Below are 70,398 nucleotides of genomic sequence, written 5' to 3'. Positions count from 1 at the left end.
TGCTGGGACCGAGCCCCACATCGGGCTCTCGGCTCGGCAGGGAGTCTGCTTCCTCCTCTCTCTCTCTCTCTCTGCCTGCCTCTCTTCCTACTTGTGATCTCTGTCTGTCAAATAAATAAATAAAATCTTTAAAAATAAATACATAAATAGAATACATAAAACCTCATACAACTCAATACAAGCAAATAAATAATCTAGTTAACAATGGGCAGGGTACGTGAACAGTTCTTCCAAAGAAGACATACCTTGGGCAACGGGTCCACGAGAAGGTGCTCAACATCACTCATGACCAGGGAATTGCAAATCAAAACCACAATGATGAATCACATCATAGCTGTTAGGACAGCTATAATCAAAAAGATAAAAGAGAACAGGTGAGCAGGCGTTGGCCAGGATGTGGACAAAAGAGAACCCCCACGCTATCCTGGTGGGGATGGAAATTTGTGCAGCCACTCTGGGAAACAGTATCAAGCTTGCTCAAAAATTAAAAATAGAACTGCCCTCTGATGCGGCGATCCCACTCGTGGGTATGTATCTGAAGGAAATTAAATCACTGTCTCCAACAGAGAGCTGCGCCCCAATGCTCACTGCAGTGTTACTCACAATAGCCAAGATATGGAAATGCCCCCACTGCCTGTTAACAAATGAATGAATAGGGTACTTGGGTGGCTCAGTTGGTTAAACGACTGCCTTCGGCTCAGGTCATGATCCCAGAGTCTTGGGATCGAGTCCCGCATCGGGTTCCCAGCTCCGTGGGGAGTCTGCTTCTCCCTCTGCCTTTCTCCCCTCTCATGCTCACTCTCACTTTCTCTCTCTCTCAAATAAATAAATAAAATCTTTAAAAAAATGAATAAATAAAGGCAATGGATTTACACATAATGGAACAGTATTCAGCCATAAAAAAGAAGGAAATCCTGCCATTTGCAACTATATGGGTTCACCTAGAGGACATTACGCCAAATGAAATTAAGCCAGAGGAAAAAAGATAAATACTGTAAAATCTCACTTATAAATGTAATTTTAAAAAAAGTCAGACTCCTAGAAAGAGAGAGTTAGGGTCGTGGTTAGCAGGGGCTGGGGGTGGGGGAAATGGGGAGATGTTGATCAAGGAACCCAAACTTCCAATTATAAGATGAGTAAGTTCTGGAGAGCCACGGTGCAGCATCCTGATTATAGTTAACAATACCGGACAGCATGTTTCAAAGTTGCTAAATGACTAGATCTTAAATGTTCTCACCACAGACACACACACACATACACAATGTGATTATAGGAGGTAGTGGAGAGGTTAACAAACTCAGCTGTGGTAATCACTTTGCAATATACACACTTATGACCTCGTTATATTGTACACCTTAATCTTACACAATACGGCATGTCAATTACTTGCAATACAGTCGAAACAAATCAAATTTGACAGAGAAGTTGCAGGTGTTACACAACAGACTCCCACAGTCCTTTTGGCCAGATTCAGCATTGCCAACATTTTGCTACATTTACTCTATCTAGATCTAAATTTATACCTACGGCTATCTCTGGACATCCATGTACTTACTCTATACCCTTATGCTTGTTACAATTGTGATTTTGGGGGAACATATGAAAGTTGTAGACATCGGGGTCCTTTAGCCCCTGCTTCTCCAGCATGCTGCTCCTAAGGGCAAGAACATTCTCTTGCATAATCCTGGGGCAGCTCTTTCTATTACCTAATATCCCGTTCACATGCAAATTTTCCCACTAGTGCCTCCACACGTGTACACACGGCTGCTCACTCACAGACATAAATACATTTCTAAATGGTGAGAATGTTTATTTGCCTTTTTATACTTTTTAGAATTCTGATTTTTTTTTTCTTTTCTTCCTGAGGTCATAAAAATCACCTTCGGGATTAGAAGGGACCATAAAGGTATTGCCATTCGGAGAAAATTATGAAATACAGCTCAGAGAGGGGAGTTTTGGTTAAAGAAAAAAAGAGAGAGAGAGAGACCAGAGGCGGCCATCAGGCCCTGTTCCTGCCCACACCCCTGCCCAGGAGAGCTTCTGGTCTCCCTTTCTTGGGTGGGTAGCAAGGGATCTCAGCCGAGAAGTTTCTTCCTGGCTCAGGCATGGGAGGAGCCCATCTGCTGTGCCAGCCTCACTGAGCTAGACACGGAAGTCTGAGGCTATCCTGTTCCCGCAGGCATTCCATCTTGGTCCACCTGCTCTGCATGTCAATGAAAAGACCCTCCGGCAACTTGAGATTACGGACTAGATAGAAGTCTTGTCATAAGGTATCTTTTTTGACAGATTAAGATAGGATGTAGAAGAAAATTCCAGTACCTCCGATTCCCACCCAGGAGACCAAGGGCGAAGTCTCTAGAACCGCTGAAGAGGACAGGTGCGCCTGGTCCTACCCAACACTTCTACGCCTGGGTTGTTTCCTGGAGGAACTCAAGGGCTTGCACCAGGGGAGCTAGCCAAGAGTGTTGTTCCTATGTAAGGTGCAAACTAGAAACAGCCCAGAGGCCCAGCCACAGTGAGATGGAGAAACGTAGTATCCATACAAAGAGACTCTCCGCCCAAGGAAAACTGGGGTGTCCAGCCACCGGTAGACACAGATAGCCTGTAGCAGGGGAGAAGCCAGACCCAAGGAACTCATGGGGCATGGTTGCATTTACAGAAAGTTCAAAAGTAAATGAGACGCCGTTAGGTAAGGCTCCCTATTGCTTGGGAACACTTACAGAGGAGTTCCAACTATAAAGCAAAGTGAGAACATGATTCTCCCCAAAGCCAGAGTAGTCAGTCCTTGTAGGGGGAGAGAGCAGGGTCCTGAGGGACATCAGGGGCGCTGTGTCCTGCGTGCTGTTAACACTGAGGTTCACTTATCCGTTCAACTGTGTGTATCCTACGCAGTTATGTTTCCTGGAACAAGCCCAGAAAACAAAGCACAGTGTAAAAGCCTGAAAACAGCCCCTGAATCCTGGCTCCCGCAGCACCCCAGGAAAGGCGTCTGGCAGGTGCAGCTTTGGCACTCCCTGCCAGCTGCGAGACACAGAATGTCAGACCTCGTTTAAGTTAATTTGATCAACTCCTCCGGAGAACGCCATGGGCCCCAGGGCTGGTGGAAGGTTGTCGAAGCCACGTGAATGAGGAAGACACGGCTTCTGTCCACAGGGAGACTCCCGTCTAGAGGGGCGAGGGAGGCATCACAGTATCACACGATGACACTTAGGATGGGGCAAGTTCAAAGGGCTGGGACACGGCCTTGAAGAAGAAACAACCCGATGAGAGCAAAAGAGCCAGCGCAGTGGATCCCAGGAGAGAGAAAATGGAACCTGCTGCAGGCAGGGAAAACGGAGCGCACAAAATCCCCAGGGACGGGGTGCAGGGCAGGGAAGGCAGGTCATTTGATGAGGCTGGACCACCCGCTGTGGACTGCCGTGGAGGACTGACATGAGAGACGGGAGTGCAGAGGGCAGAGAGGGCCCAGAACAGGAAGTGCTTCACGCGAAGGCAATGGGGAGCCATGGCAGGTGATAGAGCAAGGGGTGTCCGAAGGGTTTAGGAGCAAGAAGTAGGGAATTAAACGGTGGTGGGGTGATTCAGATGAGAGATGACAATGGCTTGGTCTAAGGCCACAGAAGGAGATGGGGAGTCTGGGAAGGAAAAGACAAAGAAAGCCAGTTCTTTTTTTTTCTTTCTTTTTTTTTTTAAATTTTTTAAGATTTCATTTATTTATTTGACAGAGAGTGACATAGCAAGAAAGGGAACGCAAGTAGGGGGAGCGGGAGAGGGAGAAGCAGGCTTCCCGCCGAGCAGGGAGCCTGATGCGGGGCTCAATTCCAGGTCCCTGCGATCATGACCTGAGCTGAAGCCAGACTCTTAACAACGGAGCCACCAGGTGCCCCAGGAAGCCAGTTCTGAACATAACTCCTACTCAGCAGGGGAGGCAGGTTGAGAATTCCCACATTTACAGAGCCCGCAGGAGCACATTGGAGAGCTCTCCCGCTGATCCGGGGACAACACCTGGAGTCGCAGCAAGGTTCTGCATGACCTGGCCCGGCGTGCCGGGTATCCTGAAGGTGTCTCTAACACCACTAAACTCAATTCACACCCTGGCTCTGCCTACCAGCTCATGGCCTCGGTGGTCTCACTGCCAAGTTCATCTTCCATGTTCTCACCGCTTCTAGAGGCGAAAAGCACTGATCTCAGTGGGGTTGCTCCAGGGTAATGTTAAGTCAGGCCGTCAGAACTTGACCAATAGCAGCCCTGGTGTTTGTTTCATCGACTCTAAATGTCCAATCCCAGCTGCTTTTCAGTGGCCCCAGTGCCTCCACTCGGGCTGATGAATAGCGAGCAGCAGATTCCTTATCAGACTAACAGCTAAGGAAAGAAAATATCAACAACAACAACAACAAAAAGAATTCATTTGAGATTTTTGACTCTTGGGGGATTCTCTGCAATGCTGGTTCTCCTCGATGAGTGCAAGTGTATTTATATAAAGCTTCTGGGTTTATTAGCCTCAGCTGTGAGGCTGGAGTCATGCAGTCTTCCCTGACACTTCTTAGGGGCCTCCCCTGGGGCACTAGGTGACCCAACTGTCCCAGCCTCGGAGTGGGGGAGGGGGGAGGTGTGGTCTGATAACCCTCCTCCAGGATTTTTTTTTAAAGATTTTATTTATTTATTGGACAGACAGAGATCACAAGGAGGCAGAGAGGCAGGCAGAGAGAGAGAGGAAGGGAAGCAGGCTCCCCACCGAGCCGAGAGCCTGATGCGGGGCTCGATCCCAGGACCCTGGGATCATGACCTGAGCCGAAGGCAGAGGCTTTAACCCACTGAGCCACCCAGGCGCCCCCTCCAGGATTTTTTAAAAAGACAATTTTATTGGCTTTGATCTTTTCTTATTAAAAAGAAAAAGTTAAAAAAAAAAAGTATACATTCCCCCCCCCTTTTTTTTAAACATAGGCTCCATGTGGAGCCGAACACGGGGCTTGAACTCATGACCCTGAGTTCATGCCCTGAGCTGGGATCAAGAGTCAGATGCTTCCCCCCCCCCCCCCCCCGCCTGAGCCACCCAAGGGCCCCTGAGAAAGAACGCATTTTGATGAGATTGTTGCCATTTATGGAGCCTTCATTAACATGCTTTGTTTTCCATTTCTTACCTCTTTTAATCGTTCCAAATCCTCACGATGGGGTCCCTGCTTTATCATCTCATTTAGCAGATGATAGAACAAAGCTCAGAGGATGATCTTCTTTGCCTATGTTCACCCATGGAGTGAGCCGCCCGCCAGCACTCAAGGCCAGGATCCGTCCCACCCCCACCCCCAATTGCCAAACGGGGGCAGGGACCTCCAATGAAGGCATCACTTGAGAATCCCTGAGTTGCATAAAAGAAAAATAAACCCTATCCAAGGACAACCCCGGGTGACATTTTGCTGTATTTTTCCCCATGTCTTTGCATACACATTCTTTTAAAAATTAGTTTGGTAGCATACTGTGTATTCAGACTTACTGAATATTTTTGGCGTTCTTTTAATGTTATAAAAATACCTTCCCCCCCTTCAAGTCAAAGAATACACAAAAATACGCAAGCGAAAGAGAAAACTCACTGTTCCTTGACCCTCACCCCTACCCCCCAGGGTGCCCTCACTGGCTACGCCTCTGTATCTTTCTTTCCATTGGCCAGACAGATATACCTATGTTCATTGCCAGACCCTGCCCTAGACTTCGGGATCAAAGTGTATACATAGTATATAGTATAAATAGTATATATTTCCTACACAGCAAAGTGTAAAGAAAGTAAGAGTCACAGGGCCCTTGCCTCTCAGGCCCAGCCAAGACGGGAAGGTTCGGACAAGACCACAATACGACCTTAACCCCAGGAACATGGATTAAGTGTAGCAAGGATAAAAATAAAAGGAAAATGAAAGGAACATGTCTCGCTGCCCTATAGGTAAGAGGGAGCCTATCCGTGGATCCAGGGTATCTGGATCAGGTCCTCCCAGGGGTCAGACTCATGAACCAGCTCAAGATTCAGAGAGTGATTGGCTCACCCGGCAGATCACACACGGCTCCTTGGGAATGAGATCTTCGCCTGGAGCAGCGTCCTGGTTTTTTCCTGTGAGAGGATTCCCACCACCACCCCTGCCCCCACCCCCACCAGGGGACATGTGGCTGTGTCTGGTCATGTTTTTGGTTCTCCCAAATGAGGGTGAGAGGGTGTTAGTGCTGGCATCTGGTGGGGTGGGGGGGGCACTGTCAGCATCCTACAATGCACAAGAATGATCTGGTCCAAAATGCGGAGAGCATCCAGAGAAATCCTGTGCCTGGAGAGGTAGCTTAGGAGGCCAGGGTGCTCCCAAGGGCAGATGCATGGGATCTGATCTGGGATGGACCATGTTGTCCCTAAAGCATCTTGAGAAAACCTTCACTTCTTTAAATCTCAGTTTCCCACTCGGTATCATGGGACACAGTACCAGCACCCACGTCCCAGGCTTGCGGGAAGGATGAACTATATGGAGAAGTACTTAGTGCTCGGCACACAGTAGGCACTTGGTAAGTGTAGGCATTTTTTTCAAAAGTGAAAGTGATGGATGTGTGGATTGTAAAGATAAAAGCGAGATTTTTAAAAGATTTTATTATTTATTTATTTGACAGAGAGAGACACAGCGAGGGAGGGAACATAAGCAGGGGGAGCGGGAGAAGGAGAAGCAGCTTCCCATGGAGCAGGGAGCCTGATGTGGGACTCAATCCCAGGACCCTGGGATCACGACCTGACCCAAAGGCAGACACTTCATGACTGAGCCACCCAGGCACCCCAAAAGCGAGATCTTCAAGTGCCCCAGAGAAGAGTCTAGACTTCTGTTTGCATGTTGAAGGTGTTTGAATGTTTGCAAAATTTTACATTCGAGAGAATTCACCTTATTTTATTTCACTTCTTATTTTATTTTATTTTATTTTATTTTATTTTATTTTATTTTATTTTATTGAGTGATAGTAAAGTTTATTGAGCAACAGTACAAAGTTCCCAAAGAGGGAGGGGACCCGAGAGGGTTACCCGAATTCGCCCAATTTTATTTTATTTTATTTTTAAAGATTTTATTTATTTATTTGACAGAGAGAGACACAGCAAGAGAGGGAACACGAGCAGGGGGAGTGGGAGAGGGAGAAGCAGGCTCCCCGCCAAGCAGGGAGCCCAATGCAGGGTTCAATCCCAGGACCCTGGGATCAGGACCTGAGCCAAAGGCAGATGCTTAATGACTGAGCCACCCAGGTACCCCTGAATTCACCCAATTTTTAAAAGATCCTCTTCAGCACATGCACCCCTGTCACTCCCAGGAAACTGGAATACGGAGGGTTCTAACAACAAGATACACATTGCTTTTGCAGTTACAGAATATAATTTGGAAAGCATCCAATTATGGGGAAAAAATCTTTAAATGGCAAAACAAAAAAAAATGCATTACAAATAAAATCCAGAGCCAAGATAAAATAAATAAACCTCTAAAGACGATTTACTTATCTTTCCAAAAGTCTTTTGGCCACAGCTAAGGACATCAATCCCAGAATTGTTCAGTGACAACACGCACACATATTAACTTTAATGGCTGCTTCTAACGTATTTCCAAGAAAAATACGGGACTATACTTCTGTGGTTTTTCTCTGCCCGGCACTGAATCCATGGCTCATTCATTCACGTTTTGGTCATGGCTAAATTGACTGCATTGCTGTTTGAGAAAAAATTCTAGAGGCTCTTGCTGTGGGATCCATCCTTGGTGGCGTGAAGAGAGATGGTATATATTTCCCAGTTACTTCTAGGTGGTTTCAAGTTGGGTTCGTCCAATGTAAGCCAACCACTAGCGACCCTAACCTACACAGCTTTCCCCATCTCTCCAGAATCTTTGCATGCACGCCAATGCCAGGGAGGCTCGTGCCAGCACCATAGTCCCTGAATTCCTTGTCACCTGCAGACAGATTGGGACCTATTTTCTTTAGAACCAGCGAAAGGTGAAACAGCTCTTTCTTGAAAGTCCTGGTTTCCAACAGCAGATTTTAAATACAAGACAATTTGGGGATGATGGTGGGCAGCAGGATGTGGGGCGGGGGCAGTCACACAGAGGACTAAGGACCAGAAGTCGGAACCCACTGGATAAGTGGAGAAATTCTGGGCGTGTGTCCTGGTTCCATCACTTGACCTTGGGTGTGTTTCTTAACCTCCCTGAGCCTCAGGATCTTCCCCTATCCAAAGGGTCTACGGTCAGCCCTGGCAGGCTGTTGTCAAAGTAGCGAGAGACAAAGGAAGCAGGAGAGTTCTGGAAAATGCCTGCTAGGAGGTGATCACCGTCACACCTTCTACCTACTTTGCCCTCTGGGCAGGCCGGTTAGGCTCCTCAATCCCTTATCAGCCCGAATGCCGGGAACACCCAAAAGAGAGCTGGTTGAGGCTGTCCTCCCCAGCGTAGCTCTCCTGGCTTTTGAGGTTTGGGACGACTAGGGGATTCTCGGATTCCATCTCCTGTCTTTGAAAGGGCTGGTGAGAGGCGTGACTAGCTATCTGGAGCCCTCTCTCTGCATATGCACATACTAGAAATTTGGAAAACAACTCACTGAAAATGCCTGTCCCGGAGAAATCGAGAAAAACCCATGAAACCCCAGAACATTTCCCAAGAGATGCCCAGTCCTGAGGGGGCAGAGGCACAGAGAGGCTGGGGGAGGGGGACCCCAGAATCCTAAGACTTAGGGAAGGAAAGGCATGGATGAACAGGGCTGGCTTTTATAGAAGCCGTGCCTCTCGGGAGAACCATCTTGTGGTTTTCTTTAGAATTTTGACTTTGGGGTGGCCTGTAACCCCCCACCCCTACCTTCCCACCCACCCCCGCCTTTTTCTTTCTCATGAGAAGAGAAACTCCTTCCCCATCTAGAATGACAACACTACACTTACTTTGAGTAGCAATTTTGTGCAACACATTGTGCTTTCAATCTATTTTATCATTCTATCCTCATTAAAACTTCGTCGGGGGCGCCTGAGTGGCTCAGTTAAGCATCTGCCTTCGGCTCAGATCATGATCCCCGGGTCCTGGGATCGAGGCCCGAGCGCCCGTGTCTGGAGCCCAGCAAGGAGCCTGCTTCTCCTTCTCTCTGCCTCTCCCTGACCCGGCTCATGCTGTCTCTCTCAAATAAATAAAATTTTTTTAAAGATTTTATTTATTTATTTGACACAAAGAGAGAGAGAGAGATCACAAGCAGGCAGAGAGGCAGGCAGAGAGAGAGGGAGAGGCAGGCTCCCGCTAAGCAGAGAACCCGATGCGGGGCTCGATCCCAGGACCCCGAGATCATGACCCGAGCCAAAGGCAGAGGCTTAACCCACTGAGTCACCCAGGCGCCCCTCAAATAAATAAAACCTTAAAAACAAAACAACAAAAAAAAACACACCAAAAAAACTTCTACCCGGGAGAAGCATTTCTAGCTTCAACAAAGATATGAGGAAAAGTGGATTTACTCCCGGGGATATAGGAAGCCATTGTAGGGAGGGAATGGAGTTTCTGGGATATGAATTTGAATTTGGGGTGCTGGATGGGTGAAGGGGGAGGAGACAGGGATCCAGACCCAGGTAGCTGGTGGCAGTGCAGCCCCTCCGGGGAGAAAGTACCCATTTTAGAGAAGAAGAATGGGAGAGTCAAACTGAGAAAGTTAAACGTGTTGCCTTGAGGTCGTAAAACCATCAGGGGGAGCGGGAGATTCTTGACCTTTCCCGGCCAATAATCTAACCCAACAACACAATTCAAACAGCTAATCTCTGTAATCTCCAAGAGGCCTGCAGGAGTCACAGTCACGTTCTACATAAATAAATCCAAGTATCCCCCGGCAAACAAATGGGATTAGCACATCAAAAGCTAAATTCTCTGTCCTGTAAGGAGTCCTGCCCCAAGGTGAGAGGTGGGCCAGAAGGAAGATTCAGGAATTTAGAAATTGTTTCCACTGGCCGGTTTCTTCGGCCTCGCTCTTTCCTCGCTGTGTGACCCAGGACAAGTTCCTGAACCTCTCGACACCTTCGTTTTCTCCTCCGTGAAATGCAATCATAACACCTACCTCCTAAAGTTGTCGTGAGAAAGAAATTAAAATGACATCCTCGGGGCACCTGGGTGGCTCAGTGGGTTAAAGCCTCTGCCTTCGGCTCAGGTCATGATCCCGGGGTGCTGGGATCGAGCCGCACATCGGGCTCCCTGCTCATTGGGAAGCCTGTTTCCTCCTCTTTCTCTCTCTGCCTGCTTCCCTGCCTACTTGTGATCTCCGTCTGTCAAATAAATAAAATCTTTTAAAAAATGATATTCTCTAGGGGGGCGGTCAGCATATGCCAGACCCCATTCCCGGCTCACTTCTCCTTCGGTCTCATAATGACCCGTGTATTAAACGAGATATTACAGAAGTGGCGGGGGACGATGGCATCATGATTAAAGTGATGGCTTGATGGATGTGAACATTGTTTAGGGACACACACACTGAGTAAAATGACAAAAATAGTAAATTGCAAAATACAGTGTACTCGAAGTCAAGGACTTCGGATTTCTGAAGGCCAGGACAGGAGACATGGAAAGGCGGACCCCCGATTTTTTGGTAAAATTGTTTATGGGTCTCGGGTTGCTGTTAGGGGGTTGTTTTTTTACAAGAAATGAAATTAATGTGTAATATTTAGATTCACACATACCAATGAGCTGGATAAGGTTTGGCAAACAATTGCACACACACACACACACACACACACACATACACACACACAGCTCTCTAATTGCAGACCTATGTGTGCACGTGTATATGTATTTATTTCTTAAACCCTGTCCAACGGCTCTTACCACTTTGCACTTTGAGGAAGTTTGCCAAGGGGCAAATTCTGTAGAAAAAATGTTGCTGGAATGGCTTCATTCCCCAGTTTTGTGCGTCGCAGGCCCTTTGAAGACCCCCCGGGAAGACCTGCCATTCTCCTCGCAGGAAAATGCCCTTTCTCAGAGCCCAGAAGATAGGGGCCCCCCATTCAGCAGAAATTCATAGACATCACCCCCCAAAACCCATTACTGACCACCCCCCCCAACCCTCGGGGCTCACAAGTGAGGAACTCCTTCCTGCTTGCAGCTAGAATTTTTTTTTTCTTGGTAAATGTTTATTGAGCACATCGTAGGCTCCAGACAGTGAGTGGGTCAGGTGCGGGGTCCCAACCAGAGGGTCATCACCTGCTAGCATTCCGTTCTCTTTTCTCCGTTTTACTCCCCTTCTCACCTACTTCTGGCCGCCTTTGTGAATGCAGCAACAAAGATCAAAGAATAAGTAACATCTCGGGGAGACATTGCCGACCACAAGGGGACTCCTGGCACCTTACCTGACCTGTGGCCAGCCCGTGGGCCACTGCGTCTGTAGGTCTTACTTTTATCTTTGCTTAAACAAAAAGAACACAAAAACTCAGAGACAGGAAGGTGAATGACAGGTTTATCTGCAAGGAGAGGAGACAAAATTCTGAACCCGGGGGCTGGGTTTTTGACGGCGGAGATCACAGGAGAGCTTATCGGTGAGGGGATAAGACCAGAGTTTGGATTCGACTCCCGCAGAAGCTGTGTGAGCCTGACGGGCTAGTCTAATGCTCTGAGCCCGTATTTCCTCATGAAAAAGCGACATAATAGTGACACTGGCTCATTAATAAAAACAACAAACACAATGGGAAGAGTAATGATACCTCCTAGCAGCAGGGGTGGTGGGAATGTCATCTGTTTATAAAATGGTGAGGCCAGGACTTCAGCGTAATCCATGGCACCGAGCATTCAAGATAGGATCGCAAAAATAAAGGTGATGGGCGCCTGGGTGGCTCAGTGGGTTAAGCCTCTGCCTTCAGCTCAGGTCATGATCTCAGGGTCCTGGGATCGAGCCCCACATCGGGCTCTGGGAGCCTGCTTCCCCCTCCTCTCTCTCTGCCTGCTTCTCTGCCTACTTGTGATCTCTGTCTGTCAAATAAATAAATAAAATCTTTTTAAAAAAATAAAAGAATAAAGGTGGTGAAAATCTCCCATCTTTGATTTTTTTTTTCCATCGGTCTGAGACGTCTGGGTTGAATCTTTGACAATTCCTCCTCTAGGCCCCCTGGCCCTAAAGCCCCATTGTCATAAGACGTTTTTAATGAGTAAAATCGCTCTTTTTGTTGATCTGGATGTCGTTTTGTGTGTCTGAAATGGGGCCCAGCTCACCTCTGGACACAGGGTGGGTCCTTTTCCAAGTGGAAATGAATGCTTGCGTATGGGCAAGATGGGACTTTAGGTCGACTCGCCAAAACTCAACTCCGTTAGCCACAGAAAACTGTATTTAATATGTGTGTGCATTTTAAGGTGTGGCGTGAGGGTCCCCCCAAAGCCAGAATGCTAAAAAGGTCTTCGTCCAAAGTTAGGATGACTGTAGGAACTGGTTGCTAGGCACTGGGGAATTCATTCTATTCGGGTATGTTTCTTGGGGCGCCTGGGTGGCTCAATGGGTTAAGTCGGGTATGTTTCAGACTTTCCAAAACGTATTTTAAAAGACCCTTGTCCCCTAAATTCCAACCCCTCCCCATTCTTCCCTCCAAATGACCTTCTGCTTACTGGAGTTTGACGTATTTCATATTTTGGTGAGTCTCTTCCTCCGCTCCTTAAACCTAAACACGGTTTGGGTTTGAGATCTCAGGAGATAAGAATGAATAAACAAATGTGTGTTTTTTCCTCTTTTAAAATTCCGGAAGACACGAGGTGGCAAGTGAGTAAATGAGGAGTTCTTTGGCAGGATGGGACCCAGGAGCCACCACTAGCCCCAGCGGTCTCTTACCCTTGTTTTTCTAAGACTCTGGGGAGGTCATCCCCAGTCCCTTAGTAACAAAGCCATCCCACCCTTGTTTTCCAAGACTGGTGGTTGCATTTCAATGTCGAGGAAGGTCTCCCTCCACCCTGGGAGACCCAACCCAGTAGAAAAGCCTGTGCTCACAAAGAGATCAGTAACCCTAATTTAGTACTCCTCAGCAGGCGGACTGATGGGGATCTGGGGATCCGAGGAAAGAACTCACTCCTTCCCTCCTTAGTAGGTAAAAGGGAATGAGGGGAGAAAGGTCTCTCTGGACATTCTCTTCCTTTGGGAGGGTGAACCTGTGAAAGTCAGTTGGGTGAAACGTGTCATAAATCTTAAAAAACAACAACAACAACAACAACAAAACCTAGTATCTCACCTCCTGCCCTCCCACCTCTCAGGATTGATCCCTGGAGGGATCTCCTAGGTGGAACTGCCAAAAGGAAGCTGACAGGGGTTTAAAGAGAGGAAAAATGAATTCACTTGCAAAGTAAATACTATTCATATGGATATAACGGTGGGATAAAAGTCAGCGTCTTGCCCTGCTTTCAAGTGTTAAAGTGATGGAGAGGGAGAGGCATTTGCAGGTGTGGACTTGGGAAAAAATGGTTCTAGTATTCTAAAGAAATGAATTCAGAGCGCCTGGGTAGCTCAGTCGGTTAGGCGTCTGCCTTCGACTCAGGTCATGATTCCGGAGTCCTGGGGTTGGAGCCCTCAGCTGGGCTCCTTGCTTAGCGGGCAGCCTGCTTCTCCCTCTCCCTCTACCTGCCACTCCCCCTGCTTGTGCTCGCTCTCTCTCTCTCTCTCTGTCAAATAAATAAATAAAATCTTTAAAAGAAAAAAAAAAGGAAAGAAATTCGATTGCAAAGCAATAATATTTTTACTAAAAATAAACTATGCCAGGCTTGTGCTAAGCACTTTCTGATGCATTATTTTATTAAATCTTTTTGTTTTCAGATTTAAAAAAAAGTTCCTGAATGGCATTTTAATGACAACAAAGAGGGAAGTTATCGGTAAGATGTTGTGATTTTGATCTGAGCCCTTCCCCTGGCTATCTCCTGTGGTGAGACATCACGTCCAACGTCATCTCCTCGAGGCCCTTCTGTGGGATTTGGCCGCTCCCTGCCTCCTGTCTGCCTGTTGACGTCCCGCTTTGCACTTATCACAATCCGTGTTTATCAAGTGCATTTTTCACCTGGTATTTCGCTCTCCCTGCCCCCTCTGCGGTGTGAGCACTGACCTTGACCATCTTGTTCATGGCAGAGAGTCCTGAGCCACCATATATCATGTATAAAGTGATGAAGGGTGGTTTATAAACTATTGTAGGATAAGTAAGCGGGTGTTGACACGAATGAGCGAGTGTGAGAGAGTGAGCGGAACTGGACGTCGGCGGGACCCTCTGCACATCGCTCAGCAATGCTGGGCTCTCCCAGACCGGGTCGCCGTGTACAGAGATGGTCAGAACGTGAGGGACAGATGGACGTCCCAGGAGTCTGGAGGCCACCTCCCCCGTCCCCTCCACCGTCTCAGCTGACTCTGATCGAGTAATGCCGGTGGAAGGGGGTCTCCGTCCCTCTCACCAGTGCTTGGCATACACCCCGTCCTTCTGTGCTTCATGATGACTCTTGGGCACCAATATTTTTTTTAAAGATTTTATTTATTTATTTGACAGACAGAGATCACAAGTAGGCAGAGAGGCAGGCAGAGAGAGAGGAAGGGAAGCAGGCTCCCTGCTGAGCGGAGAGCCCGATGCAGGGCTTGATCCTAGGACCCTGGGATCATGACCCAGCCGAAGGCAGAGGCTTTAACCTACTGAGCCACCCAGGTGCCCCCTCCAGGAATTTTTTTTTAAAGACTGTATTTATTTATTTGACAGAGACACACAGCGAGAGAAGGAACACAAGCAAAGGGAGAGGGAGAGGAGGAAGCAGGCTCCCGCCGACCTGGGAACCTGATGTGGGGTCCCATCCCAGGACCCCGGGACCATGACCTGAGCCGAAGGCAGACGCCCAACGACTGAGCCACCCACCCCTCCCCACTTGGGGACCAATATTATCATCCTTGTTTTAACTGATGAGGAAGCAGAGACCCAAAGGGGCAAAATGTTTTGTTCCCATTCATGGAACCAACACATGGGCTCCCTGCCTGGCCTGCTTCTCAAGTCAGAGGGAGGAAAGGGACAGCTTTTCTAGAAACTTTGTCTTCTCTGATCCGCACAATAGGACTTCTCACTTTCTAGCCACATTCGGGATGGAGTGGGGAAGGGAGATGACGAGCCAAGAAAGAAAAGTCTCAGGGAGAGAGAGCTCTAGGAAGCTCACAGTCTCTGAGATGCTCGGGACAGACTGGCTTGTAGGGGAGATGAATGGACCAAGGACGGAACAGAGGGAAGTGATCGGGAGTCTGCCCTCAAGGGTTCGGCCTAGACTCACACCCCATCACTCCTGCTTCCCTGTGACTGTTTGATCATCGGCGAACGACTTTAATTTGTCTGAGCCTCAGTTTCTCCATCTGAAAAACGAAACCCAAAGGCTGGCCTTGAGAGTTCATGATCACAGAGCTCACGTGTTCAGCACGTGTCTGAAGACACGGGGGTCGGTCCGCAGGAGCTGTCAGGGGCCTCCCGTGTTGCTACTGGGGAGTTATTGTCATTCTGGTTCAACTAGCTCATCCGGAGCCTGTGTACGCGAGATGCCGTTGTGCAGCGAGCTGGGGAACCCGGGACGTCCCGGTTCAGATCTTGTTTGCTGGACCAGATGAGTGACCGCAGTGGGGTTGAGGGGGGAGGCTTTGCCACCTCGCTTACCAGACCGTGTCCTCATCGGCGAGGTGGGGAGAACCCCTCGCACGAAGTGCTCAAGCTTCCACAGGGAACATTCCCGAGGTACGGAGCACGTCCATCGGAGATAGTGCCCTTACAAACTATATGCATATTTGTGCTTTATACATAAACAGTAAGATTTTTGCCCCCCCTCCTGGCACCCCACCTGGAATCCATCAGTCTTCGTCCCCACTGAGAACATATGCCCAGAGCTCACTACCTTCACTCTTGTGCTAATGCTGGTTGGTGGGGAGTTGGGGGGAGGGATATTATGGCTGCCCTGCCCCCCTAAAACGTACAGACCCTCGTTAGCTACAGGTCCCGTCCCAAGAGCACATTTAGCCCTCTGTGTTCAGGAAGTGGGATTTGTCCCTAATACCAGACATTTATCATTTCTGAGTCTGGTCCTTGGCCCAAATGCCTCACGTCTTGAGATTTCAAGGGTGGGGAAGGGTGGTCATTTAAAAAAAAAAAAAAAAAAGAGTGAACAGCGTGAATGTTTCTTAATTCCAAGTCAAAACCTCGCACCCGAGCTCCTCAGGAGCCCTGAGGCGGGGCCCGGAGCTCTCACCCCACTTCCCACTTGCCTTTCACTCATCTCTGAAGGCTCCGGAGTCTGTCTCAAGTGGATGTCAAGAGCCTCGTTGAGGGGGGCAGCCCCAGGGGGCCCACTCCCCAGCACGGACAAAGGCACAGCATTCTTACCCCACTTCCGCCCCAGCCAGTGCTCTCTCCTGACCCTCAGAAAAGGGACTGAACACAAGCCCCTTGGGGGGCGGGGGGGATGACATTGTAATGCCAGCCTCTGTGGCCTTCCCAGTGTCAGCAGGATCTGCTCCCCCACCGCCGCCCCCACCACCCCTGCTCTCCGGCACTTCCTCCCCACTCCCATCAACTGATGTCAGTTCAGAAAGGACGGATTGTTCTCGGCCCCGCCTGGCGGCAGAGCACACAATCCAAGCCTGGGAGAGAAAGGGTGGGGAATCAAGGAAGCACCCACCACCCCGAAGACGGAAAACTCATTAAACCTCCTGCCAAAGACGCCCCCATGTGCGGGCGCCCGTCCCACCATTCAACAACAAAGCCCATCCTGGCATTCCTGATGAGGGAGGGGACCCCCACGGTCCTTGCCGGCTCGTAAAACGAATACTGCCCCGGAAAGGAAATGGCACGGGGGTGTTTTTGGAGTCAGGAGGAAAGAGCACACGGTAGTTACGGGATTCCTTGGCTGTGAACGTGTGCCTCCCTTTTTCTGTCAGAGCTCCCATGGCGGGCAGCCAGTGAAACACGGAGCTCCGTTGGTGAGACCGGAGTCTGGGGGTAACTGCAACATATCTAGAAGCAGCAGCTAACTGACATGGGCAAGACTCTTGGCCTGGAGTCTTGTCGCCAAGCGCTTTGGGAATGCCACTGGTCCAGCGTGCCCATTTCACAGGGACAGAAATGGAGACTCTGAGGAGAAGGGCTTCCTTGAGGCTGCCTCCCATAGCTCAACACTTGGTACATTCTGGTTTCCCAAAGCACAATGCCTGTTTCCGTCAACAGGCGTTTCCTACCCCTCTGTCACACTTCATGTTCCCTGTGGACAGAACAAATTCTGTCCGATGGTGACGGTGCCACACAGGGAAGCAAGGTGGAAACAGGGACTCTGAATCTGAGGCTGCTTTGTGACAGTGTGGCTTTGGACAATCGATCTAGCTCTCCCAATACCCGCCTTCCCACGTAGACAAGAGAATGAACTGCTTTCCCGCCTTCATGGGGTCACTGGGAAGGCTAAGAGTTGGAGTGAGAGGTGACACTGTGACAGGTGCTCCCAACACCCAGCGTGTTCATTCACAAGGGCTGCTGTCACCAAGTCAGACGTGTCCATCAGAAATTATGAATCCACAAGGATCTTCACAGGTGCCAAGGAAAGAGATTTCTCAGGTCCCCTGTGCAAAGCATCCTCGTCTTAGAAAAAACTCCTGGGGGAAGGTGGGATCCATTCGGCAAGTTGAACAGATGTAGCTGCCCAGTCATCGCACATTCAGAGCACGGAGTCAGGTGGACGAGTTGAGACGGCACCACAACTCACAGGGCTGACAGCCTGGTCATCACCTTCACCTTGGACATATCCTCTAAGTCCAAATAACGAAGCTCTTAAGAAGCATATTTCTTTCTTATTTCTTTTTTTAAGTCTTTATTTGAGAGACAGAGAGAGAGCGCGCAAGTAGGGAGGAAAGGGGGAAGCAGACTCCCTGCTAAGCAGGGAGCCTGATGTGGGACTTGAACCCAGGACCCCGGGATCATGACCTGAGCCAAAGGCAGATGCTTCACCGGCTGAGCCACCCAGGCACCCAAGAAATGTATTTCAATATACTTTTTTTTTTAAAGATTTTATTTATTTATTTGACAGACAGAGATCACAAGTAGGCAGAGAGGCAGGCAGAGAGAGAGGAGGAAACAGGCTCCCCGCTGAGCAGAGGGCCCGATGTGGGACTCGATCCCAGGACCCTGGGATCATGACCTGAGCCGAAAGCAGAGGCTTTAACCCACTGAGCCACCCAGGTTCCCATGTATTTCAATATACTTAATCAAGTATGTGATTTCCTTTGAAATGTTATCTATTCCATTTTGTCCACTTAAAAGCCTCTGTCTGAGAAGGGGGTATTCCAGTCTCCCCAATGTATCCAATGTGTTTATGGCTTTAAAAAGATTAAGAATTGTGGGGGCGGGTAATATTCCTTCCTTTAAGCAGGAATTGAAGAGGCAATAAGCCCCATCAGTGTAGGATCTGGTCATCACTGAACAGGGCAAGGCACAGAGTAGAGGCTCAATAAACACTTACTGAACCAATAGATAAATGAACTTCATTCTATTCTTTTTTTCTTAAAGATTTATTTATTTTGAGAGAGAGAGAGAGAGTTGGAGGGGGCGCTGAGGGAGCAGGAGAGAAAGAATTCCCAGCAGACTCCCGGCTGAGCACAGAGCCCGACTCAGGACTCGGTCTCACAACCCTGAGGTTATGACCTGAACCAAAATCATGAGTCAGATGCTTAACTGACTGAGCCACCCAAGTGCCCCACAATGACTTCTTGAGGAAACCTTCCCACATCCTCCCGGGATGTCCACGTTGATTTGGACTTCTCATGCACACACGTTTGTCCCAAGTGGGACTGTGGAATCAGTCTGTTGTGTCTCTACCTGGGACCTCATCCTCTTCTCTCAGAGAAACTTACAATATGATGGTTTGTAGTCATCTGTGTGTTTTCTTGCTTAAGGACTGTCTTCTGTGGGCTGTAAATGCCACTGGAGTGGAGATACATCGGCTTAGGGCAACTCTGGCTGGATTCCTAGCCCTTAGCATGATGCCCAGCACAGAGGAGAGGTCCGGGAGGTAGTTGCTGGAGGGCTGGAAGGATGGGGGGATACCAACCAACGATACGGCGAGTACGGAAGTGGACATGCTCAGTTTGAGGCAGTGGCCAGCACGGATATTGGATTCCGGTTGAATCTACTGCCATCAGAGATCTGACTGAAATGTCTAGGTAAAGAGACCGACGAGGTCCATGAGCCCAGAGCTCAGAAGAAGGGTCTGCCCAAAGAGGGACCGGTTTTGAAATGGCTAACATGCGGATGACTAGGGAGCCCTGGAAACAAGGAGGAGAGCAGAGGAGGGCTGAACGTGGAACTTTCCAGGCTGCATCACGGGACAGATGGGTGAAGAGGAAGACGCCACAGGTGCACTCAGCAGGAAGGTGGTGGAGACGGAGGGAGAACCAGAAGGCCTTGGGGTCAAGGGAACAGAGAGGCTTCAAGGACGCATGGGGCCGGGATGACCAAAGAAGGTAAGGAGGCCGTGGCCTTGAGCAGTTCGGGCCCTGGGCTGGGCATGTCGTCAGTGGATTGGATGGCAGGACACAGAGTCTGAGCCCCCTCCCCAATCTGTTCCTAGAATATACTCAGTCTGACTTCCTCTTGATGCACTGACTTTGAAGCTTTGGGGGAGAAGGGCATAGCTCTCCACTTGCGTTGAGCATTTGCTGAATGCCACGGGCCACCTTGCTAGAACAATGGACATCTATGCATCGTCAGCAAACTGCAAAGGGCTCCAGGGTATCGGGGACCCACTGAAGATAGACCCCAGGGAAGAAAATTAATAATTATTAGGGCTAGGGATTCAGGGCTTCTCTCTTGTTCTTTTCAGTGCATCTTTTGACTCGAAAAGCAGAAAAAAGATTAGTTTTCTGTTTTTTACTCCTAAACATGACTTACTAGACATTAGGAGTACCCTGTAGGGATGACCAGTAGCTCCAAACGGTTTAGCTGTTCTTTGGGACCCTTTGGAGAGCTTTAAAAAAAAAATACCAAGGCCAGGGCTTGTCCCCCGAACCCCGATGCGGCCAGCCTGGGGTGGGTCCCTGAGATGAATCTCGTGCCCCAGTGGGATACGAGTGTGGGTCCCGGATGGGAGGTTGTCATGACCATGAAGGGATCAGGGACAGTACACCTGTCTTGAGTTTACCCCAAAAACGTCTTTATTCACACTCAGCATTTTCCTGCTCCCCTTTGCTTGCTGCATTGGCCTCGTGCTTACCGAGCGCCAAGTTCTCTGGTCCTGACATGAAGCCTTGATCCTCCCGGACCTTCATTTCCTTATCTCTCACCAGGAAGGAGCCCTTCGACCCCCTGTAGCCTGGACGGGCTTGAGCAGCAGCAATAAATGAGAACAGAGCAAGAAGCTTGTGTACTCTGGGCTCCTGGTTCTACTTGATGTCATCGGACACCGGTTTGCTTTTCTCCAGAGCCCGTTTCATTTGAACTGGGCTACTGCCGTCTATAAAACTTTAATGCACGGATTTCCCATTGTTCGGGTGTCCGTGGGGCACATGCCTTCCTGTTTGGTCGGTGGGCGTGCCGACCGGGAAAGAAGCCGGCTGGGAGGTCTGGAGGGTGGTTGCCTCGTTCCTGGAAATGCATGTGATTACGTTCGCAGTAGCAGATGGGACCCCAGACCCCATCAGTAATAACGGCAGGCACGTATCAGACTTAACAGTGTACCAGTCCCGGGCTCTCTGCTGGGTCTGTACTCTCTCCCAGCAACCCTATAAAGCAAGGGTCATTATCAGCCCTGTTTTAAGAGGAGGGAAGTGAAGGCCCCAGGAGTTTAAGCTTTTCTTGGGGTCACGGAGCTCATAAGGAAATTGGAAGCATGGGTCTGGGGGGGGTGGGGGAGGAGGAGGGATGAAGGGGATCCTAAGTACCCGACTCCAAAATTCGCTCTCATTTCCCCAAAAAATTATACAAGACTTGATTTCAGTGTTTTTTTTTTTTAAATCTCCTTTAGTTGTTTTTTTTTTTTTTTTTAACACAAACACACATGCGTACACACGCGTCCTCGCTTCTTTGATGTTTCCTACATTGGGAGCATGTTTGGGGAGTCGGTTAGGGATTGAGTGTGCCAACTGGATGGGGTTTTTATGGAAACACAAAGGTTATTGACCTCAATCACAAACTGGCTCAGCCCTCCGGAGTTCGCCCGGCCGCCCGGTTCTCCGGGAGTTTTATTCAGCCCTCTCTCCTTAGCTACTGGCCTTGTTCAAGCTGGACAAAACAAACAGGGGTTGTCGTGGGGAGAATTGCCTCTTCAACCTCACAATGAGAAGGAGGAGTGGAAACAATTACTCCAATAATTCAGACACGGATGTTAAAACACTCACCACACAACCCCAACGTTTACCTAAATTATCTGGGTAATTGCCTGCATTTTCAGCTTGGATTTCGGCTCTCTAAATCCTGGGGCTTCAGATGATAAATAAGGAGGCTCTTGTGTAGGCTGAAGCAGAGAGGGAGGCGAAGCATCATTATTAGAGAAAGGACACAGAAGGGGAGGCCCCTGCTTTGTGACTCCGTCAACCTGGATGCAGAGCCTTGAGTCGGTCCTTCTGTTCTCTGTGCTCCCTGGAGTGATGGCTGTTAGCTGGACTAGGAAGGGAAGAAAGAAAGGAAGGAAAGGAGGGAGGGAGAAAAAAAAAGAAAAAAAATTTAAGAAGATAGTTTTAGCCTCTTTTGTGTTCTGAATTGCTAAAGCATTAGTAAAGAAATACTTCTGCCTTCGGCTCAGATCACGATCCTGGGGTCCTGGAATCAAGCCCCACGTCGGGCTCTCTGCTTAGCAGGGAGCCTGCTTCCTCCTCTCTCTCTCTCTCTCTCTCTGCCTACTTGTGATCTCTATCTGTCATATAAATAAATAAAATCTTTGGGGCGCCTGGGTGGCTCAGTGGGTTAAATCTCTGCGTTCAGCTCAGGTCATGGTCCCAGAGTCCTGGGATCGAGCCCCGCATGGGGCTCTCTGTTAGGCAGGGAGCCTGCTTCCCCCACCCTTTCTCTCTGCCTGCCTCTCTGCCTACTTGTGATCTCTGCTTGTCAAATAAATAAATAAATAAATAAATATCTTTAAAAAAAAAAGAAAGAAAGAAAGAAAGAAAGAAACACAACTTTATGTTTCCTTTCATCCAAAAAAAAAGCAAATCCCCCAGAAAATCATCCCCGAGGACTTGGCTTGCTTTCTTCCTTGTCCTGCAGCTTTAGGCTCTCTGCTTTTACTTCGCAGAGAATGGGGTCCCGCACAAAGCTGCCTTCCCCTTGAGCATGCGCAAACCACCACCATTCACTGTCCTCTGACTCCGGCAATCTGTCCTTTTAAACCTTGGGCAGAGGCGGTTTAAATGGAAACTGCCTCTGTCTTGCCTTTTCTTCAAGATCCTGGGCTCCTGCCCTCAGAGGCGACCTTTTGTGAATGAACAACTATTTTCTTTTTAATTTTTTTTAAAAAATTTTATTTATTTGTCAGAGAGAGGGGGAACACAAGCAGGGGGAGGGACGGAGGGAGAAGCAGGCTCCCCGCCCAGGAGGGACCCCGACATGGGATTCACCTGGGATTCACCTGAGCGGAAGGCAGACGCTTAACCGACTGAGCCACCCAGGCGCCCCTGGACACCTATTTTACTGAGCGCTGGATGTCTTTGCGTGCTGGAGCTTGTCTGCGTTTCAGAGCAACTTCTTTTTTTTTTTTTTAAGATTTTATTTATTTATTTGACATAGAGAGATCACAGGTAGGCAGAGAGTCAGGCAGAGAGAGAGAGGAGGAAGCAGGCTCCCCGCTAAGCAGAGAGCCTGATGCGGGGCTTGATCCCAGGACCCTGAGATCATGACCTGAGCCGAAGGGAGAGGCTTTAAACCACTGAGCCACCCAGGCGCCCCTCAGAGCAACTTCTAAATGATAATTGGCTTCATTTGGAGTCCAGCCGTCAAGAAACTGGGCCCCCATCTCTACTTCCTGTTCTCCCTCCATAGAACAGAAACCGAACCCCAGACTTTCTGGGGATGGGTGGCTGTTCTCCATTCAGAGAACTGGGCGCAGTAGCCATGCCTCCCCGTGGGCTTGCGGTGGGGAAAGGTGTTCCGCCTAAGGACGGACAGGAAACATGTTGGATTCTGCAGCTCCCGCCCCTCACTCTGGCATCCTTGCAAGAAAGCCGTGGCTGGTATGTGTGGTAACGGGTGTAGCAGATTCCGATAAAACTTCATTTAATATGAACACTGAAATTTGCTGAGCAAGTCATTTTCACATGTCATATACCTCTGATTTTTTCTCCTAACCATTTAAAAATATAAAAACCTTAAAATAAATAAATAAATAAATATATACACACATGCCTTTAAAAGATATATATATAAAATATATAAATATATTTCCTATATTATTATTCCTATATACATTTCCTATGTTATTTATATGTATAATATATATAAACATATATATATGTATAATATATATAAACATATATATTATACATATTATATGTGTGTATATCTATATATATCTATATCTATATCTATATTATAGATATAGATATAGATATCTATATATACACACACACATATACATATATATGCCTTTCCAAGCTCACAGGCAATATGAAAACAGGTGGCAGGCTGGACAGGGCCTGCAGGCCACAGTCTGTGGACCTTGGTGACATCAGCTTTAGACCATCGAAGCCTCGAAGCCTCGAACCCTTGAAGGACATCAGAGAGAGACTAGAGTGACAAGCGGAAAAGGTCCCAATTGCCCAGCAGGTGAAACTCTGCAAACACAAACGTCGAGGCCAGCCAGCCTTAATCAGTAGCACATAATCGTGCCAGAAAGCCTTTATTAATTGCCTACCATTTTCAAGGCTTCCGCCAGCTGAGGAGCTCAGTGAGTAAGGCCCCCCAGGTCCCCCTCTGGTTGCTTACATGCTCTTAGGGGAGAGAAGTAGGAAAATAAAATCCGTGATCTACGTTGTTTTCTGCTCCGTGGAAGAGGTCTTAAGGGCTCTGAGCGCCTGCAACGGGGTGGGCGTGGGGGGCGCCAGTCTGGTCTGGGAGGTCAGGAAAGGCTTTATGGAAGGAGGGGCACTGATCTGAGTGTCAAAAAAAGGAACCAAGGAGACAGATGGCGAAGGCATTCAGGAGAAGGCAGCTGTGTTCGTCGAGGGGTGATTTCCTCCCTACCACCCACCCCCCAGGTCACCTAGCAACACCTGGAGACATTTTTGCGTGGTTTGACTGTTACAGCTGGAGGACATGCTATTAGCATGTAGTGGGTAGAGACCGGGGATGCAGCTAGACATCCCAGAAGTCACAGAACAGCCCCCACCACTACAGAGACTTATCCAATTCAAATGTCAGTAGTGAGGGGTGCCTGGGGGGCCCAGTTGGTTCAGTGTCTGCCTTTGGCTCAGGCCATGATCCCAGGGTCCTGGGATGGGTCCCCCATGTGGCTTTGGGCTCCCTGTTCAGCAGGGCCTCTGCTTCTCCCTCTCCCTGTGCCTCTTCTCCCACCCCTACCCTGGCTCAGGCTCTCTCTCTCTCTCTTTCTCTCTCTCTCAAATAAATAAATAAAATCTTTAAAAACAAAAAAAAAAAACACAAAATGTCAGTAGTGAACAGAGAATTCCCTATTAGGGAACAGTATATGCAAAGACCTTCAGTCGGGTCGAAGGAGTATAGTGGATTGGCCATTATAGCTTGATTTTCTTTTCTTTTTTAAAGATTTTATTTATTTATTTGACAGAGAGAGAGGTCACAAGTAGGCAGAGAGGCAGGCAGAGAGAGAGGGGGAAGCAGACTCCCCGCTGAGCGGAGAGCCCGATGTGGGGCTCGATCCCAGGACCCTGAGATCACGACCTGAGCCGAAGGCAGAGGCTTAACCCACTGAGCCACCCAGGTGCCCCGTATAGCTTGATTTTCAAGAACAAGGCAAAGTGAAGTTGGGGAGATGAGTAGGGATCAGGCCAGACATGCCTCTTGGTGCTATGGGCCCGGCCAAGGGCATCACCGAAGCTGAAGCTGCTGAGGGTCATGGGTTGAGCCCTGCGGCCCTGTGGCCAGTGGATTTGAGGGGAGGCAGGCAGCAGCAGAGATAAGGATTACCACCAGGTGAGAAAGGATGGTAACCATAGCTGGATCTGTCATAATTATTGGGGACAACTCTCCATACCTGCGTGACCTGCAGGAGGGCCCAGAAGGAGGATGGGGAGCTGGAAGACCAGCTTCATCTCGTTCCCCTTGGACTCTTTTAAACCCATACCCAGAATCCCCACTCAATCAACACTCGTTGAATTCCATTGCTGGTCCTCGTGTAGTAGAGGTGAAGGAAGCAGTATTCTGGAACAACCCAGAAGAGAAAAAAGTACATAAATAAACCCTGACTTTGTTGAAATTTAGTCACATGATTCCAAAAAGGGAAGAGAATGGGAATATGGGTGGAGCAGATGCTTTACAAATATTATTAGTCCTTTGCTCTGCCCAGCACACCTGCTTGTGCATATCATTATTCCAGTTTTACTTGGAGGAACTGAGACCCAGAAAAGTTAAGCTGCCTGGCCAAGAGACACCCAGTGAGTAGAGGGCAAATTCAGAATTCTAAGAAGTCCCACTTCTCCGCCTCTGAATTCCAGCTCTTTTCTCTGACACCTTACTCCCTCTGTATCTTACTTTCAAGGGATGGCCACGAAGCTTGCTTTACTGGAATGCAAATCTCAGGAGAACTGAGATCGTGTCTCAGCCACGACTATTTAATAGCTGAATGAATTAGAGAGAAAGGAAGAAAGAAAGGAAGGATGGATGGAAAGAAGGAAAGAGAGAGAGACAGGAAGAGAGGAAGGAAGGAAGGAAGGAAGGAAGGAAGGAAGGAAGGAAGGAAGGAAGGAAGGAAAAGAAAGAAAGAAAGAAAGAAAGAAAGAAAGAAAGAAAGAAAGAAAGAAAGAAAGAAAGAAAGAAAGAAAGAAAGAAAGAAAAAAAAGAGAAAGCAGTCTCGCAAAGCGCATGCACTTCCTCGAACAACCAGCAGATGGAGGCAAAGGAACGGCCAAGCAAAGGCGCGGGAGGAAGTTGAGGTTTAGCTGCTTTTATGGATGGATCCTCCCTTCCCCGAGCTCTGCAAAACAGGTAGCTTGACTCCCCCCCCTCCCCGCCCCCACCCCGGGAGGAACCTAGGAGGAACCTAGCGTTACTCTTCCTGTTTACGCTCCCCCTTCCTGTTTACGCTCTCTCACCTCAGATCTCTGCTCAGAGACCAGGATGATCAAGAAATCCGGGAAATAACGCCAGAAGGGCTTTCATGTCAAATAAAACCAGCGCAGAAATGGCCCATTTATCAGCAAACAGAGAAAAAGCGCCACGTCCTCGGATCCCTGAGACAGACACAGGTTGTGGTCAAACACGGGCCTCATCATCCTCCCGTCTGGATGAAGTAGAGGCTGGCAGAGGATTTGCTGATTTGGGGGTCCCCCCGAGATGGTGGCATCGCAGACAAGTAGGGAGCCTCAGCTTACAACATCTTGTTTGAAATCAATCTTGTCTTGACGCCAGGAAGAAGTTCCTCCCTAAGTGGCCAAGGTCAACCAAAGAAGGGGCGGGAGGGGGGGGGTCCCCTGGGATCCTATTTTATCAGAGGAGAGGAAGGAGGGACCGGGATCGGTCCCTCTCCCCTTGAATATTTTGCGAAGTCTAGGATGTCCCTTTGAGTGCTTGTGAATTTTCTCGTGCTGTGGGGGTGTCTGCCTGAGTAAAAAGTGAAAGACATCAGAGGGAAGCACGGTTGAGAGGCAGGGGACTTTCAAAAACGTACCCACTCCCACCTCTGCCTTCCAAGCTAGTGGGGTCCCTGAGCACGTTTAGACTTGACCCACATACATGATCTGGGTAGCTGTCTACGTTGTTCTAGGCTGAGCTGGGCAGTAAAGTTCAAAAGAATTCTCAGCATCGACCAAGGTCCCAGCCTTCACCTTGTTAATGTTTGCCCTGAGAAAAAGATGCAGGGGACCCTCAGATTCCAAAGGGTCCCCCAACAACACATACACATCTGTATTCCAAAATTCAAGCCCCTGATTCCGCCAGATGAGACTTTAATGAAAAAACTAAGTAAATCCTACAAAGATGAAACCTGACCATATATATAGATCTATCTATCTATCTATCTATCTATCTATATATCTATGACCATATCCTTGTGATGTCTGTGGAGGGGGTACAGAGGTCCAGGAGCCCCCAGCCTGAACCCAGCAGCCTGTCCACAAAGGGCACCCCCCACTGCTCCCCTCACCCTAGATCTCCAGGTGGGAGGGGTGTAGTAAAAACTAATCATTTTATGAAAAGTGGTTTCCTTTTACTGCCTGTGAGCCCATGGAGTGGGGGTGAGCCTATAACAGGAGATGAACACAGACTTCATTAGGAGTGATAATGATTGTTCATAATCATTTGCCTGATGAGTTAATATCGTTAATTAGTCAACTAATTAGACAATGTCCGGCTGGGACCCTGGGGGTCTGGAAGCTTCGATTCAAAATAAGCAAGGAAACAGTGTCCTTCTAGAAGGTGAGAGAAATGGAGCTAGTCCCTAAACTAAATTCGGCCTGGCCAAGACAAGGGTCTCCAGAGACCACCCCAAAACTTCCTGTCATTTCTTTTTGTCCCCAGAGCAGGGTCAGGGCCCTCATCTGGTGGGGCTCACACATCTCTGAGAACCTGAGCATAACTGTAGCCCCCCCCCCCCCGCCCCCGTCCCCAGATCCAAATGTATGCACAGTAACAAACTTGGGTGTGGGATTTCTGCCGATTCACCCAAGTCAGGAGGTCTGGCCTGGGTTAAGGGCACCCACCCTAGAGACTATCCAAGAGGGGCGCCACGCTGAAGGCCTGGAGGCGGGGAGGTGACTGGGATGATGGGTACACTTTTCGGCTGGGTCCCCTAACAGGCTCACGCCTCCGCTCTCAGCCGGCGGCGTTGGGAGGACTAAAGTAACAGCCCCAAGACAGCCGGCGCTCTCCCGCTGCTACCGCCAAGGTGCCCGCGCTGGGTTCTGGCGCGAACCGCACCGCAAAATGGGCTGAAAGGAAGTCGGCGCACGCGCATCAGTTCGGTGCCTGGGTGTCCTTGACGCTTTGGGGACCTCGCGGGGGCGGGGTGGGGGGCGCACTCTCCTGGGCCCACCGCGCCGGCGGGAAGAGCGCCTAGGGGAGGGCCGGCTGGCGCGGGGCGCGAGGAAGCAATCTTCATCTCCCGATTGACTCCCCAACCCGAAACCGGAGCCCGGGTCATTAGCGGGAAACCCGAAGTGGCTCGGGGATCGCATTTCAAACGCTCAAATAGTCTGGCTGACCGGGGACGTTGGACTGGGCGGGGGTGGGGGGGAGAGGAGAACCGGACAGCTCGGATGGTACCAACGTCCCCCTCGCTAAGCCCCCGCCGGCCCCCCATTCCAGGGATCGCGCTCAAGCTGAGCGATCCAACACGCAAAGGTAGTTTGACTTCATCTCAGGGGCCGGGCCGAAAGCGCGTGGGGCAGAGAAGAAGGGCCCCTACCCCTCACCTAGGCAGCGCGTTGTGCCACCCCTGCCCGGCCCGCCGCCGGACCCAGCCCTTGGCTCTCCAGGTGCGCGGGGCCTACAGCTGCCCAGGCCGCAGGAAACTGGGCCGCGAACCATAAGCGGCACCCCCTTTCCTACGCAGGGCTGTGCTCTCCACACCTCTTCTTCCCGCTTCACAGCGGAATCTGGCTCCCCACTGGCCCAGCTCCCAGCTGAGGCCAGACAGTTGAGAGGAAGAGGGCAGGAAAAAATAAATTTGCTTAGAGTCCTGGAAGCTGGGCAGGAAGCAGGAGAGAATGAGTGGTCCTTGCGCGGGCAGAGTCCCCACGGCCGGCCCGGCCTTTGCTCCTGGACAGATGGAACACCGAGAGTGGAGGGAAGCGGGGAAGGATCCGAGGCCGGGCGTGGGGTGGGGTGGGAAAGGGGCCTCTCCCGTCCCGCGGGAAAGGGACCCTCTGGAGTTAGCCGGGTTCGCCCTGCCCACCCTGGCACGCGCTAGCCCTTTTGTCATTCCCGCTCCCTCCCGACTCAGATCCCGAAAGAGAACACGGTCTCTGCCTCAGCGTCCCGCCGCTGGCATATTTTTAAATAGGGGTATTGTCCCCAGGTCACCTCTCGTTTCATCTGCTTGGGAACAAAGGCCCCAAGCCTCGGGTCCTCGCCCCGACGGGTCCTCTGGGGGAGAAAAGGCCCCGGAACGGGGATGCCAAAATAGGAGCGGCACTCTCCTACCGCACGACCGATGGCCGGGAAAGTACAGTGTTCTCTTTTGCAGAGCGCACAAGACACACACAAAAACCCGGAACGCGCCCTTAGATTTCTCTACATCCGGGACTTACGTACTACAGGTACGGACACCGCCACCTGAATTAGGTATGGCGACGGTAAAGGGGCTTCTTGGCGCCCATCTCGGCGGGCATTCTGGCTCCGGGTTTCCCCCGGCTGATCTCGGTTAAGCGCCTTAACGATTCCGTGCCTCAGTTTCCTCCTCTGTCAAACAGGGATTAAAGTCCGGTGAATTGTGAGCATGAAAAGAGGTCACCTTTGTGGGGTGCTTAACCGAGTGCCTGGCACGTGCACGCGCCTCTTTCACGCCAGCTCTTTTTATTATCGTTGTTACGTGTACTTTGAACGCCGACATCTGCAACATATACATCTTGATTATACGCATCTTGATTGTAAAACAACCAAATGCATCGACATCCGGAACTGTCTGGCGCGTGCACTTCTAGGGCTAAATTGGAAGAGACGTCTGCAGACGGAGCACGCACAAGTGCACGCACACACACGCATGTCGTTCTGACACCTGCAGGTCCTCGGCCCGGAGCGCCAGCACCCAAAGAGCGACCCCTGGGGATGCACATCTACAGCTCTGTATAGTAGAGCCCACGACGCGGCCCGGCACCCACACCCCGCGGCCTCTCTCTTGGCTGGTTGCCGCGAGGTCGAATTTGGAAACCAGCGAGGCAGAAAGCGCGCGGACGCCAAGCGTGTCAAGCCTCTCGCAGCGCCCCAAGGCGGCTGCCTGTCTGCTGGCTTAGGGGAAAGGTCAGAACAAAGGTTTTCCTTCTTGGATGGAGGTTTTTTGTTGTGGTGGCGGGTTTGTTTTATTTTGTTTTGAGGGTCCACGCGCGGGAACTTACCCCACAAAGAAAGAGTGGGTTCCGGGACCGCGCAGACCCAGAGGGAGGCTGTGTGTGCGCGCGCGCACAGACACACACGCCCGCTTGCACACACCCCGTTCCTTCGGGCTTGCCCGATCGGGGAGGAGGGAGCGCACAGGGTCGTGACCCCTGCCTCTGCCGGAGCGCGCCCTTCGGCCCCTGCAATTAGCGCCGGGAGGTCAGCAGGAACCCGGACGCCTTTACCCGCGGCTCAAAGCACAGCAAAAGGCGACCCCACCCCCGCCCCTCCGCCGGCCTCAGACGCCAGGGCGCAGCCGGGCTTGGAGCCGACCTCCCCCAGGGGCGGGGGCCGGAGGGCTCCGGCCGGCACCCGCATTTGTCACCTTAAATCTACAAATCACGAAGTTGCTTGGCCCTGCAGGCTGCCGCAGCTGACCCCCGCCTGGGCCCTTACGGACTGCGGCTCCCTCCAGTGCGGCCTTTGTCCCTGTAGACGCGGCCAGGGTAAAAACCGAAAGATTCCAGAGTTCTAAAGTAAGAAAGAAAGAGGGCGCATCCAGGCAAAGGGAAGTCGCATCCAGGGTAGAATGTGAATTATGTAATTTGGGGGAGGCGGGAGTCTTTCCTCCCTCCATCTGCCCACCGAGATCGCACAGGTTATCCCCTGCCCGGCTGGGTTGGGGAGGACTGCGGGGGATTTCTACGCCAAGAAGCAGGGTGCTTGGCCAGAAAATGATGAGAGGGTCCCCTCCCGGAATTTCCTGACTGTTTGGAAACCCAAAGACGGGAAGGACTGTTTTTCTCATCTGGGGCCCAAAGAAGAGTGAAAGTGATACCCAGGAAAGACAGCCCGGCTTCTTCCGATGCTGGGGGCTGGGGAGTGGGGGGGGGGGTCCGAGAAGGAGGAGAGCGCCGGCTGGGGTGGGGAGGATAAGAAGGGGCAAAGGTGAAAAGCCCAAGTTCCGGAACCCGGGAGGCGCTGGAATGCCGAGCCAGCGGCGGCGACCTGGGCGCATTCGTGGGCCAGACAGATAGGTGGCACTCGAAGCCCGGAAAAAAGCCGAAGGCGCCGGCCCCGAGTGGCCTCCGCGGCGGCCGCCGCCACCATAAAGCCCGCAGCGAGATTGCGACCGGCGCCAGGTGAGTAATAGGCAACGAAATCCAGATAGATTGCGAGCGGTTCACCCCCCGTCCATCAGCGCCACAAGAGTTATTCATTAACATCACTACATACAAATAAGATACACAGGAGATTAAGGGGCGGGGGGCAAGGCTCGCCACACGTCTGAGCACTGTCCGAGAATTTGGGGGTGGGGGGAGCAGATATGGGCTGAGAGAGAAAAGCCTTCCCTCCCTCTCCCAGGCCGAGGCTCTCTGTCCACCCACCCCCGAGAGGCAGAGCGCGCTGGGCACACCCTGCCCCCGGCCGCCTTCCAGGGGCGCAGGCTCCGCGCGGAACCCCCGGGCCCGAGCCTGCCCCAGTGGGCCCGCGCCCTGCCATTCTCCCGGCCCTCGGGGGAGCTAGCGTCCCAAAGGTCCCCGGTCCCTGCAAGCACCCCCTCCCAGCTCCGACCCTGGTTGGTTGCTCTCTCACCCCGGGGGACAGCCCTGGAGAGGGTGTGGGGCTCCCCACGTGCCTGGCTGCAGAAGCAAGGGGCTCGGCCCCCCTCTCCAAAAGGTCCCGACCTCGATCCCCTTCCAAGTACGGGATGAGGGAGGGGAGGGCGATCCTCCTCGCCGGCCATTCAAGAGGCCCGAAGGTGACAGGGACTTGGGGCCGGGCTGGCGGGCTCCAGGGAGGAGGGGAGGGAGGCAGCCGCCAGGCAGGCTCCGGCTGGGTCCTCACGTCACGGCCCCCAGGGCCAGAAAAGGCCGCGAGAACCTTCCTTTGCCCCCCCCCCCCCGCACAAATACACCTCCGCTGGGGGTGGGGACGCTAGGAGACCAAAAGACGGTCACGGCCGCGCTCTTCTTTATTGAATGTTTCAAAAATAAATTGAGCTTCAAAAGGCAACTCCCCAAACAGCCTGGAGGCTGGCTGGAGGGGAGGGCTGGAGGAGGGTGCCTCCTGGGTGACTTGTCCCGGGAAGGGGGGTCAACTATACTTTTCGCTTGCGGGGAAAACTTGCCTCATGTCTCGCGTGACACAGCTAAGTCTGCGCGGAGCCGACCGCACTCCGCGCGCGCGCCGGGGCGCCTAGGGTCAGCGGGGTCCAATCCGCGACACCGGGGACCTCCGGGGGGCGCTTGGGCCCGGCCGTGTCTCCCACAACCCGGAGGGTCCCTGGCTTGCCAAGCCGGGTCTGCCGGCGAAGAGATTTTTTTCTTTTTTTGCACACTGGTGCAAGAAGATAGCTTTGCCTTGCGTTTCCCATACCGACGTGCAAAGGGAGAGCGAGCCTAAAACGAAAACGTCCGGAGTCCTCGAAACTTAATTCTTGGTGGGATTCGTGTGGGAACCACGGACTTAGGGGAGCAGAGCATTCTTTTTCCATTAGAACTTAAGTATCTGAAATTGCTATTCTACCCAATTCTAATCAGCTCTCTTTCCGTCTCTCGTTTTGCTCCCTAATTTAAAGGAAAAGTAATTTCAGATTGAAGCGGCTCCCTTCGCCTCAGTAAGGGACTTTTGTTTTTAGCTTTGCAACTTGAGTGACAGCTCATTTGGGTTCCGTGGGGGCGGTCTTAATGACTTAAAGGCGAAGGAAAGGGGGACAGAGGAAGCAAGCACGGACAGAAAGACTCCTCTAGCAGGAAAGTTTTCTCAAGGAAACACTTAACACGAGGCCCAGAGACATTTCAATAAAAATTTATTGAAATTTCAATTATGTTTTAAAGAGAGAAGAAATACAGAAAACCAAAGAACTCATCCACAATTATAACACAAAATATACCTTCATGAATTTTTTGTCTTTAAACCATCTCTCAGCACCTGACTTGTGAACTGTGACTTTCTCTATAGGCACCCATTCAAAACACCACCAATACTGAAGACAGTAGTCAATCCCACTTCGATTTGAAGAAATCAGACTAGCAAATACAAATACAAAAGAAAAATTAGAAAGTCAAACCACAGCCCCTGCACTCCCCACCCCCCCCCACCCCCAAGCAATCTCAGAACCACACCTGGGGTGTTGTATTTTAAGAAATTTAAGGTAAGCTGGGATGTGGCATCACCTCCCCAGTTTGGGGTGACATAGGCAATGGCACTTTCCACCACTCTTGGACATTAAAAAAAAAAAAAACAGCTTTTTTTTCTTTTCTTTTTTTTTTTTTTCTGCAGGCAACTCTTGAAAGTGTGTTGGTGTCGGTGCAGGAAAGTGTTTTCTGGTTTTAAAAGCGATCCTTTACCTTGAAATAAAATTGACGAAAGGAAAACAAGAACACAAAACCTGACAGCTGCGCCCCTATTTACATAGAGCTATGTACAACGTCAATAAATTAAAGGTTTAATTTTCTGAGCATTCATATTCTACCTATTTACAAGAGTTATCAAATAATTACATAAATACTTTGTCTAATAGTCTCGCTTCTTCTTTATTATTTTTCTTAAAACCTTGTTATTGCGTATACAGGAAAGAGAACGAACTGACAGAGGAGGACATAAATCCTGCTACATAGCTTAGATAAAATAAATTCATTTTTTGTGTTTTCCCCACCCCTTCCCTTTAAATCCTCCCCCTTGGGGTTGCCGATGGGAGGGTAGAGAAGGGGGGGGAGGGGAGAAAGGTGTGGGGTCATGTTCTTTTCTCTCTAAAAGCAAGCATTTCAAAATAAAACCCACAAATACATTACTGTGGAACATGCAAGGAGAGACCTATAGCGGCTCTTTAAACATCACAAGAATATTAAAAGACACAGATTTCCTTAACAGAGACCAAACAAGGATGGCAATGACTTCCCTCCCCACACAATGTTGCTCAGTAATTTATTTAGAACTGATACGCAGGTCACTATAAAGTTTTTAATCTTCACAAACAGAATCATGTTTATGTGTTCATTTGTCCCCAGTATATATATATATTTTTTAATTTTTGTTTCTACTTGACACGGTGAAGGAAAAAAATATATAAATCTGCACTGGGGGAGAAGCCTTTCAACACCTCCCCTCCTGGTGGGCCTGGCTACCTTTTGCTTCCTTCCCATAGCTCCCAGACCAGCCTAGCTGGAGGTGCTCTGGTCATAAAATGCTTTCGCTCCCACCCCAAATAGCTCCACGCAACAGACTTTTCTGAGCCCCAGAATCTGAACCAGATCCCGGATATATAAACCACGCCAGGACGACAGGGCCTGTTTCTAGCACATTCTCTAGAGGGAGTCCGGCACCCCTTCCCAGGCAGGACTGCACAAAGAAGCGGCCAACCCCCCTGAACGCCCGTGGTTTATTTTACATCCAACAAAGTGCACGGCAGACTGGACTGGACTGGAATGAAGAGATTTTTCTAGGGAGGGGTTTACGGGGACCCGCTGCGGGACCTGTCCGGCTTGGCTTCCAAGCCGCTGACCAACCGCTGGATGTTCTGCAGTTCGCTGGTGGCCGCCTCCTTCTCGGGGCAGAGTTTGGGCGACAAGGACACAGAGCTGGAGGAGAGCGTGGAGGAGCGGCTGTTGAGTTCTGAGCCTGAGTCCACGGCCACCGAGGCCGGGCTGGCGGCCAGCGCGGCGGCTTTGCCGTCCAGGGGCCCCGCAGCCGCGGCCATGGACGGCAGCGCGGTGGTGAGCAGGCTGCTGCTGTCCGGGACCGGCATGGGGATGGAGTAGGGGCTGTAGCGCAGCCGCGGGCGCATGGTGTTCAGGTTGAGGAAGGGGTGACGGTGCACGGAGCTGGAGGCCGCGGCCGAAGACGCAGCCGCTGCCGCGGCCATGTACGTGTAGGGGTAAGGGAACAGGCTTCCGAAGGGCGACATAGCCAGGCCCTGCGGGGAACGGGGGGCAGGAGGAGAGAAACGCAGGCAGTGAGCAGGGGGTTGCTCGATGGGGAGGAGCCAACCTCCTCCGTCCATCCACCCACCCCAAACCCCCAAGCCCACCACCTCCACCCTGGGATCCCTGGCAAATCCTTTATCTCTTGCACAGGGGCGGGGGGGGGCACTCAAACTTCCTTCTCTAGGTCCACCAGACCCCCCAGGCCTCAGCGTTCTTGCGGGGGTGGGGGGGGATCCAGGGCAATACTAAATAGTTCATGCAGTGATTGGGTCTTTGGATATTAAATGAGCTAAGGCCGGCAATGTGCTCCACGGGGCATCTGGCCAATAGAACTGCTAGAAATTCTCCCACTGGGGGGCCAGCTGTTGCACCTGTTAAATGGGGCGGCAGTCTAGTCCGGCCACAGCTAAGGTAGCTGACTGAAAACGTATGCCACGGGGCATACGTTATGGGACATACATTTCTTTCATTCCTCCTCGCCCACCCCCAACACAGCCGTCCCACTCTAATTCCAGAAGTTTCCCAAATGAGGGAAAAAAAAAAAATCCAGAGGTGCTCTTTAAGCTAAAGGAAATTGGGGGTTGAGGGTGCAAAAGACATTTGCTCTAAACACAAGGAAATCACCCAGCTGGTACTGGTGTTTCAGGTGGAGAAACTGAGGTGAGCCCCAGGGGAGCAGGAAGTCCCTCCCTCGATGGCAGAAGCAGAATTTAAAATGTAGGCACCCCAGCCTGGGCTGAGCTAGTTCTCTCTGACCCTGGCCTTGGGGTACCATTAATACCTGTGTGCCCAGGCAGCCTCTCGCCCACCTGTCCCATGTCCACTTAGGACAAGGTGACCAGGAGGGGTTCACAGACAGGACAGCAATGGGAAAAGGCCAGAAGCCAGCCAACCCTGTTCTCAGTTCCCTCGTCCCCCCCAAGAGGGGAGGACAACACTGCTTCTTGGCTCAGAGAAGGGAGACGAATGTACTCAGACAAAACAAAGGCAAGGGCGTGCAGAAAACCCCACAGAACCTCTTTGCTGGGTTTCCAGCGGCCCAGGACTTCTCCGCAGCTGCCCTGCACCCCAGCACAGCTGTCTGAACCACACAGAGGCTGCCAGGCCTGCCACAGCCGAAGCCTGCCCCTATCCTGACATTTCCCACTAGGCACAAATTGTTAACCCTTTGGGGGACAGGGGACAAGGTTCCCACTGGGAGGAAAGGTTCAGGACTCAACTCCCACCCAAAGAGAGTCAGCTCCCCTCCCCAGGCCATGGTCTCCCCCTTGTCTGATTCCTGGTGGCTGGTTGGCTAGGAGCCATTTAAGAGATAAGAGACATTCCCACTTTGAAGCTAGAATCAGAGACCCTGAAAAAAAAGCCCTGGGGTAGAGTCTCTGCCCCAGCACTTACTAGCTGTGTGACTTTGGGTAAGTTACCCAACATCTCTGGGCCCCCACCATCTCCTCTATAAAGTGGAGTTGACAGTAGGGCCACTGAAGTCAGAATAGACCAAGTGGGAGCTCATTGCTAGGTACAGCTTCATTATCATTACTACTACCCCACTACTCTACTATAAACAGTCCTGAACTTAGAAAAGTATTTTTTTAAGCTTTTGGGGAAAAGTGTGAGGTTATGCTGAGTCAATGAGGTAACCCTTGGCCTTAAGTATTACTAGTACTACTATCATTATTATTATCCTTCAAAGCTCCTCACCGAGGGGCACTGGGTGAGCGTCTGGGAAACCATGGAGAGCCGGGGGAAGACCCCTCATTATTACCTGAGAGGCCAGGACATGCTGCTGGAGGTGGAAAGGCAGGGTGGCCGCCGACGCCCCCGACAGTCCCTGCGCCGCGGCGGAGGCCATGGCCGTGGAATCCAGGCCCGACACGCCGGTGGAGGCCCCGGACACGGTGGCCAGCAGGGGCCCCATGCCCGCCGCCATGCTGGAGAAGGCGCCCCCCATGGCGAACTGGCCGGGGTGCAGGAAGAGCGGGTGCCCGTTGAAGAACTGCTGGCCGGCCAGGCCCGGGGCGAAGCCGAGGCCCGGCAGGGGGCCCTGGCCCAGGTGCGCGGCGGCCGCGTCCGTCTGCACCGTGAGCGGCGCGAAGGCCTCTTTGCCCGGCAGCGCGCGCGCCTCCTCGGCCTTGGACGTGGCCGCGCCCTCGCGGCCCGGGCTCCGGCGCTCCTCCGCGCCCAGGCCGCGGGTGCTGGACGAGATGGTGGCCGGGCTGTGGCGCGAGTCGGGCGACGCCTTGTCCAGCCGCCCGGCGTCTCGAGCCCGGCCGCCGGGCTCGGCGGCAAAGAGATGCGCCTTGACCGCGGGGCTGCCCTTGTCGCGGCAAGGCTCCTCCGACGTGGTCGTGGAGATCTTGGCCGCGTCGCAGGCCTCCGGGCCGTGCTCCTCTTTGCTGTCGGCCTCGGCGTCGCTCTCACCCTCGCTGGGACACAGATCTACCAGAGGACGGGAACAAAAGCCAAGCGGAAGGGCGTGAGCTCCACTCTGGGCCAGTGGAACTCCAGCCCGGCCATTTACAAACTGGGTGGTCCCGGGCACACCCTTTAACCTCTCTGTGCCTCAGTTTCCTCATCTGCAAAGTGGGAGCGATGATGGCTCCCAACTTCAGTGGATGTGTCAATAAACTAGCAATGAATGAATTTAAAATATTTAGGTCGATCTGAACCCCTTCTCCCAATCGCTAGTGGATTTTACTATTGTTTACAATCATCCACTGAGCTCCTACTGTGTGGGAGCTTCCCCCCCCACCCCGTCTTTCCCCCACTCCACTGCATTTCCTTTTCTTAAAAATTAAACTCCTCCTAAAACTCACTTTGGGAACACCTAGTTACTATCCAGACTCTTTGTTCAGTGAGTGACCAAGATTAATACCTTCCACAAATTTGTGAATTCTTTCAGAAGGATTCGTTTGGACCCTGGCATCTGAATTGGTAGTGGCAGAAATGAAAACCCTCCCCTCCCCCAACACACACACACTCAGCAGAGGCTTCTGTGTGCCCCTGTCCCCGCAGACAGAGATGGGTGCAGCCTGCTCACTGCCCAGAGACAATCACAGATTCTCTTTTGCTGTCACCACACTCTCTGTGGGTGTCCTACCAGAAAAAAAGAAAGAAAGAAAAAGGGATCCAATTTTATGTGTAAAGTTTAAAAGGATGGCAGTCATAATGGACTTTCATTTTGATTAACTTAAAAACAGGTTTCCTCCCCCTTGAGAGGGAGAGAATGCGTGTCTTTCCAAATAAATAGTGCTTGCTCTTTAAACACAGGAACTCACTGGGGATTTGAACCATCTTGTCCCCTCCCACTCCCCCACCCTCCCTACTCAGATCCCTAGGGCTCTGTCTGCTCTCCCAGTGCCCATGCTGCTCTGGGGCTGGACGTTTTCTCAGCCACCTTCCTTGTTCCAGGTGGCACAGAGAATCCCTTGCCTCACCCCCCCCCCCACCTGCCCCCCAACACATTTTAATCTAGAGCTCAAAGATAGTAAAACGTCAACAGTTGCTTGGTTGGAGACAGTGGAGGGTCAGAGATCGAAGTGCTTGACACAAGTTTTCAAGGCTGGCTCTACAGAGAAGAAACATGCAGACACCCTACCCCCAGCCAAATCAAGGTTTGGGGGAAGGGGCTCTGAGCTCTCCTGTATACAATTTCCAGAGGGGTACATACCTGGCCACATTTTTGGAACTTTGGCTCTTGCTTAGAAGCTTCTAGAAGCACCTGACATTTTTGAAGGGCAGGTTCCCTGGTGGGCGCCCTGCCCCCAACTCTCCCAGGTACCCACCCCTCACCCCAGCACCTCCCCCCACAGACCTGGAGTGGAGAAACCAGAGGTGACCAGGCCTACCTTTGAGGTTCGAAGTCCCTACAGTGGAGACAGCTGGAGATGAGGACTGAGCAAAGCAGTTGAAGGCTGCCTGTTCGCTAGAGGACTCGTCTGAGGTGCCATTCTCCTTTTTGTGTCTGTCATCGAACACTCTCATGGACTGTAGGGTGAGCTGTTTTCTGTGGCAGAAGCCCACACCCAGCATTACAGACCGAAGGTACATCTAGCCTACCTCCCCGTTTGCCTCACACCCTCTCCAAAGAGCAGGCGTGCACACACGCCGTGTGCACACACACGCGCACCCCTCACCCTACCCACCACCCATGGACAACACATCAAGAGTTCTCTGACACCTGCTTGCTCCAAAGCAGCCACAGAGACCCAAGCATGGTTCTTGACCCTGGAACTAGGCTGAAGAGTGTGGCACAGGATGGGGCGGGGTGGGGGCTGGAGGAAGGCGGCTTCAGGACCAGAGGCTCATTAGGGAAAGGCCGTGGGCCAGAGACAGGTGAATGGCAGGCCTTACAGAAGGAGGGAACCTGGGTGCCCAAACTGGTGAGCACCAGCAGCCTACCCACTCCTTGCTAAGACTGGGAGGAAGTGGCTTCCTTCGTGGTGCACTTTAATTGTTTTACCAGCGCATTAATTAATCTAACCAGAGTGAAAAAAAAATCCATTTAGATGTTAGAAATTCTTTTTATCATGCTCACCCCCACCCCACAAGGGGATAGGTCAAAGATCTAGACTGATTTACTGGATTTTAGAAATTCTTTGAAAGCTGGTGGGGGAGGGGAGATCGTCTTCCATACACTATCCAGCTGTCTGCTTCATGCAAAATGATACATATACCCATGAAGGAGGGAGCCACGGACTTCTCAAGGGGCCTCAGTTCTGTCTGATGGTATTTGCAAGAGAAGACTGCAAAAATTCCAAAGCATTTTGTGAATGGTTTAGTCCTTTCCTGGGACCTGCCTGGGATGAACCTCAATTAATTAGGAATTAACAGGCGTCTCTCTATATATTTGTTATCCCTGACACTTTTCTTTCCAGAGACAAAAATGGTGTGGCATAGTTCATCTCCTTTAAGGTAACCTGGAGGAGGCAGGAAAAAGTACAGTGTCCTGAGGTCCACAGGCAGGGGGAAGATGGGAGTGAATTATTTTCCTCTCTCTCTCCTCCAACTACTACAGACGTGCCTGCATCCTACTTCTAACAGATGAGATCTGGGCCCCAGAAAAGTGATTCTCCAAATTATCTGAGAAAATAATACTCAGTGTCTCCACTCACCTTTTTTCTCTCCTGCCATTTCCAGTGTCCCTGAAACCTTTTGCAAAAGGATTGTTGTCTATTTTTAGCTGGGTTATCTAGAGGAGGAGACACAAGCAAGAAAGAGACATTGGCCTCATTTTCCAGAATGTTTTTGGGGGTGTCACCACCCCAACTCTGTCTACTAGAAATCTGACGGCCCAAAGAACTCACCCGGCTATGCCAGGTTAAAGACAAAGGGAGAGGACATCACGGTTTGTCAGTCAGAGGGGACCAAGAGAAAAATCAAAACAACTGTACCAATGGCTTGCATCTGCCATAGGAAGCCAAACCAGGGATTCCAGACTGAAATTAAGACTGTCTGGGAAATGCCTCATTCTGTTCTGTAGGCAGCCTTGAGAGCTTGCACTGAAAATGGAAAGATTGTCAGAAGCTGTCAAAAGGGACAACCTGTAGATCTTAAAATTGTGCTTTCATTTTAATATAGCACAATTCATCATAAAATATGTTATGGCCTATTTCCTACCCCCCCCAACCCCACAGCACACACTCCAACCTTTTCTATGAATCTAATTAAATGATTTATGGGGTTTTCACTACCCTTGTGCCAGAATGGGTTTGATTTTTTTGCTGGGTTTTGTGAGGAGGAGGGAGGGTTGAGGAATTACAATATTGACAATTACAGATGTCAAAGGACTGAATGACCACTGGAAACATTTGCTTTCATTTATCTGCTCTGCCACCACCATTGGGTTGGAGAAGGCCTCTGGCTTCTTTGTCTGATCAGAAATGGTACATTTTATTATTACATTAACAACTTACATTCACAGGGTTCTGGGTCTAGAGGAAGCATGTATTTTGTTTGCATGCTGGGGCAAAATGCCATAGTATGTAATCTTTCAAATCCCTTCCCTTTGAGGGGGGACAAAAAACACATGATATACAGACTTCCCCAGAGGTGGGAAAAAGGCCCCTTGGATGGATTCTTGTTTCTTGGAATAAACTCCTGTGTGTAAGATTGCTGGCGTCTTAGTGTCCGGATTAAGGAAACATACCTGAATATCCCCAGGGGGCCAGCCAGAGGACCCACCCACGGTGACCCTGAGTTCAAGATACAAGGTGTTGTCAGATAACCAAGAGTCACTTTCTCTGTGTGTCTCTGTGCACATGCCCATGACCTTCAAGCCACCATAACTTTATATACCAGGGGCTGCCTGCTGTTCCATTTGGGGGTACTCCTAATCCCGGGCCTTCCGCTGAAGTGATTTTGACTTTGGTCATCTCATCTCAAAAGCCTCAGACAACTCGATTAGCATGACCCCTGTGATCAGAGGTTTTTCCAAACACACACACACACACACACACACACACACACACCATAAAAAACACAGCAGCATAAAAGGTAATAAAAACCAGACCAGCTACTCGGGATTTCTGGCTAGGGGAGAAAAGCTGCTCTCCAATGGGATTCTCCTTCCAAGATCCCAAATGGCTTTTACCTTCGATTTTTAGCTGGTTCCTTTAGAACCTGGAACCTGGTATTTGATCCTTCCTCCTGGAGGAGAAGGGGCTGAGCCTCAAAACAAGAGAAAGCCCCCACTGGGGGAGCGGATGTCAGCCCAGAGGAGCAAAGTTAGTCTGACCTCTTTTCGCTCCGTGTGGGATTCCTAGCTGGTCAAGTTTTTGTTTTGCTTTGTTCTGTTTCTTCCCGGCCTCTTGGGATGGCCCAGACTCCCTTTCCCCAAAAGCTCCATGGAAGAGTCCAATCGCGGAAGGAAAAACTCGGGACTCCCATCCCTAATCTTTCCTAACTTTCTCCACCTCACCCCGGAGCGGCCTAAAGGCGGGAGGGGAAAAATACCACCCTTAAAAAGAAAAGCGCCTTTGGTTACCTTATCGTTCTGGTATGCCGTCACAGCGATGAATTCGGTTTCGGGGAACAAGTAAGTCCGAAATGTACTATAAGGAAGTTTCAAGATGTCATTGGCTCTCACAATGTGGAATCGAGGCTGGTATTTGTGCATGGAATTCAATATTGTCTGTGGGGAGGAGGAGGGGAGGCAGGGACAAGAGGAGACATATCAAAAAAGAAAAAAAAAGGTGATTTAGTGGGACCAACAGGACCTCAGGACCCCTGCCAGGCTGACGTCTACCCCACCGACGGCTTAGGCCAAGCCCACCTCCTCGGAGCACCTCTTTGGGCACATTCCGCTCCACAGACATCCTCTTCTGGAGAATCCAAATTGCTCCTCAATTTCCAAAGGGTCCCCCCACCCTCACCACCTAAGGTCCGTTCATACCTTGAACCCTAGCCTACCTGAGTACCAAAACTATAATTCCCCTGCCACGTTGCGTGATCACTTGGGAAGGCCAAAGTCTTAAAAGATAGAGAAAAACATGCATTTTAATTTACAAAATGATTCAGTCCTTTAAGCGCCCACTAATTGACGAGCCCAATCCACTTAAAGCCCTGAAAGGTTGAACTCTAGAGAGGGAATATTTATGCCTTAATCAAATCAAGGGCTTCAAAGGCAAGCCTGGCCTGCTGAAGATACTTCCGTGCCATTCACGTCTTCTGGGGCCTAATCTCTCTGCTGATTCCTCTCTTATCACTCAGCTTTATTTTACTGAAATGTTGGGGAGAGGTAGGGGGCTGGGGGCAAAAGGTGTTTTGTTTGACTTTTATAAGCAATTCTGGTCTCCTAAGAGTTTCTAAGGACTCTCCCATGGAATCGATTTCTATACACTCCCCACACACACAGACACGCACAGCAATTTTTATCCTGGAGAACTCAGCCTCATTTCTAATAAACCTGACTTCCACCTCAGGCCCATATTCTTTTTTTCACAAAAGAAAGGAATCTTTCAAAAAACGCAGTCACCCCTTTAACAAACGTAGCCCTTGGTTAAAACTCCTTAACCTTAAAACTCCCGCGAGAAGTAATATGGCTGGGTTCAAAACAGAAGTTTCCAGAGAGCTCAGAACCAATCCCTGGAGAACACGGAACTTTAAAATGGATTTTGTTATCTTAACTGGTTTTTAACTTCACTGTCAGCCATTTACCAAGATCTGGGACTGCCACAGAATGCGAGCGGTCAGTGTTCCGGCCCTCGATTCTTTTTTTTTTTTTTTTAAAGAACGCCAGGCCTTCCATTATCCGAAGAGAAACACTCCGGAATCCTCTCTCTGGCCGTTTCGGATCGAACAACTTTGCTATGCTTAGCAACAGAGAGCAAGCGAGAGGTCTAAGCAGAAACTGGTGATTTTTGCAAAGAGAGGGGAAGCACTGCCTTCACTAGGGTGAAGAAAAGAGGAAATTTTACTGACTAGAACGGGAGCGGTGAAACTTACAAATCCGTGTTTGTCCGAAATGTTGTTGGTGAGTTTCAGTTTGTGGAAAGTGACAACTTTGGACATCCACTGTTCCCCCGTAGCAGGGCTGTCTGGGTGAATGTACATTCTCTTTGGCATTTCAGGGTCAGCCTTACCCGCCACCATCCACCGAGAATTATGAAATTTATATCGACAGTCATCAGCAGCTATAATGTCCATCAACAAGATATATTTGGCCTTTTTATCCAACCCAGAACATCTTACTTTAAATGGTGGAAACATTCGCCTACAATTGGAGGAAGAGAAGAGAAAAAGAAATCACTCAGACTCTGGGGTCTGATTCCTTATTTATCCTAGAATGTTTAAATCAAATTTAAAACTTTTCTATTGTGATTGACTGATGAGGCTTCGGTGTCAGAGGAGGACTACAGAGTGCAGAATCGTATCCTTCCACGGCCCAAGCATTACATATGCCCAGTTTCTCTATGGGGGAATGCCCCAAGGTTCAAAACAAGTGAATATTGCCCTACAATTCTCTGCAGTGTCTAATACTTTCTCCACAATTTTTTCCTCTTGTAGGACTTCACAGATGGCCCTCTTTGCAGAGAAATTCTTGACTGTGCTCTTCCCCTTTGAGTGTCTACTTCTAAACAGCTTGGAGTAGGATTTTAATAAAGTGAGGTCAGTCAAGGCTAGAATTTTCCAAAACTCCACTGACTGATGAGAAAATGTTAAACTTATCAAGGAAATATACCTCCACCCTCCCCTACGGAACAGGAATCCCGCCGCTGGCGAAATGAAACTGGCCGTCAGCGAGTTCTCAAAACGAATGGTAGTTCAGGCTGGACTCCTGGGCCTGATAACTAATTCGCCTAGCACGCGGGCTAATCGCGTTTCTCCCAGGGCTCAGACCGGCCCCAAACTGACTTTTACTTCCCAGGAGTGCCGGCCTTCTAGAGTCTCAACTGAAAAGGAAGCACTTCGATGTGAAACTGAGGAAATGTCTCCTGGGTTTGAGAGATTTTCTGCCAAACTTTGGCCTCCTTTTTAGTTAGGAAAGACACTGAAACGCCCAAGACACGAAGAGAGGAATTTTGTTTTTATTATTCTAATGTTAAGCCTTCTCGGGCTTCAAGGCCATAAAAAAAGAATCAGTTGATTTTAAGTGACAGGCAGGTTTCGGTCAGGCAAGGACCTTGTGAAAGTTATATGAAATATGGTTGATAAGATCACACGTAAAAAAACCAGCATGTGTCTCTCCACTGGCTCCTTGAATCTGCAAACATAATCTTAACGATCCAAAATTGCCTCAACTCTCCCTCGGATTACAGACATGTGAATCGGTGCGCACACACAAACCCCAATTTCTCTGTGACCCTGCCAGAGGCACGCTCAGGTGCCCCTGCAGACCCAGAGAGGCCGGCTGCAGGGCAGAAAGGGCAAGTGGAGAGCTAGGGTCAGGTCTCCCACGACCACACCAAAGCAAAGGGCGTCAAGTTGTTCTCTCTGGGAACAAAATGAGACAAACAAACAGAACATCAACAAAGACATAGGCATGGAAAGGTTTGCCACAGTGAATTTCCTGGAGTGGGGTGGTTTTCTTTCTTCCTGCAGTAGTGTCTGTGCTCCCTTGAAAAGAGTCTATCCAGCCCGTGGAGAAATCCAGGATGCAGAACTAGGTAGGAGAAACCCCCCTGCATACGTCCAGGTAAGTAGAAATTTCCTACCACAGAAACAGGGTGGGAGAAATGTCTGACCACAGTTCCAGGGGACCTAAGTTTTTCTCTAAGCCCAAATTAACTGGCAAACCAATTCTCCTGGGAAGAGATAAGGGGTGGGAAGGGGGAAAAAAAAAAAGAAAGCAATAGTTTGAGGCGGGGGGGGGGGGGTGGTGTGGGCTCTGCCACTTGCTTACCTTCCCGACTTGGTAATGACCATCTCGGTGCCCCGCTTGTGGAACTGATCCCAAAGTTCTTTGGCCTCGAGGTGCACCTTGGGGTCATCCTCCACTTCTTCTTCGGGCTCCATGGTCTTCAGAGGCCTCAGATGTGCCTGGGGCCCCAGGGACGAGAAAGGGATGCCGGTCTCAGCCGCCCCCACCAATTGATCCATGATCGGCTTGGCCAGGGCGCCCGGCAGCGAGAGCGCCGCCGCGCCGTTGGGAGGCAGCGTCAGCGCGGGGAAGAAGGGCGGCTGGTGACCCAGCACCGCGCTCATGGCGAAGTCCGGCGCCCGGTGAGGTAGGAACGGATGGTAGGCCATGCTTGTCCCAGGAATGACCGGATCTCTCATGGAGAGGCTCATCCACTCCAGGCGGGGCGCTGGGCTCCAGCCGGGGACAAGTCCGCAGCTGCTGTTTGGTTTTGTTTTTGGTTTTTAACAGCAGCACATAGTTTGAAAAAGAAAGAAAAAAAAAAAAAGAAAAAGAAAGAAAGAAGAAAAGGGGGGTAAAATCACCACTCAAGCGCCCTAGGGAAGAGGGAGGAAAGTGTCTTTTGGGGAGGAGGAATGCCGCTTTTAAAGAGGGCAAGGCGAGAAGTCAGGAGACATAGTCGCTTGGGTGACTGTCCTTGTGCCTTGCGTTTTTTAAAAAGCCGCTCCTGGAAGTCGGTTTCACGGGGCGAGGGGAGCGAGCAGGGTCTCACCCGCGCCCGAGCCCCGCCGCTTCGCCGAAAGAGACACCGCAGCCCCAGGTCCCGGGAATGGCTCCCCAGCCCCCAGTTCTTTGTTGCAAATGCGAACCGCTCCGCTCGGAGACTTTTTACCTTGTCTTCTCCTTCTTCTTCCCCGCCCCCCTGTCTGTCTTCCTCTCCCTCTTTCTCGCTGGAGGCGCCCGCAGTTGCGCTACACCCGGCTTCCCCAGCGAGCGAGAGAGCGGAAAAGTCTCTCGCCTCACAAAAAAAAAAAAAAAAAAAAAAAAAAAGCCAACAACAACAACTCTCTGATTTAAGCTCTCTTCTACCAGCGCTATCAAAACTTGAACTGCAAACTGGCTTCCGTTCGCCCTCCTCCTCCTTCCTCTGCTCCGAGCCTCCGGAGGGTGTCTGGGTTGCAATCCGAGTCCTGCCGTGCTCTCCTCCCGCGCCTGTCTTCCTTGTCCTAAAACGTGAGCGAAATCGCTTCCTAAATCTGCGTCCAGACGCGCAGGGCAGGGAGGATTTAGTGGGGGGACTGAAAGGGGGAGAGGAGGAGAGAGAGAGGGAGAGAGAGAGGGAGAGACAGAGTAGAGAGAGAGGGACGGAGTGGGAGAGGGAGCGCGAGCAGAGGGAGGGAGCGCGAGCGAGCGAGCGAGAGCTCCGCGCCACCCTCCTCCGCCTCTAGAATTCCCCGGGCGTCTGCTCGGCGGCTCTAGAAGGTCGGGCTCTGCTGTGGGCTGCGGGGAGCCGGAGGCCTCTTGATTGGCTCTTTGACGCTTTCGGACCAATTGTGTTGCTGCATAGGCGTGGTTTTCACAGGTCGAGTGCTGGGGGATAGAGCCGAGTTATAAAAAGAAGGTGTCGGAAACTGTAACGTCGCAGCGCCGCATCGGTACTACTGCCTGTCCTGTGAATATGTCAACATGATCAGAGGGAGGGCGGGGAGCCACTGGGGAGCGCGCGCAAAGTCGCCTCTAGGTGGCTTATCGAGAGATCGCTGCGGCCTCGGAGCTCGCTCGCCGGCGCTGGCTCAGCCCACGTCTGAAATGCCTCAGTCATCCAGCCCGGGATCGAGGGAGGAGGCAGGGCCCCGAGAGGAAGGGGGAGGAGGAGGGAGCGAGCGAGCGAGCGAGCCAGGCCAGGAAGGCGGAGAGCGCGCCGGGCGCCGGGCAGGGGCGCTCGCCTCTCGCGCGCGAGGCTCGCTTCTCCTCTCCGGGCCGCCACCGCCGTTTCTGCGTGCGGCTCACCCGCTCACGGCGGCCCCGGGAGAGCCAGGCGGGCGGCCGAGTCCCCCGCCAGCTGCCATTCCGCCGCCGGGCGCCACAAAAGGCGGCAGCGGCGGAGAGGCGAGCGCCGAGACTCCGGGCTTGCGTGCTCCCCAGCCCCACGTGGAGCCAAGCTCCGCCCGGCCGCCGCTGAAGGGCTCCCGAGCTCGGGTGGCTCTCGCCGCCGGGCTCCCGGCATCTCGGCTCTTGGGGCTCCGGGGCACAGGCGTGCTGGGGGGCTCCCTCTTCCCCCGGCCCCACCCGAAACTGTGGGCGGAGACCCGAACACCCCGGCACTCCTGCGCGCGGACTCGCGCCAGCGCCCTGGGACCCAGCCACCCGCGGGAAAACACGTACACGCAAACACGTACACAGCCTGCGCCGCGGGCCCTGGCTGCGCTCCCCCCCGGGGAGGCGGACTCGGGGGTTTTTTGAAATGGATTTACCAGCCCTTTTAGGTCTCGTCTTCTATCTGAATCCGGGCTCCCCGGGAGTTCCACCTGAATGTGTGCGTGAGTGTAGAGCAGAGAATGGAGACCCGGACAGAAGGAGAGCAGCGAGGGACTGGGTTCTGGGCCTGCCCCCGCGGAGCCGCTGCCCTCACCTCCCAGGCCACGGGCGAGCTGGTAGGGGGAGGTACGTCCTCTTTGTATCTTCTCCAGGCATCCCACTTATCTCTCCGTGCACGCGGGGACTTATCTCACCAGAAGTCGGGGGTGAATTTGTAAAACAAACCGTGATACGCCCCCACCCCAGAGGCGAGGTGACCGTTCCAGTTCAGGTAGGGTGGGGGCGTCAGCGAGGGTGGAGGGGAGGGAGGTCACTCACGAATCAGACCTGTCGCCGACCGGGTATCTGTTACCGCAGGCAGGTCCCCGTCTGGGTCAGAGGAGTCCCCAAACCCACATTTCTCGCTTTTTGGGGGGCGGGGGGCAGTGAGTTGGGCCCGCCCTGCTTAGTGGAAGGAAATCTTGGGGAGAATGTTCTTTCACTCTTCCTGAGTGGAGAGCTTCCTCGAGTGGAAAGGAAAGGAGAGAGGGCTGGTTTCGGGGCCTAGGGGGTTAAGAAAACCAAGGCTAGGGATTTGTGTGTGCGTGTGTGTCTGTGCGTAGACAGCCAGATCCGTCCTTTCTGTTTGCCTTGCGGACCCCCAAGCCCTCAGACCCCAGACTCCGAAGTGGGAGCAAGTGGAAGGTGAAAATGCACTTCTTTTGTGAGCCAGCCGCCTCGAGATAGGGGCGGAACTTTCGAGGCGACAAGCTTTTTCAGCCTCGCATTTTTGACGCACATGGTTAAGAGCGCTTGGCGTCAGCGCTAAGAATTCCCTGAAGTCACCGGAGAGAATGGAGTGGTTCTTCGAACTCTATCTGGCTCGCCATCTCGCCCCCTTTTTTCCCCCTTTCGGCCTGTTGGTTTTTTTTTTTTTTTTTTTTTTTTTTTCTGGCGTCCTCTGGGGTCTCTCCGCCGAGAGAGAAAAGGAAGAGGCCGCAGGCGCCTTCGGTGTTGGCTCACAACGTCCCCCCCTCCCGCGTCCCTTAGCGGCGGGATCCTGGAGGGTGCCAGAGGCCAGGCCTTCCCCCTCCTTACGCCGTCCACCGAGGTCACCGCAGGGTTTCGCGAGTCTCTGGAGGCCCAAACCCACCCCCTCCCCCACATTGCTCGCTGCCTGAGCCCGGGGCAGCCCCGCGGCGCTTTCAGGAGCGGCCCCAAATCCCCGCGATCTGGTTTTGCCTGCGCTCGCCAGCCAGTCTCTGCCCGGCCGCTCGGAGTAGAAGGAAAGCAGTTCTGGGGGCACAGTGTGACTGGAACCATCCTCTCTCGTTGCCCCAAGCGTCCAGCTGCTCAAGGGAGAGACGTTTTCACCAGGTCCTCCGCTTCCAGGCCTCCCTTCGGTCCTGGCGTGGGAAGGGAGCTTGCTAATTTTACTTGTAAATATCTCGACTTTCCTTTGGCCCCAGAGTGGACGCAGCGGGATCTCTGACCCTCACACCGCCCCCTCCCTCCATGGCCTATTTTTTGCCCGTAGCTCTAACTTAACCCCGGGGTCACCCCAGTTGCCACTCCGTATCCCCACTCCCATTCTTGCTTGCAAGAAAGAGAGGAAAGTTTGCGGGGTTCTGATTCGAAAATGTCCACGTCTTGCTAATGGTCTGCAAACTTCCGCCAATTATGACTGACCTCCCAGACTCGGCCCCAGGAGGCTCGTATTCTGCGGGGAGGCCGCGGTACCTTGGGATCAAAAGCGGGAAGGTGCGAACTCCTCTTTGTCTCTGCAGGGCCGTCGCGCCCCCCTCCCGGTGGGTGATAAACCCACTCTGGCGCCGGCCATGCGCTGGGTGATTAATTTGCGAACAAACAAAAGCGGCCTGGTGGCCATCGCATTCGGGTGAAACATTGGCCAGCGCCTTCTGGAGACTTGTGCCAGGCCTGGCAGCAGCGGGAATGCACCAGGCTAGCGGGGACCCCGGCCCGCGGCTTTAGGCTCCAGGCGCCGGGTCTACACAGCCTTCTCTCTCAGTTTGCAGACCGTAGTCACTCTCTCCCCGCCTGGCGCTCAACAAAAGACATTCGGGAAACACTGAATGAGTCTGCCCCTGGGCAGAGTCCGAGGAGCCGTGCCTCAAGGGCGGGAGAAGGGAGCAGGGGGCTAAAATTTGGATCATGGGGGACCCACGGAACCTCTGATGTCCTCCAGATAGTCTCGCGCCTTTTCGCAGGCCCGATTTTTTTTTTTTAATTAAAAAAAAAAACCCACGTCCCCCTATCTGTAATGTCTGCAGTGTTTAAGGCCAGGCTGTGTGTGTTTGTGTGCGTGCACGCAGATGGTAAAATGGGGAAGGGGTAGAGGAAATTTCGGAAGAAATTTCCTATACACACACACACACACACAAATGCGAAACCTAGCCACTGCCCAGGCCACAGATGCGACAGAGAGGGGAGCCTTGCCAAAGAGTTGCCGGGGAAGCCTCTGCTCCGTCCTCCTTTCCCCCCATGGCACTCCAACTGTAAAGGGGACCAACCGACCCTTTGGTGACCGAATGGTGTTTATCTGCAGTTTACAAAAAAGGGGGGGGAGGAGGGGGGAAAGGAGGGTGGGTAGGCGGGGTGGTTTACTTTGGCAACTTTGCTGTAAATATTCTCTTCAGCATGTGTGAGGTCTGGCGAGGGACTAGTACACGCTTATTCCCTCTTCAACTTTCGCCCCCGTTTGCCGCCGAGCTTTTTTCAGTCCGAGGTGTCACTAAATTGGAAACTCTGTTGACATAAGGACATCCGTGTTTCTCCAGGGGTCTGAGGCCTAATTAAGAAGTTTCCTACGGTGGTGGTCGGTCAAAACATAAACTTTTCCTGGGGAGGGGCGCTCTGGTCACTTGGTGGAGTAGGGAAGGCTCCGTTTATGCTCAATCGCCCCCCACTTTTGGATCTAGGCTTTTTTTTTTTTTAATTGACCAGCTTTGAAACTAAGTTTCTGCTTGAGGGGTTCCCGTCCTCCTCGGCTCTCCATTCTGCTAACCTGAGACTTGATTTTCGGACCCCGGATCTCGAGGAATCTGCTCCCCCCACCCACCCTGCCCGGCCTGACGCGTGCCTCCCTTACTGTTTGTGAGTCCTGTGAAATGCTGCTAGCACACCCCTCTCACATTAGCACTACGGTGCACCCCAAACCTTGACTCTGCTATATGCAGTTCTGAACCCAGTGGAGGACCTCTAGACAGACCAGGGAAGCTAGATTTTCCTCCTGAAGCTTTACATTCACTGCAGGCACCCCCCCCCGCCCCAGCTTGCTTTAAGAGCTGGGTTCCTGGGGTGCCTGGGTGGCTCAGTGGGTTGAGCCCCTGCCTTTGGCTCGGGTCATGATCTCAGGGTTCTGGGATTGAGCCCCTCATTGGGCTCTCTGGTCAGCAGGGAGCCTACTTTCCCCTCTCTCTCTCTCTCTGCCTGCCTCTGCCTACTTGTGATCTCTCTCTGTCAAATAAATAAATAAAATCTTTAAAAATAAATAAATAAATTCAGCAGGGTACAAAATTAAAAAAAAAAAAAAGAGCTGGGTTCCTCCCTGGCCAGGAGGCTGCCAGATCATTCAGTTTGATGGAATTAGCCTCGCTATCTTTCCTCCCTCTGGGGGCAGGTACAAGCCCGCCCTTGGACCAGACCGAAGACCCAATCTTTTGTTTCTTCTTCTCTTCTATTTTCCTTCCTTCCTTCCTGGTCAATGTCCCCGTCTCTCTCTTCATCTTTCAGGACTCTGGGACTGTAGGTCCCTATGCTCTTTCTTGCCCCGTTTCCTTGAACTTTCTCTTCTCTCCCTTGCATGTGTCTTGTTTTTCTGTTTCCCCTGCTTGTCTGTCTCTACCCCGCTCCCAGCCTTTAACATCTCTCGTCCCTTCTGTTTCTGATTTACTCTCTCTCCCACTTTTTCTGCCTCTTCTTTCTCCTTTTCTAGTTTGTCTGGCTTTCTTGGCTCTCTCTGAATTCTCCTGCTTTTCTGTATTTCTGGATTCCCTCCCCCCCATCTTTGCCAGAAACCTAGACAGGCTGGAGCTACCTCTTCTTGGGGTTCAAGCTGACACCTCCCTTCCACGCCCTTGGCTAAGAAGCAGATAAGGTGTCCTGAGACATAGAAATGGGTTTGGGTGCCTGGTGTAGGTTGGAAGTATCACCATCTCCTTTTGGGATCCCCAAAGCCAGCCACCCCAACCCCAGGATCTCTCCCCCTTCCCTTTCAATCTCCTTTGGAAGACAGGAGCCCAGGGTGAGAGGAGGCACGTCTGCCCTAAAGCCCGGGCTCTTCGTCCCTGCCTTGCCCCAGCAGCACAGGGCTTTCCTATAAGGCACATTTCCCTGTCCTCTGACAGCCCTCTAAATTATTGATCAGGACGATTCAGTGCAAGAATCTGAAGCGTGTGTGTGTGAGAAAAGATTGTCAAAGTTGTCCAGCTTGGGGAAGCAGTATTTTTAGTGTGGAGGCTCACTTTGGCGCCAGTTGGTTTATGCTGTTTCTAGAGCGTCATCTGTTATTCCCTTAATCCATGCTTATCGTACCTCCTTCTAATGTAAATATGGTTTTGGCAGAAACAAAATGGAAGGATTTCACCCTCTGCATCATTCTTATTAGCACCTACCTTTCATCAAAGCCGATCGCTCTGGAAAATGGCAAATTTGTACATGGCTAGTGATTTAGATAAGTTGGAAAGGAAACAAGGGGGGTGGGGGATGAAGTGTGTGTGTGTGTGTGTGTGTGTGTCTGGGGAGAGTGCCTTTTATACATCTGTGAAGGGTCTCTCTCTCTCTCTCTCTCTCTCTCTTTCTTTCAGGAAAAGGAACTAATTGTGGTTTCCTAATTTCAAACCAATCTGCATCTTCAATGTTCTCTTTGTGTGTTTTACCCAATTACTTAAAAAAAAAAACAAAACGCATGGACTTTTCTTAGTCCAGCAGAAATGAATTTGCGAGGAAGAGGCCGGGGGAATTTTTCCTCTAGTCTTATCTGACTCAGAATCAACAAGATGCAGGCCAGAGCTGGCTTGGCCCTCAGGCACTTTTGACCACCCAACACCTTTGTTTATCCAACACCCTCTTTCCAGATTCTCAGTGGAGACAGGTAAGGGTGTCCGTGGTCCCTCAGCGACTCAGTCCAGGAATCTGGCTTGTGGGGGGTCTAAGGGACAGAATACTTTCAAAAGCTGGAGGAAAAACCACCAAAGGACACTCTCCAATCCCCGACGGCAGATGGGGGGGTTTCCTCTGACCTGGAAGAGCAGACTGCCATTGTTCCCTGCTCCTTCCCGGTTTTACACACACAGGGGGTGTCGCCTGGTGCCAGGGGTGCGTGGGGCGGTGGCGCGAGGGGGGGTGGTAGGGAAAGTGGGGTCTTGACCTCTGAGAGCCGGTGGGGCCCAGGGAACAGGGAGGTGTGTCAGCGAGGGGCGCATGGCTAATGACATTCGGCCACTGCCAGGAAGGTTGACAGGGCCAAAAAAGCTGGGCTCTTGAAGATCTGCTGAACTAACTGTCCGCTCCTAGCCACAGACACGTTTTCTCAATTGGAACACAATATCCATTACTGCTTTCCCCTTACTGGGTTTCAATTAGAGAGGGTGAGAGCGGAGAGGGAAGGCGGGAGATAAATGAAAAGGAACAGTGGACACAGAAGAGAGAGAGAGTGTGTGTGTGTGTGTGTGCGCGCGCGCGCGCTGCTCCTTGCCAGCCACACCTATAGCCAAAGTCATGTTTTCATGTCTCCCCAATCTTGTAGCAGATAACACACTCAAGAGAGTCTTTCCTATCCAGCAAGGCCCCCAAGAGGTAGCTAGGTAGCTGTCCCTGGGGGGGGGGGCGGTACAGCTTTGGGCAGGGGTCTGCCTTCTCTATGTGGGCACAGGGTTTCGAGGACTGGTGGGGTGTGAACGTTTAAGGTTCCAAGCCTTACTGTCCCGGTGAAAGTTGCTTAAACCCCTTCTCCCTTGTACAGTCTTATGGAAAACGCAGCTCCTTGTGGTTCCAAGACACAGGCCGGCAGGGAGTGATTTCACCTGCTTCTCTGGCATACCCGGGGCAGGTAGGGGACTCTGCAACCTGCTGCTAAGGCTAGAGGGCGAGCCCTAGATTCAGGATCCTGATTGCAGGCCTGGTCTGTCCCTGAGCAGCTGCCCCCCACCCCTCGCAGGGAAACTCTTTGACCAAACAGGCTCCTCACAATCTGGAACCAAGCCCCAGCTCCTTCACTGTTCGATCTTCTGTGATCACTGACCCTGGGCCAGGGCCACTCAGAAAACGGGTGTTTGAGGGGAGGCATCGCTGAACCCCAGCGTCAGACGTCTTCATTACCTGGCAATCTGGGTAGCTGCTGCCTCCTGCATGGGGGTAAAAGAAACTTGAGGCCTCAACAATGTGTCTTTAAGTCAGAGGTGCCTTGCTCCCAAACGGATCATCCCCCCCTCCCCCCCGCAAATAGTACACAGCAAATCTTTTAGACTGATTTATCCAGGGAGCTATGGGGGTTGGGGGGCGAGCTGGAGGGACTGTTTGTCCTGTCTCCCAACCTGAGCTCCAGGTTTGGGAGACAGTGTGACCTTGGCGACCCCAGAAGCCTTTAAAGGTCTCCAGCTTGGGATCTTACTACTTGAGGACTAGAGAAGTCTCTCTCTTTTCTTTTTTAAAATTTGATTTATTTTTAAGAGGAAGGAGAGAGAGGCAGACACACACATACATAGAAAGAGGGAACGTTTGGAATTGTCAAAGCGCTTTTCCTAAGAGCTGCTTTTGCTGGCTCGCAGACCTCAGTTCATTTCATCTCCAAGCCAAATATTAAAAATCCTTCTGGCAGGCGGAAGGGGGAGCAGAGAGGAGCGGCCTTCCAGATCTAGGAACCTTTCCTGGCAATGTCCTTTCCAACTTTTCCTTGGAAAAGGAAAACTTGCGCCCCCGCCGCCACTGCCCACCCCCATAAGGAGTGTGAGGCAGAGACTGCCCAGAGCGCCCCATCAGGTCCTCCTGGCGACGGATTCCGCCCCGGGGTGCTTCCCCTACCGCTGCAGCCGCCTTACCCCGGTTCCAAATACGGAAGCTGGACGTGTTCCGTGCGGCTGCAGGCCTCGCCCAGCGCGGAACCCGAGGAGAGGCTCGCTGCCTCGGATTACATCCGCACCCGGGGGTGGCGGGGTCGAGGCTCAGGTCCGATCCGGCCCTCGGGGGAGTAAAAGGGGTCCCCGCACAGGCTGGCCTGCCCCGGCCTTTGGTCGCGAGGAGGTGCCGCCAGGCCCGGGAGTCCCCGAACCATGCGTCCCGGCTCCCTGCGCGCGGGTTACCTGCTCTCTCTCCGCAGCTCCCGGGGCGGGGCGAGCGGGCTCCGGGTGCGGGTGCGGAAGACGCGCCCGCCCCTCTGTGGAGCGCAGGCCTTCGCTCTTCGAGAGCTCAAACTAGGGTTACAGGGGTTCGGTGAGGCGCACCCCCGCCCCAGCACCCAGGGTCCGAGTTGTCTTTTTACAGGAGTGATTCCCACCTCCCCCGCTCCAGTCCGCTTGCAAAGGACAAACCCGGCGTGGTTAGTAAGGACCTCCAGCGCAGAGGGTGCGGGGGTTACCACAAATAAAGGAGAAGTGTAGCCCTCTCGGGCTCTCTAACTGATGGAAAAACAATTGCAAGGAGATAGCCTCCTGGGGAGAAAAACAAGGCCACCGAGCCGAGTCCGGGGAGAATCTTCGCGTACAAAGAGAGGGTGGGGTGCGAGGGAGCGTTCTCCTCTCCCACCGCTGGGGTGTGTTTTTACATGTTTTCTTAACAGCAAGTTCTATAAACAGGTCAGCCCTACACTGCCAGCCGAGGGAGTTTGAGGCTGTGTCTGGCTACGGGTGCAGACGCCTCTCTTTCCCGCTCGCCCCCCTACAAGCGAACGGGGGGGGGGCAAGGCGCGGGGGTGCGGGGGAGCGCTACCTCCCACTTCTGACTTGGAGGGTATAGTTGCTTCTGAAATAGCTCCTCTTGTCTTCAGACGGTAAAATATGAGTTCCCCACATGTCTGACTCTGGTCTTCTGGTACCTCAAGCAGGGTTTGGGTAGTGGGGAGCGGGGTGGGGGCTGCTCTAATTACCTCTGCGCTGAGTGGGGGTGGGGCGGGGGGATTCTCTCTTTTCAGCCCGGCCCTGCTGGGGTGCCGGGGCACATTATTAAACCCAGACGCTCCGTCCAGGAATCGGGGCCATGAGGAAAAGATTTACAATTAAGCCAATTGGGGCCGAACACAGCAATCCAAGCTTGCAGGTGTAAATAATGCCCTTGCCTTTTTTTTTTTTTTTACCCTTTCCAAGCGACTTCATTTCACCGCTCCCCCCTCCTCCCGCTCCCCCCACTCCAAGACTCTAGTCCTTTAGAGGAAAGCGGGGAGGAGGAAGACCGGTGACGCAGAGTCAGGATTTTTCTATTAGACAAGTTAAAATACGATGTTGCACTCACTTTTATGTCCGTGTATTAATGCCGCGAATACCCAGGACAACTCCTCTATTTCATTTCTCCGTCTAGAATTGGGGAATTGTTGGAGTCACTGAAAGGCCTTTTGAGTGTGGGTGTGTGATTTATTTTTTATTTTTAGGGAATGAGACAGATTTCAATATCAGGGATATTGGAGTTGAGTTATTATAAACTTTTTCAGTTGGAGAGATTAGGTGAAGGAGAGGTAAGAGGCCAAAGAAATGTTGTGTAGTTGGGATATCAGAAGATTGCCCCAAACTGAATCCGGAAGAGAGGAGGGCCCCGCTTTCCCGGCTTTCCAGGGCTTCATTTTAGATCTCCCTAATGTCTGGGGAGCTTGCTGAACCACGTATGGGCCCGACTTAAAGGCCATATTCCACTGCATTATTTAATGTAATAGAATATGCACGTGTGGTTCCAAAATGTCCTATGTGGGTACAAGTGTGTACATATGGACATTCCAAGTAGCCCCAAATATGAAATTAAATATCAGATTAAAAAATGCATTGCAGTCACACCCCACGGGCAGACTCCCGTTTGATCAATACAGACAGAATTAAATTTGTTTTCCAGCTACGCAGCTACTCCTTTTCTCTCTGAGCAATAAAGTCTGCCTGTTACAAATTACCAAGGAATTGGAGAATATGCCCCCCCCACTGTTGTTCGGTATTCTTAGTCTTGCACTAACCCGCTCATAATATATGTAATATGTGTGTACACAGGCACTTTTCCAAAAAATTAGCGATAACATTCCGGGTGTATGAAGAATGGTGTTTTTCTCCCTCTGCATTTAAGATTCCGAGCGTGCTACATTGCCACTCTGGGACACCCATCTCGGGGTGGGGTTAGACGCCCATGGGGGTCGCAGGGGAGGTTTTCCAGGCTGGGTTGCATGCAAGGGCAGGGAGTCAGAGCGCCTGACTCCAACCAGGATAAGGTCATAGGTGTACAATTAGGGAGGCAGGACTTAACACGTCCGTTCTCAGCGAAGGGAGAGCAAGAGTCACCAGGTCTGGGATGAAACCCCCTGAGCCGCCACAGGAAAGTTCCCAGGCAATGGCGGTGCAAACAGCTTTTTAATTTTTCCTCCTTCCTTCTTTTCTTTCTGCTCGCCTTGAAAAAATTCCCTGTCCAGTGCATGTGTTGGGCATAAATAAAAGGGGGAGGGTGGTGTTGAACGCCGGGTGAACCCGAATCGGCCTCAGGCAGCGCGGGAAGTACGTGGGGAGGCAGAGGAGATAGACGTGCCCCTCTCTCAGAGGTGTGGGGAGGTAGTGGGTGGAGGAAGGGACTGCTTCCCACTTGGAAACCTGCGCTCCTCGCTTCTGGAGAAGCTCGCCCCAACCTCTGCGGAAGGTGCCCCTGCCGTCTCGCCGCTGGATGGCGCTCGGGAGGAGACGCGGCGGCGGACCTCGGTCCTCGGAGGGCCCCGCAGGGCCTGAGCCAATCTCCACCGACGCGCGCGGGGTTGGGACCTCAGTTTTGAGCTTCCGCAGTGCCAGTTCCGGATGCGCCAGGAGGTCAAGGCTGTTCCTGGAGGCTGGGGCGGGAGAGGGTCGCTCACAGTCTGCCGAACTTGGAAGTTGGATCCCGAGAGGCTAGGGTAGACCCGGGATGCAGGGGACGAGGGTTCTCAGCGCAAACTAGCGCCTCGTTTCTTAGGCGCCACCCGTACTAGCTCTTGTTTACCGGGAAAGGTGTGTGTGTGGGGGGGTGGGGGACGTATCTGGAAAGGAGGACGGCCAGTTAGGTGTGGAGATGCAAAACGGGTACACCCTCTTTTGCAAAGGCCAATCTGGTGTTCCCCGGGCCCAGACATTCTCGGTTGAAGTCGGAGGGGCTGGCCTTACTGGCCTGAATTACCTGGAATTGGAAATGTTAGGGTTCGAGTTGCTCCCCGAAGTGTCTCTGAAGGCACCAAAGAGAGAAGACCTCTCGCACAGCCAAAGGAGGAGTGTGGCTACAGGATTCGGAAGAATAAATTCATGCAGCGCTTGCTGAGCCCGTACTGTGTTTCAGGCACGGCGTTAGACTTTATGATCTGGTCAAAGTTACTTAGAGAGCTAGAAAGGAAAAAAAATCCACCATAACCAAAGAGGTTCACTGGCCACATGGTCCAGCTAGGAGAGTCCAACATTATTAGGTTTCTATTTTGTAAGCTGCTGGAGGGAGAGGAGTGACTCATCCTATCTCCAACTCGCATCACGGATTACAGTGCTGGGCAATTGATAGGTGCTCAGTGAATCTTTCAGTAGAGGCATAAAAGTCAACGAAGAAGGGGAGAGAAGAAGGGGAGAAGGGCTAAAGGGGTTTCTTCCTGTATTTGGAAACAGATGACCACTCCCAAAAGTGCATTTTTAGAAAATCAGCATCAAACTGAGTAGCTACTTGCAAACAGATTCTGATATGTAAAGCGCAACAGTGTAAGGATGGTAGTGGGAAGGGAAGTTTGGGAAGTTTGGTGTCATGGACAGAAACATCCACCAGATCATCCCACAGATATTGACTAAGGGGCTTCTTGGTCCAGGTCCCCTGCTAAGCACTGGAGACCCTGGGTCCTGGCTGGTTTGATGCTCATTGTTCTGAGCCTTACTCACTGCGATGAGTGTACATGCCTATACATTTCCATTTTAAAGATGAGGAAAGTTGAGGCCCAGGGAAGGTGCGGTGGGAGAGGGCTTCCGTTCAAGGTCTCTGATAGGAAGACCAAATTCTGTCCAGCCTCAGCTTTTCTGCCTGCTGGGGTAGGTAGGGCCAGTGGTTTTCTGTTCCCAAGAAGAGGAAGCTGCAATCTTGGGCTCCCATCAATTTTCAGGAGTAAGGAGCCTACACCCAGTCCAGGCTTCGCAAAGGACTTCCCCAGATCTGCCCGCAGCAGCTCTGAGCCCCGGGCTGTGCCGGAGGATCTAACTAACTTCTAGACTCCCTTATCCGTTTCTACCACACAGCGCCCACACCTTGTCTAGGACTAGATGGTGTTGTCGCCCTTCATGGGCAGAGAATTGTGGGACAGATAGTTAGGGAGTCTTGCCCAGGGTCGCATTTGCTAAAAAGTGACAGCAGAAAAGCCTTTACAACCCCTTCCTAGCCAGGATTTTATGCTTCTGGGCAGACCCCCTCCCTCATTAGTACCCCAGTGACCAGTGCAGTGTGGCATAGTCGGTGTGTTTATCAAGTGTTTGTTGATTGAATAAACTAACCCTTCTTTGTTTTTTTGTTTTTAGTATAACACAGAACTAAAAAAATGAAACAATGATCGAATAAAGGGGAGTGAGGTGAGAAGCTCGGTCTCCTGACGTGGTGACTGAGGGTGGGGCCGGCTTGGGTGCCCCGTGCGCTCTGGCACAGTGAGGCCACTTTCCACTAGCTTTACAAAGACGGCTGTGATTTCCTTGCGCTATATTTTAGTCCTAGACTTCGTTCGGTTGATCGATGAAGGAGACAAGCTGACCCACCATGAGGTCAGTACAATCGATGAGGCCCCCACAACCGCTGGGAAATCACCACCGCTGCCGCGCTCTGGGTTCCAACCAGAAGCTTTCGGGATTTGGAGTGTCTGGATCCCTGAAGTCGGTATTGAACTGAAGGGAGGACGGGGGCAGGGGAGGGAGGGGGAAACGCTCCAGCCCCCTCCGAGTAAGCCTCTGGGTCCACCAGGCAGGGAGAGCACTCCCCACTCGCACCCAGCCTGCGGAGCACGGGAGAAGCCCCCTGGCAGATTTCGTTCTGGAGCGTCTTGGCCTTGGAATCAAGCACCAGGATCGTTACGCAGCAGGTCTGCGCTCCGTAGCCCCGGCTTCCTCATCAACAAAACGGGTTTTTTTCTGAAATGCTATTTATTGAAAATGGCATTTGTGAAATGTTCCGGTGGACGATAATGTTCTAAGACTTTCCCCACCCATCAGCTCATCAGACATAGCAACCCGAGGAGGCAAGAGCCTTTTCAGTGAGCTCCATTCTCCAGATGAGGAAACTGAGGCAGAGAGATAGTTCCGCAGCGAGTTCGTCTCTTCTGGAGCTGGGATTCCCCCTGGGGATTGTCTGTGTTATCGTCTGGATTTTAACTGTGAGGCAAAGGTGCCTGGCGCACACACAGAGTAGGCACACAGTGGCCACCTGTCTCCTTCACTTCTTTGCCCTCTGCAGGGAGAAATTCCATTTAGCCCTTTCTGAGGCTTATCTGGAAACTGCCTTGGCCGGTGGGTCCCTTCCTTCTGGAAGCTAATGCAGTCGGTTGGGTGGGAGGAGGGATTGTGAGTCTGACAATCCTTAAACTCTGGCAATCCAGCGCTTTCAAGACTTTTTTTTTTTTTTTTTTTTGTACGAAGGAAGGAGTGTGTGTGTGTGTGTGTGTGTGGAATCAATATGGTCCAGACAGCCCTTTACAAAGGGGCTCCAGGCGGGCGCCTCAGCCTCAAGGCCCCCGCCCCACCGCCCGCGGCGAATTAATTGGGCCCTGAAAGAAGGGGCGACATAGCTTCCAGTTAATTAGTCAAGAAACGACTCAAGCCCTAGCGGCCTGGCAAAGGCCCCTGGGGCGCGGGTTTTGTGCAAGGCAAATTGGTCGGCGGGGCGCTCCCCTTGGGCTGGGTAGGGCGCGGTGGGGAGCAGAGCTGGGGCGCCTCTGTGCGTCCAGCGCCAGGCGCCTTGCTCCCGAGCGGGTTCGCGCACTCCCTCAGGCTCTCGCTTCCGTTGTCCGCTTCCCGGTTTCTGCGTCTCCTCTCTTACTGCTTCCCCCCACCCCCACCCCACCTCACCTCGCTTTTTGCGATTGGGCCAGAGCCTTCTCCGGTTCTCCCCTGCTCCCTGAATTTTACTCGGGTTCCCTACGCCGACTCTCGCTTCCCCTCCTTGGGTCGCGCTGCTCCCCAGGTTCTCCGTCGGACACCCGTCCTCTCTCTAAAGTCCCGGTTTGGGGGCATTTGGGTGGCTCAGTCTGTTCAGGGTCTGCCTTCAGCTCAGGTCATGATCCTGGGGTTCTGGGTCGAGCCCCGTGTAGGGCTCCCTGCTCAGCAAGGAGCTTGCTTCTCCCTCTTCCCTGCCTTTCCTGCTCTCGCTCTCTCATAAATAAATAAAATCTTAAAAAAAAAAAAAAAAAGTCCCAGCCTCAGCCTAGCAGGATCTGGAGCTGGGTGGTTTGGGGACAGCGCTGGGGATGTTGAGAATCCTTGACTTAGGGAGACCCAGTGGAAATGAGCCCCTGTTTTGGATCCCCGAGGCCAGCTGTGTGTTCCTGGGGACACAACTCTTCACCCTTGGGTCACCTTGGATCGGGGCTCTTACTGGTGGTTAGGAGAGCCCTCTAGGTGGTTTTGAAAGGGCATGGTAACCGATCATCTTTGTCCCCATATGATAGGGGATTAAGGCAGACCTGCAATACCTGAGCAATAATTGAGCGCCTGCTGTGTATGTTCCTCCTCCAGCATCTCCCAGTCATTCCCTGTCAACCGCCCCGGCGGGAAGACCAGGGTGTTTTCATCAAAAGCAGTTCTGTTGGAGGGAAGGGAAGAGAGGCACAAATCTTTAACCCAGTTATTTGAGGTCTTTTCGCGCCGCGTGCCAACTTCCTTGCACTAAAGATGTGGCGGTATGGAACTCAGGGCCCGGAGTCGCGAGTGGCTTTCCTGGAGGCACTCCGCCAAGGGGAGGCGAGGCTGAGGGTTCCACCTTCTAGGGATGCATTGGCGGGCGTCCCAATGTTTATGGACCGGCCGAGGGTCGCCAGAATCATCTCGGCTCCTCCTCTTGGCTCCAAGGCCCGGAACCTCTCGGTCTCTGTATTTCTCTCCCATCTTTTTGTCTTTCTTGCTCTGTCTCCGCTTTTGTCTTTCACTCCCCGAGTTGCACATGGAAATGGACTCCGAAGCAGAGGTCGGAACGTCCACCTGCCGCCTCCCGCCAGGATCCCAGCGGCTCATCAAGCCCGCGTGGACCCCGCGCCCTCCCTGCCTCGCCCACCGCCCAGCCCCTTCCCAAGCAGCCTCCGCGAGGTCCTAGACTCGCGCGGGGGATTTCGGCGAACGCATGCGTTCCCAGCGGCGGCCCGGACTCGCGTTTTTTCTACCTTCTTTTGCCGACTTGGCCGACTTTGGCTTCACGCGAGGCGCCGAGGCGCCTGCGCCGTGCTTGGCTCGGCTCCCGTCTCTCGCAGGAGGCCCGGCACTGTGGTTTCCGCTCGCCACATCCCTGCCTGGCGCGGGCACAGCAGCTTGGCGAGCTTTCCGCTCGCGCTCCGCGCCAGCCGCTCTGGGCCTCAGTTTCCCCGCTGCTTTCGGGTTGGAGAAGTGACGGCCACACGGCTGGAGGAGGAAGAGGAGGACAGAGGATGGGTTGGTTGGTGGTGGGAGCACAGTTGCTGTGTGTGAAGGGAGGAGTGCAGAGGAACCCCCGCTTCCTTTGCGCTCCCTTTCACCGCGGACTTTTACCCACTTGCATGTACAGAAGACGAGAGGAAATGCTGGTGCTGTCTCGCTTGCCACCCTAGGAATGGAGCCCGCCAACGCCAGGACCCCAGTCTTCTGTAAGGGCCACCCACAGCCTGTGTGCCTGTGTGGGTGTGCCGGGCTGTAGGCGAGGACAAGCCTGTCTTAGCCAGCAGGTGCACGCTCCGGGGTGCGCGGAGCAGGTTCCTGTGTGCCTACCTGCTCCGCTGGGACTGCTGCTGCTCCTGGCCTTGGGACATTTGCAGACCCAGCGCTGGTTCATGGGATTTGTGTTGACACACCTCCCACTGAGATTTGAGAGGTGCCCTGTCAGAGCCTTAGAACTTCCCATGAGTCCATTAGCCCTTCTGAGCCTCGGTTACCTCCTCTGAAAACCAGGAAAACAGGTCCTGACACAGAGGACATGACACCGGGTAAATGTCATCGGGTGTGTACAATGCTCAGCCACAGTTTGGCACCTAGTACGTTCTCATTAAACATGAGGTGTTTGGACGCCTAAGCTCGCTCTGCTCGGTCTATTTATCTCATCTACTCTTGGTATATACTTAGTATCAACCATATGCACATACTCAAAGCATAAACTATATATATTTAGAGTACTTAGAAGTATTTCTCTGTATATTCTTAGACGACTACATGGCGTATATTAAGCCCCATCTCTTTTAGTATCACTCGTGCCCAGTTCTGTTCCCAGCTCTGCCTGTAGGTCCATTTCTTGGTCTCCTCCCAAGAAGACACTGCGGAGAGATGCTTTCTCAAGCTTCGCATTCAAAGCTTAATGCTCCTGTGGGCCCCTTTCCCAAATCCTGGGATCTCAAAACTGTAAGCGATCCCAAAGATAGAGTGCCCCCTTCCTCCCCTTGCCTGGGAGTTGGGGTCCCAGGTGTCCTGAATTCAAATCCAGGCCTTCTCCACCTGCCCTCCCCGCCCCCCCCCCCCGCCCCAGGTGAGAGAAATTTCTCAGATCTATTGAGCAGAAAGAGTTTGTGGAGGGTGAAGGAACAATGTTATGGGAGGCTTTGCCCCCCATCAGTGAGGCAGGGCTGCATGTGAAGGCATTTCAGGCTCCAGGTGAGGCCCCAAGGCCTCTGGGCTGTCAGTGTGGTGGTGTGACTGAGGTCCCCACTCCCAGGCCCAGTCTTATGACCAGCAGCAGGAGCCCACCGTCCCCTTCCCCAGTGCTCTGGGGCCCTGCAGACCGTGGCAGGGGCAGCAAACCTGCCTGAGAACTGGGGGTGGATGGGTGGGGAGGAGGAGGAGAGAGAAAAGAAAGAAAAATGGAGAGATGGAGGACAATGACAGGAAGAAGTAGGGGAGAGCAGAAGGGAGGGGATCGTTGGGGAGAAGAGGAGGGAAGGAGAGAGCTCGAAGAGAAAGACAGGCAGCTGCCTGGAGACGGAGCCCCATTTACACCTGGAGGGGCTGGAGGAGCAGGGAGGGACCTGGAGGAGAGCCAGGGAAGGGAGAGAGAGGCAGTGCAGGCGGGAGGACGGGAGACAGGGAGACCCGGGACAGGCAGAGTGGCAGGCAGAGTTGGAGTAGGGGCAAGAGGACAGAGAAGGAGCAGAGAGAGAAAGTACCCAGTGCAGAGATGGAGGGAAGCGCAAAGATACGCAGATGACAGGGACACAGAAGCCAGGAGAGGCAGAGGAGAGACAGTTGGGGGGGCAGGGGGGATGTGGGAGCCAAGGAAGGCATGGCCACAGGGAGACAGAAGCCGCTGGGGAGCCACCCCGCCCAGGCCGCCCTCCTGCTGTATTACTTAACATTCGGAGATCATCTAGCACCTTATAAATGCCTCCATTAAATCGTGATTGAGCTGCTCCAACTGACCAGTTCCCGAAGTAGCCTCCAGCCCTCAGGGAATATGGTTTTCAAAACCATATAAAGCATCAGATACCAGCAACATAGCAGATAAGTTATCATTCATTAGGGGGTATCCACGGGCCCCCTACAAGGCCTTGGCGGTGGGGGGTGGGAAGCTGGTGGCCAGGAGCCTGCTGGGGCTGCGTTTTCCCTCTTTTCCTCGCTAGCTTGGCCTCCGAGCCCCTCTCCTCCCCAGCGAGCCGCTGCAGCTGCTCAAACCCGCAAAGAGGGTTGGGTCGGTGGGGTCTAGCTGGCCAAACAGAGGAAGCGTTCCTCCGGAGGCCTCCAGATTCCCAGGGCGCATTTGTGGAGATGGGGAAGGGCAGCACCATTTCCTAGAGGCTCCCTGTGGAGAGGGTTGGGGTGGGGATGGGAGCGAGGAGCCCCCATGAGTCCTGGGAAGGCAGCTCTTTGCTCATGGAATGGGGGGCCCGGGGAGAGAGGAGGAGGAGGGTTCACTAGCCAGGAGGCCGGTTCAGGTGAAGTGCCCTCTCCGGGACTCATCACTCCATGGGTTGCCAATACAGCACAGCTCTTCCTCCCTGTAACCACGCCTCCTCCCTAATTGGCCTCCCAGTCTGCCCAGAAAGGTATTTTAAAAGAACATTTTCATGGTAGCAAATAAAAGCATTTCTTTTCTTTTTCCTCCCCATCTTTTCTTCTTTCTTTCTTTCCTTCTTTCTTGGTTGTTGTTGCAAAGGCTTGTGTTTGCTTTGCTTTAACAAACAGCTGATAGAGTTTGCTTTAAGGGAGCTAAAAAAGAAAATGTACCCCCAGGGCAGGCTGAGCATTAACTGTGAACACGCACAATCGTGTGTGTGTGTGTGTGTGTGTGTGTGTGTGTGTGTGTGTAGGCCTCTTGAGCAGGCTTGCAGTAATAAATGGGACCTGCTTCAGGTGCAGAAAGATGGGAGGGGTATCGGGAAGGAATGCATGGACAGATTTACACCTGTCCCTACAGCTGCCATCAACAACACTTACAGCCTCCAGAAGTGACCCTTGGTGCCGACTTGTCTGGAAGCCATCAGGGTTAGTTTTGAAGCAGGAATCTTCAAGTGGACCAGAGGGCGAGCCTTACCCCCGCCCCCCCACCCTGCTGTCCTCAAGTGCTGCCCAGTGGAGTAGTCTGGCTGCCGCTCTCATCCCTCTCTGCCCACCAGCCCCTCCCTCCCATCTCCTCTGTCAGACAAATACATCATTGACTTTCAGCTGCCTTTGGTCCTGCCGCCTAATGAGGGCTGGGCAGGGTGCAGGATTTGCAGCGCTAGTGCATCATGGCCGTCCTCCCCCCTCCTCCCTCCTCCCTCCTCCCTGGGAGTCGGGTCTGGCCCCAGGAATCTGTGTAGGATTTCTGACTCCACCCTCCAGCCGGTTTCTGCCCCCTGCCACCAGCCCCGCCCCACCCCACTGGCCAGACAGTTGAGTGACTGATACTGTCCAGATGCCTCTGGAATCTTGCTCCCAGTCTTTCCAGCACTCTGCCTGGTCTGCCCAAGTGGGGAGCAGTGGGCAGCAGACGTCCTGCCCTGAAACTCGTTGCCACCTCTCAGAGGCTGATGAAAGCCCCACTCAGCTGGGCCCTTCAGGACGGGGGACCCTGGAGCCAGGACACTCAGAAGGCATGTTTGACACCCGTGCTGGGAACTTCGAGTCCCTGGCTCTCTAGCCCTGGCCCCGCAGAGGTCTAGGAGGCTGAGAAGGGGCGGATGGCAGGCCACCAGCTGCCAGAGAACGCCACAGGGAAAGGCCCTGTGCTTTGCTGGGGGAATTAACAGGCACCGGGCAAGCCTCTGGCCTTAGTTCCCTTGCTGGTAAAACTGGGGGTGGGAGGGGGCGTTGTGACATAGCACACTCATATTTTACAGACCTGGTACCATCTTCATAACAATTTCCTTAATTTGTATTTTTATAATTGACTCACTTTTTCTTTTTCTTTTTAAAAAGATTTTATTTATTTATTTGAGAGAGAGAGAGCGAGCGAGTGCACAGAGGGAGAGAAAAAGGGAGAAGCAGGCTCCCCACTGAGCAAGCAGCTTTGTGCCAGGACCCTGGGATCATGACCTGAGCCCAAGGCAGAAGCTTCACCGACTGAGCAACCCAGGCGCCCCAGTGGCTCACTTTTCCAAAATACCCAATTTGTTGAAAATGAAATCTTGAGGTAGTGTAAATAGAGTCCTCCTGCCTCACTTCCCAGAAGTAGAAGGGAACCGGACCATGATAAGCAGTGAGAAGAAAGCAATGTTCCCGGGGCTCGGGAGCTGGAGGCTCCCTTTCTCCTCTGAGGTGATGCAGGGCTCCCGCAGGAAGGGTGTTCAAGCCAGGTTAGCACCCATCTAAGACTGGGCTTAACGGAGGTTCTGGGAAGAGATGGAGAGGGGATTTGTTTTCTTCCCCTATGATTCAGAGCCAAACAGAACCACGTTCTGCTCCTACACGTGGACCCCCATGGGCGTTTTGGGGAACACCTCTCAGTGGGCTTTCCTAGAGCTTTTTTTTTTTTTTTTTTTAGAGTTTATTCATTTATTTGACAGAGAGAGAGAAAGAGATCATAAGCAGGCAGAGCAGCAGGCAGAGAGAGAGAGAGGAGGGAAGCAGGATCCCCGGGCTGGATCCCAGGACCCTGAGATCATGACCTGAGCCGAAGGCAGAGGCTTAACCCACTGAGCCACCCAGGTGCCCCTCCTAAGAGCTTTTTCATAACACAGAAGCATTAATGGTCATTTTGCGTTTCTGAGCTCTGCTACTGTCTTCCTCACCATCACAGTCAAGCCTTTGCTTCATTTATCCCATCGCCAAGAAGGATATCCCCACCTTGTGGGGCCACCGACCCCTGGGGCTGTCTGGTGAAGCCTGTAGATACCTCCTCAGCCCGAGATTTTTAGAAGGTGTAGAATTACAATTTTCAAATAGAAGCAGTATTAAGCATCAAAGTATAGTAACACATAGGCTCCTTATTGGAGCATTCAGGAACGGCATCGGGCAGGGGCTCTGGCATGGTGCCGTTGAAGTCGGGATGAGCAGGCCGGCATTTCTCATCACACCTCTAATGTCACATGGAAAGAAGTATTTGTGGCTTCACTGGTGACCAAGTCACCGTCACTGCAAAGCCTTCTGGGTGTGGTCACCTGCGTTTATCATGAAAGAAAATCATCATTTCATTTTGAGTTGAGGAACCGTGAAAATGGAGTGAAATCCTAAGTTCACAGACCCCTGAATTTTCGACCCATGGGCTCCCGCGCTCCTGTAAGAGTCGGTTGGAGGACACCAGGGCAAGAAACCCCGGGATGTAGAGGGAATGAATTGGGCTCTCAGTCTTTTGTGGGGACAGAGGAAGGTTCCCATGAGAAACAAGCTTTGAAAGCTGGCAGGACTTGCTGGTACTCTGAGCAGTGAGGAGAGGAAGGCCATGATCAACATTTTCAGGGCTATTTCTCAATGGGCCGAGGAGGGAGGGAGGTCTGGCCTGGGGCAGCTTTGGCTTAAAGAGCTGTGCCTGGGTAGGGAGGCTTCCCGAAAAGTGTCCATCAATACCCCCATCCCAACACATCCACGCTCCTCCTCTGGGGGTACGTTGTGAGCAACTCTGGCCCTTCTAGAACCTCTGCCTGGCCCCCTGGATAAAGGGTCCTGGGCTGCTTCCTTTTCTCTGATCATGCCAGACACATTTGCGGCTCTGTTGCCCCAAAGACTCTGCGGACAAGACCCACCTCGGCATTGGGTAATCCCTTCATAAAGATTAAGTCCGGGTTGCTGAGCCACTTATCTGCCTTGAAACAAAGCTCTTAGTCAAGCATCTGTACTCAGGCAAGGGAAGTTGCAAATGGCCTCAGGATAGTGGCGCTCACTGTCCTTGGTGAAATACAGCTTCTAGACCTCTGAGCTACTGGGACAGGTACTGGGAGAATGATTTAAGGGAGAGCCAGAATTAAGAAAGCTGGAAGCTGTTAGAACTCCCTCAGGTGAATTAGGCGTTGCTTAAAAGTGAACAAAGTAAAAATAAAAGTGAACAGAGTAACCTCAGCGGGTTCTAAGGTCCCAACAAAACAAGTACAGAAGCATTTACTGACCACTACTTTGTGGAAGACCTATGCCCTGTTCTTTGCTTGCGTCCAAGGTGCCAGACCTCATACTCATGCATTCACGAACTCATTCATTCATTATTCAACAGATGTTTACCAGGGGCCCGCGGCGTGTCTCAGGCTAAGGAGAAACCAATGAGATACCAAACACAAAAATGATTGTCTGCAAAGACCTTTGAGTAGGGGACAGAATGATCACCAACAGGTAAAATAAATGTTTGACGGTGATGAGTCATCGGGAGAACAATCAGGGAGTAATGAATGGGGGCTGGTGGGGTTTAATTTTAGGGGGAGGTCAGAGAAGGCCTCACTGAGAAGGTGACCTTTCAGCCATGACCTAGGGGAGAGAGGAACAAGCCTTGGGCATGACTGGGGAAGTGTTAAGAGAGGAGGCAGGTACAAGAGACCCATCCTTCCTGGAAACACCTACCCCAACTGGACTCTGAGCCGGCCATTCTCTCTCCACTGTCTTGATCATTCCAGGGGTACCAGAGAGAGATACTGTTTTCTTCCCTAGTGTATGGTTGGGAAAGGTGAGGCTCAGAGGGGTTAAGTGACTTGCTCAAGGTCATTCTAATAGCAGATGGCAGAACAATAATTGGAACCCCAGGACCCAGTTTCCCTTTCTTCCATACCAGGCTGTGACACACTCCTGGGAAGACAGAAAAAATGAAAAGGGGATGGAAGCACGGCAGAAAAAAACCTACGAGTGAAATTTGCTTTTGTGAACCATTAGCCCAGCCTCATAGCGAGGTAAAAGGAGACCCAAGAGGACAAGTACTTTTTCAAGGTCACAAAGAAAAACTTAATAGCTAGATGTCCTAGCTCATCAGTGGCTCTTCTTCTTGTCTTGGCACCGTACGGCAAGTCACTTTGGTTCCCTGAGCCTCAGTTTCCTTATCTATAAAATGGTCATATAGTGGTCAGACCAATCATATTAATCTTCCACAATTGCTGAACAAGAAAGACAAGATTAGGGGCGCCTGGGTGGCTCAGTGGGTTAAGCCTCTGCCTTCGGCTTGGGTCGTGGTCTCAGGGTCCCGGGATCGAGCCCCAAATCGGGCTCTCTGCTCGGCGGGGAGCCTGCTTCTCCCTCTTTCTCTGCCTGCCTCTCTGCCTACTTGTGATCTCTCTCTCTCTCTCAAATAAATAAATCAAATCTTTAAAAAATAAGAAAAAAGAGAAAGACAAGATAATTCATGAAAGAGAATTTATTCTAATGCTTGGCACAGAGTATCCTAGAAATAGATTTCTTCATTTCTCCTGGCTACTTGGCAGCATTTGGTTCAGAGTTGAGGTGAACTGTCTGCTGGTTTTCATGGTCTATGTTAATGGTCTCCAAATCACTTTTTTTTAAAAGATTTTATTTATTTACTTGGCGGAGAGAGGGAGAGAGAGGAGGAGGAGCAGGGGGAGAGGGACAAGCAGACTCTGCACTGAGCACAGAGCCCGGCGCGGGGCTCGATCTCATGCCCCAGAGATCATGACCTGAGCTGAAATCAAGAGTAGGAATCTCAACCAACTGAGCTACTACCTACCACCCAGCCTCAATCATGATCACTTCATGGCCAATCTTGTTGCACTTCTCCCTACAGTGGATTATTTTAATGCAAATCCAGATGCC

General features: G+C 51.9%; 1 protein-coding gene across 2 annotated transcripts; it reads right to left on the bottom strand.

Moving 5' to 3' along the window:
• Positions 1–32,967: 32,967 nt before the first annotated feature.
• TBX3 (T-box transcription factor 3) lies at positions 32,968–46,408 on the bottom strand. Of its 2 annotated transcripts, XM_080821807.1 has the most exons (8): positions 45,434–46,408; positions 43,537–43,804; positions 42,502–42,561; positions 42,077–42,223; positions 40,206–40,282; positions 38,940–39,097; positions 36,857–37,530; positions 32,968–35,084 (listed from the first exon to the last, which is right to left on the bottom strand). In XM_080821807.1, the coding sequence occupies exons 1-8, from the start codon at positions 45,820–45,822 to the stop codon at positions 34,623–34,625; spliced, it is 2,235 nt and encodes a 744-aa protein (XP_080677933.1). In that variant the 5' UTR covers positions 45,823–46,408; the 3' UTR covers positions 32,968–34,622. The 2 variants fall into 2 exon arrangements, with proteins under 2 accessions (XP_080677933.1, XP_080677934.1); XM_080821808.1 differs by lacking the exon at positions 42,502–42,561.
• Between the last annotated feature and the right edge of the window lie 23,990 nt (positions 46,409–70,398).

This window comes from Martes martes (genome assembly GCF_963455335.1).
Source record: "Martes martes genome assembly, chromosome: 13".
In the NCBI taxonomy this organism is placed as follows: Eukaryota; Metazoa; Chordata; class Mammalia; order Carnivora; family Mustelidae; genus Martes; species Martes martes.
Note: the sequence above shows the minus strand (reverse complement) of the source record. Positions and strands in the feature narration are given on the sequence as shown.

Bases quoted from the DNA above. Each gene is read 5' to 3' on its own strand.
- TBX3 (XM_080821807.1), bottom strand. From the start codon at position 45,822: ATGAGCCTCTCCATGAGAGATCCGGTCATTCCTGGGACAAGCATGGCC. The intron at 42,562-43,536 runs GTAAGTTTCACC...CTATCTTTTAAG, and splicing joins TTTCGGACAAACACGGATTT to ACTTTGGCCTTCCCAAGTGA. The intron at 42,224-42,501 runs GTAGGCTAGGGT...TCCTCCCCACAG, and splicing joins ATTATAGTTTTGGTACTCAG to ACAATATTGAATTCCATGCA.